Source organism: Lissotriton vulgaris, chromosome 2_2 (assembly GCF_964263255.1).
Source record: "Lissotriton vulgaris chromosome 2_2, aLisVul1.2, whole genome shotgun sequence".
In the NCBI taxonomy this organism is placed as follows: Eukaryota; Metazoa; Chordata; class Amphibia; order Caudata; family Salamandridae; genus Lissotriton; species Lissotriton vulgaris.
In genome coordinates, this window is record NC_141688.1 from 167,671,051 (window position 1) to 167,743,139 (window position 72,089).

Genomic DNA, 72,089 nt, shown 5'->3' on the forward strand with positions numbered 1-72,089 from the left:
AAAGTCCTAATTAAAGGGTCACAAATGTCAACATGACAGCCTTCTCCATTGTTTACAGGAAACTAAAAAGATAACATCTCAGCAGCGCACTCGAGCCACTCACGGCCCCCGGCCTCTGCCACATTGAAGCTGACAAAGCCAGTAGGCTCTATCTAACCTACAATAATTCACTCTATTTTGAAAAATAATTTCTCTTTTTTAGGCGCCAAAATTATCTCTATTCCCAGATCATTAAACTACATTAACTGTCAATTTTTCTCAAAACCTAAAGACACACAGACCAGTTTTTTTTTAGAGTAAATGCTTGTTGCAATCCTATGGTACACACTTCATCAGCCTTAAATAAACAAACTTGCCGTAGGCCTAGCTGAAGCTAGAACCTTCAACCCTGATATTAAAACAAGCCTGTGTACTGGCATATTAACCCAGGGCTCCATACTGAGCCCACTGCTTTTTAATATTTACATTAGCCCGCTGGCCAAAATGATAGAAGTGACTGGATTACTTATGTTCTCCTATGCTGACGATTCTCAGCTTATCTTCTCTCTATCATCCACCGAATCTAATAACATCTCGTCATTAAAACTTGGTCTAACCAATATCGCGGAGTGGATGAGAAATTTTTTTCTCAAACTCAATGGCGAAAAGACCGAGCTACTTGTTCTGGGTAAGAACAAAGAGCTCTGGGGACCCCAACACTGGCCAGACGTGATGGGTACCCCCCCGGTCCCAGTCAAATCAGCCCGCAACCTCGGGGTCATCATAGATGAATCGCTTAATCTCAATCAACAAGCTGCAAAGACGTCAGCTACATGCTTTGCGATTTTAAAGTGGTTGAAAAAAATCTGTTGGATGCTGCCCAAAAATACCCAGAAAACTGTCATCAATGCTCTAATAACTTCCAGACTTGATTATGCCAACGTGCTATACTTGGGGGCCAATAAGGCCACTACCCGACGATTACAGACAGTGCAAAATGCCGTCGCGAGATTACTGTGGAAAATTCCCATCTCCACACCTACCACCAAGTAGATCCGCGAATTGCACTGACTGAAAATCGAGAATCGGGTGAAATTTAAATCTTTATGCTTTATGCATAGGATCTCAACCAACAATGCACCCAAGTATCTCCAAAATCTAATACATCCCTACCGCCTATCTCGAACCCTTCGTTCAGCCACAGCCAACCACTTTGTGATTCCTAAAATCAGGCTGACGCAAATGGGTGGAAAATCCTTCTCATATCTCGGACCCTCACTTTGGAACACTCTTCCGGTGACACTTAGGCAGGAAACCAACTATATGAAATTCAGGAAGGCCTTAAAAACCTGGTTGTTTAACATCTAGAACCTGAACCAATCAAAGCACTGGATCACTAGCGCCGGGAAACCCTTTGTTGGGTAGCTGTTTGCGCTATATGAATGAAATAAAATAAAAAATAAAAAATAACCCGCTGAATCATAAGAAGGCACAACCTGCAAATATATATCAAAACCTAAATGTATGCATTTGCATAAGCCTGAGACACTTTAAAAAGCACTCTGAATGAAAGTAAAATGCAGTTTAAACAGTCCTTTTACTCAAAATCGACTTTCAGGATTTGGGCATTTAAAAGTGAATATCCTACAATTTTCTTGCATAATATGCATTACTAGAATGTCTATTACATATCCCATGAGTTAGGTACTTGAAAATAATAACTTATACTTTATAAAAATGACCTTTCTTGCGCCTATGCCAAAGGGGAAATTATACACACGAATACTTGTCATTTTAGTGATGCAACGTAACTTAAATCAAATTTTAACGCTAGGAGGTCATAGTATGAGTGTTAAGCTTTATAAATATTAAAAAACGATTTTTGTAGCACTAATTTGTAATAATTATTTTTTCATAATTCATAATTTTATTCTTCTAAAAAAAACAATTATCCATTTTTTGTGATTGTTCTACATATAAGAGTCCGCTGCATCCCTTGCCTATCATTTAGATGCAGTGACTCACAAATCTAAGCGCATATGCCTAACTTAAAACGCGTCACAATCCTGCGTCACATTTTTGCGCCACATTTAAAAGGACGGTTATGCAAAATTCCACCCGTGTTTAACTGAAAAAAATGCTGGCTGAATGAACATTCCAATCAAATATACTGCAGCTGAAAGGTTTGCCTACATCTAATACAGTGCATCTAAGGAAAAATGCTGTAAATGTATATATTTTTGCAAAAATAGGTAATTTTGTGCACAAAAAAGTGCACAGAGCAAAGGATCCTTGTTTTGTATCATGTCATATTTTAATTCCCTGGGGATACAAAATCACAAAATCACCAAGGAAGAAATATGTTAGAAAACCTAACCTATTTAACCGACTAATCCAAACGTACACAAATCTTCAAATTTGCTAAGATCAGGCATCTTATAGCTCACTAATCTAGCTTCAAACTTCAAGAGGCTATGTCTATCGATACACTTGTAAATATACAAAACCCTTGGTTATTGAAAATTGCAATCTTCAAATAATACTAAGGACTAAGCAAAACAAGCAAAGAACCACAGAACAAAAGACTGGGAGTGACCCACTTATACTTCAACTAAAGCAGATGGAGAAAAAAATCCCTTCCTTACCTGCCTACAAAAATTGCAATTCGCATATACAAACCTATACAAACCTTGTCCAAATTCTAACTGCCAAGTTCTAACTGCACTAACAGTCTCTTTCTTAAAAAATTTACGCCAAAAAAAAGGTTGCTCAGTCAGGAGTGACATCTTTTGGAGAATTTAAGTCAGAAAAATCAAAAACACACTGAGCCGCAAAGACAGAGAATCCCCCAGAACCTCCGTGCACAGAGTACCTCTTTTAGTAGATTTCTGTCTTGCCTTCCCCAGTAGATTTCTGTCCTCTGACAAGATTACTCCTCCAGATAGTCTCTTCTTGATGAGGCCCACCGTTGGTCGCGCCATCTGAGAAAAATTAAAAATTCTCATACTCCTTCTCAGGGGTCTTACCAATAAGTAGTCCATTCAGATGCAGCAAAGAAATCAACAGAGAATCTGAAATATGAAAAGAGATCTTTATTACAAATAATTGTGAGGCTACGTCGCCCAGTCACACCTAAAGCAACTGGATGAGGCAGTCTGCCTGAATGGTCTCCGCACAGACCTTTTATACAATTTATTATGCCCTAGGCACACATTCTTTCTTTGAAGTAAATTATTGTTGGTCACTCCCAGGACGTGCACACAAAGAACTGTATGATGACAAACCCACTTTCAAGATAAGTCCAGGCCATAAACAATGTCCACATAATGCGTACATTCTCTAGCTGACAAGGCCGGATAAACCCAAAACATTAAGAACACAGCCCATGTCATAAATAGCTCGTGAAGGCAGGAACAGAAACAGATGGAAGTAAGATAGGCATATTTGTGTGTAGTAAATCTTTACCATGTCCTGTGCTCTGATCTATAATCTTGATCAGCTAAAGGGCAGGAACTGGCTTGGCAAGGTTAGCCTCAAGCAACAGGGTCAGCTTTCATCAGATCATGCAGAAGTCAGCACAAACCCATGCTAAGGTTATGTCCTTAAATACTTGTTCTCCCATGGTGAGAGCCTACTGTAAGGGCAATGCACAAAATGGCTGCTATTTACAAGATGGAACTCAAGGCTTCAAAACAGAACCTTCAAATACACAGTGAATCCATTGGTGTAACATGATGAAAACACTCATGCATACCGCATTCGTCATTTGCGGTTCGCTGATACCAAATTCATAACAGAATAATGATATTTAAAACACAGGTTCAGAATTTTCAGAACCACAGGATGATTGAAGATATATTGCATTGGACATCTGTCAATGAAAAGAAAAAAATTAACTCTGTCTCAGGAATGTACTCATATTATAGATTGTTCTAAAGTTGTCTGTATTCCACCTATAAATACACAGGGTATAGCCTATAAACCACACCATGTTTTTCTTAGGATTTGTATGCTTGAGTGGTTCATGGAGTATAGAACATGCTTTGTAACATGTGAGTAGGTACATCCACAGTGGTTGATGTACCACCATATCATGAAACAATGTTTTGAATTATTATCATGAAGAAGGAAACAAGGAATACATCATTACATCATTGCTAGACCTAGCCCTTTTGACAGGTTTATCCCAAAACTTTTTGCCTTTTGCCTCCTATTTTCTGACCCTGTTTTTATTGGCTATAGGATTCTGGGCATTTTACTACAGCTGACCAGTTCTAAAGTGCATATGATCCCTGCATGAATTGTGCCAATATTGGCTATCCATGATTGGTATATTTAATTTACTGGTAAGTCACTAGTAAAGTGCACAATGTGTGCCAGAGCATTTAAATCAAATGCTACTTGTGGTTTTACCACCCGCAAGATTTCCCAGTAAATGTATCTCAGACCTACCACTGTAGTGTCTGCACGCACAGTTGTAAACTACCATGTTGTCCTGGCAAGTGCACCTACTTGCCAGGCCCAAACCATCCCTTTCCTTACATTTAAGGCACCGCTAAGGTAGGCCCAAGGTACCCCCATGGGCAGGGTTCAGTGTATGTGAAAGGTAGGACATGTATTAGTGTGTGTGATATGCCCTGATTGTGAAATAGTGTGTATTTCCTTTTTTACTATTGAAAGGCTATCTGTACTTTAGGCTTATCATTCGGGATGCACTGTAACATTTTTATATATGTAAATTTTCATAGAGACAAGATAGGAAAATGAAGTTTGGACTCTCTGAGCATTTTCTTACTTTACCATTATGTGTGCCTCTGAGTGACAGGAGCTGAGATGTGCATTTCCTCTAGACAGTCACTGGGGGGTTGAAGTGTGCCCTGCCTTGCCTGGGTGACTCATCGCAGGGCTGATTTGATCTGTTCTGCATTTAATGTGGTGGGAAGAGTTTTGCTTATACCTAAATATGCTCTGTCTCCTTTTGCACAATAATGTTTCAGCCCCCTGTAGTTATGTGGCACTAGGGAGGACAGGACTGGTTTGGACTGGGTTCATAGACCCTGCCCACAAAGAGAACAAAGAAATTTTGGGGTATAAGTATTACACCTACAAACCCAGGAATTTAGATTGCTTTAAAGAACAAAGGGACCCTGACAAGAAGAAGAACGGAAGGACTATGTGAGGAGCACTGCCTTTTCTGAGTGAGGGGTGGGTTGGCATGCAGTTGCTGCTTCTGTCTATGGTTGAGTAACAGGGCAGACTATTTTGCCCTGTTGCGTATCTTACTTGTGAAGAACGTCCGAGGGGTTGTGTGTGCTGGCCTCATGTTGGAAGTCTCAGGGACACAAACAATTTCAAGTAGAAAGATCTCTTTTTGGTCTAAAAATAACCTGCCTGGTGGGACACAACCTTTACAACGCAGTCATTAGAATGCACTACCTTTACAACACAGTCATTACAACGCAACATTCTTTACATCGTATGCCATTACAATGCATGTGACTACAAGGCATGTCATTACACTGCTTGTCACTACAACGTATGCCAGTACAATGCATTATAAGGTAAGTAAAGCGGAATAGTAATTTTTACCCCACACTAACATTTACCCTACTGTTGCACTCACTGGAGGGGGAATTGTAATTGATACCCCAGCACTATCCAACACTAACTTTACTGTTGCACTCACTGGAGTGGGAATAGTAATTTTTACCCCTACACTATCCAACCCTTACCCTACTGTTGCACTCACAGGAGTGAGAATAGTATTTTTTACCTCTACAGTATCCAACACTTACCCTACTGTGGCCCTGAAAGTAATATGAGTTGTAATGGTATGCTTTTTACGGGTATGCCTTGTAATGGTGTGCCTTGTAAAAACATAAGTTGTAAAGTATGTTGAAATGTAAAAACTGCGTGGTAAAGGTATGCATTGTAAATGTTTGCATTGTAATGTCATTCATTAGGTGGGAGAGCTGACGGACTGTGTGAGGAGCGCTGCCTCTGATGGGTGTGGGGAAGGCCAGCTTGTAGTTGCTGCTCCTCTCTGAGATAGGAGGAGCGCTTTACTGTATTATCCAAAGCGATGTGCTCAACATGTGGAGAACGCTTTCCCCTCCAGTTACCCATTGCAGAGAAGGAAGTGCATGGTGAGTGCTGTGTACTGACATCTTCTGAGGCCAAGGCGTGAGCTTCCTATAGAGAGAGAAAGGAGCACAGGCTGCTCATTGCAACACCACATGGCAAAATCCCTCTTTAGCACAGCCCCTCCCTTTGAAAAGGGAATCACGAGGGATGTAGCAGCCAGAAGGAAGCCAGAGTGAAGGAGATCCCTGGGCTTTGCAAAGCTACCAGCACAACAGCGTGGAATGTCCAGCACCTCCCGGCCACGCTCCTGCAAGCCCCCTGGTCCTGCAGCCCCAGCCACACTGAAACAACATGCCTCCAGTGAAGGAGAGGAGTCCCATTGAGCGGTGCGGGGTCCACCGCGCCAGAAGGAAGCTCCATGAGGCTGTGCCCATCTTTGAACTCCTCGCAGAGAGGGAAGGAACCTCATCAGAGGTCCATCCACGCCGCATCCTCCCTTCTATAGCCACCCTCACCACTGCACCCAGGCAGACAGCCCGTTAGGAGTGCTCCTTCCGTGTTCCAAGTAAATGGGCGAGAGCAAGGTCCCCTGTGAGGACTCCTATTAGGACACAGACCAAAGAATATTAGGTTCCTGCCATAGCTTTAAGCTGCACCTCATGGCCACGGGCAGCTGATGGAATACAAACCTGATTTTCTGTCAGTACCCTTCGATACAATTTCACATTATATTTTACTATCTCGAATGAAAAATTGCGGTATAGCACAGATGGCCTTCACTTGGACACAATCTTTCTTACCTAATCGCAGGCAAGCGGTTGCCTTAGGCCTGTTCTTTTCAAGAGAACCGCTACTTTCGACTAATGTGCCAGAGGGCTACTCTCTGACTCCCCTCTTGTTCAACATCTACTTGGCCCAATTCAGTGGATGTCATCCTACCATCTGAAATGTAAAACAGATAGTATAGAAATAATGCTAATAGGTAAAAACAATCCCTTCAATCCAGTCAAATGGTGACCAGAAGACATACCTGTGCCCCTAATACAGTGGAAGTAGTCCAGAATCTTTGGGTTGAGTTTGACGCTACTCTTTCGTTCCCGCCACAAGCTTTGGCACTGGCAGAAATGTGTTTTAGCCTAAACAAATCATTACAAAAAAAATGTATCGTATTCCCTTTACTGCAAGGAAAACATAGCGGAAGCTCTATTATAATGTAGATTGAACTACTGCAAAAGCCGGTATCACAGATGTTTCAACATGCGGCTGCTCGGCTAGTTTTGAAACTTCCCTCTCGCTCCTCGCCTACAGCAGAACTTAAAACTCTTCATTGGCTGCTGATCCATAAAATAATTTTATTCAAGCTACTTTTAATTGCCTTTAGAGCAATTAGGAAATCAGGGTCATCATACTTAACCGTGAGGTTTACACTTTATGTAACTACTAGAACACTTAGATCCTCCTCGTCCAACCTGCTCAAACATCCCCCCTAACCATTTAGATTATAGAGGAAGAAAATCCATGGCAAACCTAGGAACAAGAGCGTGGAAACTACTACCGACAAAACTAAGACTGCTGAAATCAGAAACGCTCATTAAGATGACTCTTAAGACTTGGATCTTCATCTCCTGACTCACTTTGTCTGTTTTTGGTGTAATTTAAAAGGGTTTGACACTTCGCTTTGCTTTTTTAGTGCCAAGATGCTCCTTTTGGGGTGATGGTTGTGCTTTATTAATGTAGAAATGTAATCAAATCAAATACCACTGGGGCACCTTTTCCTCTTGCTGCATTTACGGTGGTAGGTGGGTCAGTATCCCTGTAGCCTACCTGTAGCCTACCTGGGGGAACCAATGTATCTTAAGAAGGTTTATTTCCAGAACTAAAGTACTGGGCTCTATACATTTTGGGTGATTGATGTACCCCTTTCTAGGGCCTTTTATGCCCTAATGTTGTGCCCTGCATGATCAGGACAACCAGTACTGTCACGTCTAATGTTTTCATGTGGGATTGTAACAGGTGCAAGTTTTAAGGATTTACCTGGTACCCTAACTGTTATTTGCATAATTGCCTTATGGCAAAGTGATTTATGATATATGTTATGACCATGACAAGCACCTAGTGGCAAAGTGAAGTATGTGATTTATGTTGTCAGTGGTTTACATATCCTGCAAAGTGATTTATAATCTGCATGATTATGTGAATGTGATCCTATTTGGTTTATATGCATTTTTATGACCAGTGCCTAGTGGCACCGTTATTTGTGTGATGAAGTTCCAATGTGTTTCATGTAGAATACAAAGTGAAATTTTCGTATAAAACTGTGTGGATTCTCTTTTTGTGGTGCGCCTAGTGTGTCACTTATTTGTGTGTGTGTGTTGCAAAAACACTATGCATTATGCCACTGGGATAAGCCTGATTGCTCTGCCAAGCTACCATGGGGGTTAGCAGGGGTTATCTTGGGTGTGTAAACTCCCTTATCCTGACAAGAGTGGTGGGTTCTGCCTGGCTTAGGTGTACACCCTAGTCAACCAGAAACCCCATTTCTTACATTGGTTGTCAGCGGAGAGGATAGGACTTGGGTTTGCGCAGTACCAAAGTGACTCAGGGCCCGATGTAGGTAAACGCGATTTCAAAATACCGAGGCGGGCCGAATCGGTATTCTGAAATCGGAAAACGAGATGTAGGAAAAAAATACCGATTGAAAACCGATTCGGTCGGCATCGGTAATGAGATTCGGTACGTTCCGATTCAGCTCGGTCCGAATCGGAAATTACCGAATCGGCCAACAACGAATCGGAAAACACCGAATCGGCTACCACCGAATCGGATATTTCCGATTCGGCGAATACCGATTCGGTAAAAGCCGATTCGGTAAAAACCGAATCGGCAATCATAGACCCATGGCGAAAAAGCCCATAGGAATGCATTGCATGAACCGAATCGGCTTTTACCGAATCGGATAATACCGATTCGGATTTTACCGATTCGGATTTTACCGAATCGGTAAAAGCCGACTCGGCAATAGGCGATTCAGCCAATGAGGTGGCTCCCCCTCCCCCACCCAAACAGGGAGTGGCAACCCTGGCAGGTGCAGCCAATTAAGAAGTTTCTAGAAGTTTCTGGAAAGCCTGCCTGAGCCCAACACACAGTTAGCAGCAGTGGGAGAAGGAGGTTGCAGACTGAGCAGGAGCAGGAGAAAATGGCAGATCAGGCAGGAAGCCAGAAGTCCTCCCAAAAGAGGAAGCCCAAATTCACCACCACAGAACTTCAGGTGCTGGTTGAGGAGGTGGTGAGGGTGCACCGCCAGCTCTTTGGCAAGCTGTCCCTCAACGTGCCAGACAGCACCAAGAGGAGATTGTGGGCCGACATCGCCCAGAAGGTCAATGCTGCTGGAGTCACCCCCAGGTCCATTGAGGAACTTAAGAAAAGGTTTTATGACCTCCGCAGCCTCACGAAGAGGAAGCTGGCCGACCTCCAAAGGCAGGCTGGACACACCGGAGGAGGCAAGAACCCGGCGCCACCCCTCACCGAGCTGGAGGAAATTGTCTCCAGCACCATCGAGAGGGAGAGCATCGTAGGGATCGGGACCCTGGACAGCACTGCGATGGCCACAGCTACAGGTAAGAAGCATGCGCATCATGACACACCCTACCAGACACCTCCCCATTAGACACAATGCATAGGCAAACACCAGCACTGTACTGTCACCAACATACAAGAGACAAGCATCATGGTACATGTAGTCAGCAGAAGTTAGCCAAATATGTCAGTGCAGAATCACAAGACAGGAAACAGTGTGACACGGTGTAAGGAGATGCAAGGACATGTGGAATGCCATAATTGTACTGACTGTAATACATCGGCACTCAGTTTACAAATGCTTCTTTGTACCTAGGGGCACCATCAGGCAGCACCACTGTGGCAGCAGAGGGAGCTTCGACTTCAAATACTGCAGTGGCAGGGCCGAGCACCAGCCAGCCTGGCCAGGAGGAGGAGGATGAGGATGAGGAAGGAGACACCCCAGGGCTTGGAATGGAGGGAGTCCTGGTGATTGATTTCCAGGCAGTGCACTCCCCAGTACTGCCCAGCTCACCCCCCTTGCAATTTTCACCATACAACTCCCCTACAAGGCAGACCATTCCGCCGACAACAGCTCCTGCCACAACCGTGGCCTTGCCACCCGTCCAACCTGTCGTGGGAGCAGGGGCTCCGGGACCGGCCAGCACCACACCACCACCAGTGGCACCCCAGCCCACTCAGCAGGCCGGAGGCAGCAGTGCCAGACGCCGTGAAACCACCACCACCACTGCTGCACCAGCACGGGAGGGCAGTGTGTTCCTGGGCCTGGAGGGCCAGATGGTAAAAATCCAGCGCCAACAGGCCAAATCCACCATGGCCTGCCAACGCCAGCTCCTGCAGCACAACCTGCAGATGGGGGAGTTGGTGAAGGGGTTCCAGGCTGTTGTGGACAGCAACAAGGAGGTGGCAGCAGGGTTGGGCAGGCTGACCACTGCCATCACCCACTCCTCTGCCAGGCAGGAGGAGCATGAGGTTGCGCGCAGGAGGGATGCCCGGGTGCTCAACCGGGCCATGGCCCGCCTTGCAGCGGCGACCGCACAGCTGTGCCATCGCAGCTCAAATCAGGAATCGGCACTCAGTCAGCATACAGCTGAGCTGACTAGGGGGATGGCCAGGATCACCACGGCCATGGAGGCCATGTTAATATCAAACGCCGCCTCCAATCCTGCCCTGGACCTGGGTGATGCTGGAGACAGCAGCAGCCGCAGCAGCCCGGCCAGCGCTGCTTCAGAGCCAAGGAGGAGCACCAGGCGATCCGCTGATGCTGCTGGCCATTCGGAGGGGGCCGAGGGACACCCCAGTGGGTCTGGAAAGCGGGCCAAAAAATAGGCTGGCAAGGGGGGATGAGCACACCAGAACCCTGGACTTTATTTTCGTTAACAATCTCCATTATTTGATGCACATCAGTGCTGTAACTGTGGTGCATCATTATTAAAACTTTTTTTTTCCAAGCAACATTTAGCTGTCTTTGCATCTGTACTCAGTCAGAAATAGTTCTCAGTGATCTCCTCACGTCTGTATCTGCCATCACATGGCGTACACACCCCAGCTGGCTGTGTCAGTGGCACAGCTTCGTCGTCGTCATAGTCCTCGTAGTCAGACAACTCCACCTCAGTGCCCTTCTTGACCGCAAGGTTGTGTAACATTGCACATACAGCTATGATCTTGCAGCAGGTGATGGGGGTATACTGCCTTGCACCTCCACTCTTGTGCAGGCATCTGAATCTACTTTTCCAGATGCCAAAGGTCCGTTCAACAACATTCCTGGTGCGTATGTGGGCCCGGTTATACCTCCTTTGGCTGGGTGTGGAGGGGTTGAGGTAGGGGGTGAGTATGAATGAGCGGAGGGCATATGCACTGTCGCCTGGAAGAGAAAGGGGTCACATTAGACACATGCATACATGTATTACACCTACCTACTATGTGTTATGGGGGTCTGATGATGTGGCTCACCTAGGAGGTATCCTTCTCCAAAATCGCCAGCCATCAGCCGTGCATATATGCCGCTCTGTTGGAATATATATGAGTCATGGGTACTTCCTGGAAATTTTGCTACCAGGTCTGTGATGGTGCACTTGGCATTGCAGATCACCTGCACGTTGATGGTGTGTGTAGATTTCCGATTGCGGTATATGTATTCGGTGTCCGCTGGTGGGCAAATCGGAATATGCGTGCCATCTATGCAACCGATGACTTGGGGAAAGTGTGCCATCTGGTAGAAGTCCGCTTTGGTTTGTAGCAGTTCTGCGTGGGTTGCAGGGAATGAGATGTATTGGTCCATCCTGTCTATCATGGCATCAAGGAATATGTGGAAGAACCTTGACAGGCTGCTCTGGCTCACCCCTCCTGCTGCTGCTACTCCACTTTGATAGCTGCCAGACGCTACCAGGTGTAGGCTGCATAGCACCTGGACGTGCGCAGGGATGGCGTGTGCCCTTGGGGTGTGGTGGTCCAAGTATGGCTTAAGGTCCCTGATGAGCTCAAGTATGGTGTCAGAGTCCAGCCTGTATCTCTGTAGGATCTCAGCCTCAGTGAGCATGAACAGGGTTATCCTCTGTCTGTAGACCTGTTCATTTCTTAGCCATTCCCTCTGTCCTTCCTGCTGTAGCCGTAGCCGCCTCGCAATGACATAGAAAGCTGCCATCCTGCAAGTTGCAATGCATTTTGGGACTGTTTATATGGGTTGGAGTTGGTTACCACCTGATTGCAATCCATGGTAAATACCGAGTGAATTCTACCGATTTTGAGCCGATTTCGGTGTTTCTGTGCCTCCCTACATCTCCCCAACTGTCGGAATCGGGGAATTTCCCGATCGGAGATTCATACGAATCGGCATGTTTTCCGAATCGGATCATGTCCGAATCGGTATTTTTTCCGATTCGGTACATGGACCGAATCGGTGATTTTCCGATTCGGTGTCACTAACGAATCGGTAGTAGGACCGAATCGGTGATTTTCCGAATCGGTGTCACTAACGATTCGGTAGTAGGACCGAATCGGTGATTTTCCGATTCGGTGTCACTAACGAATCGGTACATGGACCGATTCGGTCTTTGTAACCGAATCGGTGTTTTTCCGATTCGTTACATATCCGATTTTCGGTATGTACGTATCGGATTCTTTCACATTCGGTACACATTCCGAATCGGTTTTCTATCCGATTCGTTCTGTTTTTGGGTCCCTACATCTCGATGGCTGTTTACCGATCGGTAAGGGCCAAAAATCGGTATTTTCGGCCGATACCGATCGGTAAAGCCCTACCTACATCGGGCCCCCAGTGGGCACATTAGCAGCATTTAATGTACAGGCCCTGAGTCCATGGGATACCACTTTTCAATAGACTTAAAAGTGAATCAAATTTGCCAAACAGGTTTAAACCAATCAGACCATGTACAGAGGAGAGAGGGATTAGCACTAATTAGCAGGTGGTAAAAGTCTTAAAGAAGGTCGGGAGAATAGACGAAGGAAAGCAAGAGGTTTAGGGACAGCCCTGCGGAAAGGGCCATGTCCAACACTTAGCGCAGGGGTCTCCAACCCGGTCCTGGAGGGCCGGATCCATGCCAGATTTTTAAAATAATTACATGTATCTCAATGGGGATATCCCAAAAATCTGGAATGGATCTGGCCCTCCAGGACCGGTTTGGAGACCCCTGACTTAGCGTATAAAGCACAGCTAACAGAGTGTTGCTCTTTTTTATAATGGACCATTTATGCGCTGTAATGTGCCTCTTGCACCAAATATTACACCCTCATATGTATACTCGGCTACTGATTCCAGCGAGTTGTTGTTCAAGCTGAATGCAGGTGCTGTGGACCTCTCTGTGGTGATAGATATTGTTTCATTTTGGAAGTTCAACTTCCACACCATAGGCGTGTGCTTCTGAATACTTCACAATGGTATTTTTTGTAAAGTTTTATGCAGCATGAACTCGACCCGAAGGTATCAGATCGCTTTACATGAGCATCAGTTGTGTTACAGATACATTCATTTTTTTGTTAGGCACTAGTAGGTTAAATGATTTGCCCAGAATCACAGGATGTTGAGCTTCGTTACCAAGACTCCAACCGGTTCCCAGATTCAAGTTCGACCTCCCATCTATTAGGCCACATCCTCTCCCCATATTCTGTAGGCTTACCGTTGCGTGGTTTAACAAAACAACGTCTTCATCATACATCATGTTCAAAGCATTAAAACCTCCAACCTTGGGGGATGGGAGTCGACCTTAGTGAGTGTTGTTGTTAACGTTGTCAAACATAGCCTTGTTTCAGTCAATGGCTGGTGAATATTTCAGCAAAAGTGTTGTTTCGGTCCGAAGTCTGATTCTCATCCATGTGTTGGAATATAAAAGATGCATGCCTTTAAAAGCACGGCTGCGGCACCGCATTGCTGGAGTTTCCACTACAGTGTTTTGCCCTGGACTGCATCAGAAAACATACGTACACGTTTTGACATGGATTCCTTGCTTTATTGATTATTAGTGCGAACGTCAGGATGTAGTTAACCAGAGTCCCTGAAAAAGCCAGTTTGATTTGGGGCAGCCTGTGAATTAATCTCTGCCCAATTGGTAAGTCAGGTTTTTAGTTTTTTAAGTTCGACAATATCAGAGCAGCAACGGAGATAATGCAGAAGTTGATTCAAAGCAAATGGAACAGGACAGGAAAAAGCTCTCCCACCTCATTTGGAGTTATGAATATGGGGAACAGTCAGGAGCAGCATATGACTTGATCTATGGATTTGTGACAGTAGTACTGCAGTCTGTCTTTTAGGTATGTGGAAGCTCCACCCATCAGAGCCTCATGAGTGAGGCAACAGAGCCTAAAGATGATGCACTTCCCAAGTAGACGCTAGCGTGAAGTTCTCAATATAGGCGTCGATGGGGAGCCTGCTACGATATTACAGACCAGTCATGCAGCTGTATTTTCACCACATGGAGTTTGGCCAACAGTGAACTCATTTGTGCCCATGAGTAATGCATTGCCATAGTCAAGGCAGCTTATATAACTAGGACCAAGACTCAAGTCTGCCTTGCAGAGAATTGTAACCCAGGGAGGTCTTTCCTCAGAAGCTGTATGGATGCAAAGCATGCCCCACACGTGTGGGCAATCTGATCCTTTATGGATAGGGCCTGAACTAGTTTAATGCCTATATTTTTCACCACAAGCTTGGGGGAGGAGGCAGCCACCAGTTCCAAGGGCCACCAATCAAGGGTGCAGAGGTCCCAGGCTATGCCGAACAACCCCACCTCTGTTTATTTGCTATTAGGTTGAAGGCAGTTTGCCATCACCCAAACTGTGATCCTTCGCATACAGTCCATAAATCAGGGCTTTACCCTATCAGAATTTTAGCCAAACAAGATGATCAGCATGGAATCATCCACATATTATATCACACCAAAGCTGCAATATTTAACAGTCTGGGCAAGGGAGACTATGTAGATGTTAAATAACGTCAGATTCAAAGACGAGCCCTGAGGGCCCCTTTTCGTTAGAGAGATGGAGCAGGTTTTCTATGACCTCAGCATGTTTTCTTTAGTCTGATTGACTAAGAAGTCCAAAACCTATACCAATGCATTGCTCCTGACACTGATCTTACGCTGTCTGCACAGCAGTATGTCATGGCAAACAGTGTTGAAGGCCGCTGACAGATCTAACAGCACTAGCATGACAGGAGAGCCTGAATCTAAAGACAGTATGAGTGACTGCCACCAGTTATGTCTCAAGGCCATGGCCTGATCTGAATCCCGATTGATATGGGTCTAAAATGTTAAAATCCTCTACGAATGTCATGAGCTGTCTGTCATCCAGGCATTCCAGTATTTTCCCAGCAACGGGGAATGTAAGAAGGGGAGGTAATCAGGCAGGCTCTTTAGATCTGCATTTGCTTTTTTTAATATTGGAGAGACCAGAGCAGTCTTCCAGGTGAGTACTATTTTGGCAGTATTGAGAGATGAATTAAATAGTGAGAGGATAGTGGGTGCAACTAGAGTCGGGAGATTAGCGGTGACCCTAGGTGAACAAACCTACGCAGGTAAACCAGATCTAGCCAGAAGCCCAATGATATGATCAAATGTGCCCAGTTCAAACCTGTCTATGAGAGGGGAGAGGTCAGATGAGAGTGACATCAGAGCAGTTTGGTTGGTCTGACTCTGGCTGATGGGGATTTCTGGTAGATGTTTTTAATTTTTTTTTCTTTAAAAAGTTAGCCAAATAATCAAACAGTTGTTGTGAGGGAGGAATCATCATAGTACAAGCGCGTGGCTTGGTAAAGTTGTTGAGCACTTTGTAGAACTCTTTTGAACACTTGCCAGCAGTATCCATTTTATTAGAGATGTAGCCATTGTAGATTTATGGACTGCTCTGTCTTCCCTTCTTTTAAAATGCCACCATAGTCTTTCCAGCCTTTTACCATCCACTTTCATCAAACTAAGGGGCATATTATCAACAACTGGCGATATTTATTGCTAAATGAGCTTAGCGATATTTTTTTTATCGCTGCGCATCGCAGGATTTTATCGGACAGAAAATGTGCTATTAGCAACGTTTACCTCAAATGCGATAAAATATCCGGCGATAGCGGCACAATGCGTGAATATCGCTGGAAAACCAGCGATATTCAGGCAATAACGCCAATAGGGTCTTAACCTGAATATCCAACTCCCGTTGGATATTCAGGTTAAGAAGTGGTCTGAGCAGGCGTTATTTTTGGATATATTCCAGCTTAGCGCACATTTTTTAATCGATGTGCCTGCGTTGATAATAGGGGATAGCGATGTTAGCGACTGCTTTCAGTCGCTTACAGGTTGGGTACGCCCACTTTGCATGTAATTAGCGATAAATATTGCTGACATGCAAAACGGGCCCTAAACCGCTTGCTATCGCCTACAAACTGTCGCTAATTGCTGTTAGCGACAGAAAAAGTCCAGCTAAAGGAGCGATAAGGCCCTTGATAATATGCCCCTAAGTTCCATAGAAAACCAAGGTGCCTGAGGTTTGGAAGAGAAGGATCTGGATTAAGAGCTGGTGTTTTTGTGAAATGCTTCAGTGAGACTGTGGTGACAGTCGGAGAGTACAGTGCCAACATCTGAGCACTAGGTGACATCCACTGGAAAGAAAGATTTAGAAAACAGTTCATTTGAGATGGAGTTCCATGCTCTATGATGGTTTTTCACTGTTTTAGCCGACTGATTGTCATGTTAGCCAAAGCAATCTGCCACTTGATTAATTGGAGGTCTGTCCCAGTCAAGTGTAAGTGACATACACTTCCCAGCTGATATGAATAGGAAAAAATTAAGTATAAGATATGACCCGCCTCATGTGTTTGACCTACTACGATCTGGCAGAGGCCAAGCATCTCCCCATCCGAAAGGAGCTGGGCAACCCCCGGCACTGCAGTTCCTTTCCTTTGAAAGTTAAAGTCTCCTAATTAGAGGAAGCTTTTGTAAGACAGTGTGACAGGGGCAATACGCTCAGCTAGGAGCCAGCTAAAATCTTCTTTTAGTGCCTGACGGCAGTAGATAGGGGTGCCCTTCCAATGATGAACATTTCCACCCAGTCTGCTCGCAGGGATTCAATAGGATCAACCTTCACTTTGCCTCCGTGTGTAGATTCCCCGTCTATCCTGACTTGCTGATAGTTGTCCAGTAGCGAGAGAGGGAGAGATAGGAGAGGAGAAGGATAATAGCGTAGGATTAAGATAATAGCGTTGCTGCAAAATAGTTTGCCTCATCATCCAACAAGACAATCAGCCTGTAGTTAGAGAGCAAAGATGTCTTCCCGGCCTTGTAGATTAGAGTAATTATCAAGCCAAGCCAGCTGTAGGGTATTACCTGGTGAAGCAGAACATGATTAAAACGCAGGCACAGGTGTTTTGCCTAGTGCTGCAGATTTTTGTTGTAGCTGGCCTGTGGCAGGCCATTGGGGCCAGGTGCCCCATCCCTGCATCCTGCCATTTTTACATTTGTGACTACTTCCCGAGAAATTTCTTTCCAGTCAGAGGAGGGCGGTGATGTGGGGGGATAATGCTTGTTTTCATGTCTCCCATGTCTGATTTATCTGGCGATGCTTTGTGCCCCCAAACATTTTTTGCAGGTAGGTTACACATACTCTTTCGGCAATGTTAGATAAGCAACTGGCAGTCTAGTTTCCACAGCGTTGTTCACCAGCCTCCAAAATACTTACATATTTTCTCGTTGTGGCTTCGAACAAATTCTGCCAATCCTGGTCCCTCTCTTTTTTTTATAGTTCTCCCATATTATTTTTATACAAGCTTCTCTACTTACTTAAGGTGGGCATCTGGGCCAGCGATGTGTGATTTCTGTGGGATAGCCTCAGAGCATGATTTCTTTTTTGTTGCTCCCAGCTCTATGGATGGTTTCTTAGGGTAGATGATTGGTTTATGATGTGTAATTTTATGGCTGTGGGTTTTCACAGGCAGAAGTGCGGCAGGGAATTTGTTCCATTGACCTATAGGTCAGCTTCAATTGCTGCTTAAAAGTCAACAACACTAGTGTATACACTTACATCAACATATGACTTTCAGGCATAAATTAATCAATCAATCAGTAATTTGTAAAATGTACTACATACCCGTGAGGGTCTTAAGGCCCATTGGAAGGGACATTATTAGGGCAAAAGATATAACAAATACCTATGCGGGTTATTACACTGCCTTATACAAAGAACAGACCACGGTAGGAGATGTGCAGATTCAGGATTAACTCAATAGAATAAACTAACCCTGGGCGGAGTTCACGTAGTCACGCTACGTGGACCTCCACAAATTGGTAAAAAAAAACTCTGCAAGCTACATGGAATTCCACGAGCACGTGGAGTTGCTTGTTCCCTCTGTTTGCAATGCGTTTTTCCTGTTAGGGAGGCGTATTGCGTGTTCGGGGGGAAATATCTCGCAAACTTGCCCATGCAGTCGCCAATAAGCACAGCCATCTTGTTTTTCACTTGTCCCGCCTGGTCGCGATGCATATTTCCTGTTCCAGAATGCAAATTGCATGCTCCCGCCAGTTGGTGATGCGTATTTCCTGTTTGCGAACGCGTTTTGCTTATTTCCAATGTTTTTTGAGTGCTCAATGAGAAATATCACACAAACTTGCCCATGCAGTCACAACGGGCACTGCCATCTTGTTTTTCACTTTTTTGCTATGGTTCTGGGCCTTCAATTTCTATCCTCCCTCTATCTTTTCAAACATTTGTTTCTGGAAACTTTATTTTTAATTTAGTTACTTATTAGTATTACTTGGTAATTTTTTAACGGTGACGCATCCTCTGTTACGTCACGTGTTGCTGGGTGCTGCTTACCCCAGTCCTTAGTAGAACCTTTTTGTAGTTTGTTAGTGAGTGTTAAGTCTTTTAGCACTAGCAGAACATTAGCAGCAACCAACCAACAATTTGGTGTATGCAAAAATGTATGCATGTGTCCTCCATCTATGCATTTTTAAGGAGTAAAATAAATGGAAATGCAGACTTTGTGAACAATTGGCCCATCTGGAATAGGTGGGCTAGGTCAGGTGATATTTAGGCTTAGTTAGTATTCTGGAATCAGAATGGAACACTGGATTAGTGTTCATAAATATTAATTAGACGGTCCGCGAATCCCACAACCATATTAGATAGGTCAATTTTTTTGCAATTGTTGTTTCCTTTTTTGTTTTTTGGAGCGTTTTAAAAAATATTTTAGACGTTTAACACCAATCATCAATGTTTGTCTCTTTCTTTCTTTCTTTCTTATATCTTTCATGATCCAAATCCATGGGCAAGAAGACAGGGTCATTGAAGTTGGCTGTAGTAACTGCACAAGATGCCGGCCCGTACCGCTCCTCTACCGGGGGATTCTGCTGCTGGCCCCAGTAAGTCCTCCTGTTGTTAATATTAATAATTATACTTCCCTAACTTTAACTACACCTTATTTTTTTCGAACTAATATTCCTGTTTCCTAATTTTATTTTTTACCAATTCTTCTTCGATCTAGACTATCTGGTTCCAAATTCTTGTTATCCCTGCCTCTAACTGCCAATGCTATGACTCTCTGTACTATTACTATTAGCCTGTCTGTAGCTAAGCTTGCCCAGTTGGTCACTCTTTATTTAAAAGGTTTTTCAACTCAGATTCACAAATAGCTCTAGCTACTGAATCGAGTCCTTTGGGTTGTCCTCTTCTAGTCTTCTTAATCTTGAGGATTTTCGACAATTCCCAAAAACAAAATACCCACCCAGATATTTTACTATTTTTGATAGGATAGGACATACTACTACTAGTTTACTCTACTCTAGTACCTGATTTGAACCAGTGATGTATGTTGTATATGTATGTATTAACTTTTTTTTCAATCTTGTTAGTGAAAAAGAATAAATAGGGGAGGTGTATATGGCATCTGAAAAATGTGTAATTTCTAGGCATACCGACCACCAGTGCCGGGGCCAGCGGCAAAGGCGACACAGCCCGTATGGAGGGAATAGAAGTTTTGCCAGCTGCAGGGGGTGATCCAGCAGCAGTGGCGGCCGGTGGTAAGTTATGTTCCTTACATATTGACATTACACTCGCTGCAAGGGTGTACACTGTACCGTTGAGAGAGACTAAGTTGTGAACAGTGGTGAAGTGTAGTGTAGGCAGGGCCTTGCTTGCGCACATTGCTATGTTAGCCTAGGCTTATTAGAAGTTTAAACACCATTTTGCCTTTTTGCCACTTTTGCACACAACACTGCATGTAACTGTTGTTGTAAGTTTGACTGCGTGAATATCTTCACATGAAAATGGCTTGTTTTCAACAACCCTAGACTTACATCGTAACCTTAGTCTGCACAGTGAGTTCTGAAGGCTCCAAGGGTATCATAACAATGTTAGCTGTTATTCAGGCTGATCGGCTCACGCTTGGACACAACATGCACGCAGCTGCAGCTAACTGAAATTCTGGCGCCTTTACTATTACACTGCATGCATGATTTTAGACCCTTGGAGAAAATCCTTTTCCAGAGAGTGATTTTGCAGAGTGATTTTGCAGATCCCGATGTGATTCACCTCTGCTGATCTTGGAGGTATGGGGTTCCCCATTCAAGCCTAAGAGACCTTCTAAATTTTATAATACAGGTGGCATTTAAAGCACTATAGGACCTGTTTCCACTATCATTATAATATGAGTTCTCGTTTTGTGTTTCATGGAATTGTAACAATGCTAATCATTTTATTTTTAATCATATGCCTGCGTCCTAGAGCACGCCGTTAAAATAAACATTTTTAACATTATTGTTTCTCTTTTTACTAATATTGTGGACTTGTATGAGAATAACAAACAAAAGAGTGTTCTTGATTCTCACCATTCCTGAGAGTAACCTAAGTTGCATGTTCTGGGTTGTCTAATCATTGGTTCCTTTGCTATAGGACGAAGAGCTAATGTGACACTGATGCTAGTCAGTTAGTGGTTCCAGGTACTGAGGTGAGTTTTTTGGTCCACCACAATTCACTGAGGTCCTGGTTCTCTGTACACAGTTCTGTGTATGAGCAGAATCCCTGCAACATTGCTTACCAACGTTCCAAAAATATACAATCTCTTTTAAAACAACCAACATTGTCCACTAAGAGTGTTTTCAGAGGAACTATACCGTGCCACAACTGTGGACATTGCAGCAGTATTATACCTGGTAATATTCTCTCTCACCCCACGAAAGGCACCCTGATTCATCTTCAAGTGAACGCCACTTGTGATACAACCAATGTTGTGTACATGTTAAAGTGCCCTTGTGGCCTCCCATATGTGGGAAAAATGGAACGTAAAATCAAAACAAGACTGACTGAGCATCGAAGTAATATTCGTACGAAGAACCTGAAGTCCTGCATTGCCGCACATTTTGTTGCACAATCTCATAATCCGAGTCAAATTCGGTTTCTAATTTTGGAGGTGGTTAACAAATTACCTCACAAAGACAACAGCAAACACCTACTACAACGTGAATTACATTGGATATACCTTCTTCATGCGCTACAGCCGCAGGAACTCAATGACAGATTAGAATTTAGCTGTCATTTATGATCACTGTCTGAGTATTCTGTATGTTGTATAATGATTTACTTGATCTCTCTTTTGCCTGTCAATCTCCACCGACTTTTATACCCTCAGTGTATTCATTCTACTATATTTTCAATGTATTGACTCATTATCATCTTTTCTCTCTTATTCACAATGATCCTGTACAACCTTGTGCACATTTTTTTGATTCCCACTATTCATCATTTTACAGGTTTGCATTTCTCTCTACGTCTAACTTTTTTTCTCCTATACGCACTTTCCCATTTCTTCACCCTCACCCACCTTCCGATCTAAGTTTCACTGCAGAGCCCTATTTTTATGTTCATGCCTTTACTTTCTAATCAGGAGCATGTACGCATGCTGGGCGTCTTCCGGTTTGCCGTTTGGTCAGACTGGACCCATTCACCTTTCCCACCGTAATTTATCGACTCCCATGCCTGGTAAGCGACATTAATTCGGGTTCGTTGTTCTGATTTGCGGGCTGGTACTCACTGGCACCGATCTAACTGCATGTACGGCACACTATATTTTCCCACTAGATCCCGCACTCTTGCGGCACAACTATAACGACTTTCACCCCGTGACTTTACCTTTATAATTCACTTTCTCCACCGCCTTTAGTCCACTACATTTTTAAGTTCGGGCACTGTTGAGTGTTAAGACCACTGCATGGCTTTAGATACAATTCAACGCGGTTTGATTTTTATTTCGCACTAACTCCATATTCTCAATGTTTCCCCATAGCCACGGGTGCACATTAGTTTAGTTTGATTCGTATGAATACCCGTAAGTTCACGGGCACCTTGAGCACTCTCCCTATCCAGTCTTTCAACTTAATACAGCTCCTAGATATCATCTTTCTATATTGTTTCTTTTTCTTCATTCCTAGACATATTCCCCCTGAAGAAGTGCTAACTAGCATGAAATGCATCAGGGCTTTATTATATTATGGAATTGTAAATTGGAGTATTCATTCATTCAAACTCTTCAATTATATTGTTTATATCAAGACGCCATTAACATATGAAGAAATATGCAAAGATGAGATGGTTTTGATTACCATTTGGATCATGCCAATTAAAAACTACTTTGCCAATTTCTGAAGTATATTTGAACACTTACTTATCATAGCACTGTCGTGCAGCAAGAGTGCCCAGGGATAGTCCTTACCCCTTGTAAGGCTTTCTATGTTCTGACATTATTTTGCACCTTTTGATCCAGAAGGTGATCTCCCGGAGCACCTATAAAATTGCTAATATCTTACATTTTGGTTTACATCGTTTACTTTGGAGTGCAGCGGTTATCATTTCTTTGTACTTTCCTCTGGCGCTAATATTAAGCCACCTGATTGATTTCAGGTTACTGATCCACGTTCTCCTCGCCCTTTGCAGGATACATTGCTCTCACCACCCGATGGAGGAGACAGAGGCAAAAGACGGGGAAACCAAAAAAGCTGTGAGCCGCCCGCAAGGCTGAAGGTAAAGGCAGGCAGGACGACTTTCAGCGTCATCGACCCCAGTTTCAGAAAAAGAAAGTTGCTCCTTTAACAGCAAGGTATGCCACAGATAGTCAGAACACAGCTTCAGAACCTGACGTGGGCACTGACGCTGTTAGACAGCGAGGCGGAAATTACAGTAGTGTGGGAAGCATTGCGTCTATTTCTGAAGGTGACAGCAACTGACAAGTTTGTTGCTGTTGAGACAGCTGACACTAGAGTGGCTCCCCCTGAAAGACTTTATGAAATAGTCCTTTTAATTGAAGGTGACATACAATGTACTATAAAGGGGGTATTATGGGAGAATCTGACAATTACCTATGACATTTTGTTGTTGGAAGCTGGCTGCCCCCACCCTTCATTCTGGCTGCTCCGAGAGGAGAGGAGGTAATCCTCCCTAGTTTTGCAATTACTGTGCCAAAGGAGCAGACCCTGCATTTTGCAGAAGAGTGGGCTAAGGTGCCAGCACCAGCATTGTACCATACTCAGTGTGGATGCGATAATTTTTCCCCCAGACACGAGATACCATTGCAGTCTATGCCACAGCCTCAACCCCAGTATCCCATGCAATGTGAAGCAAAAGCTCCCTTGGCGGAAATCCTTGAACAATTGGAATATCAAGGTGTGATTGGAATGTGTGTGTCACCGATGAATAATTCTCTTTTTACTGAGGCTAAGCCTGATGACTCTACCGTTTGGTATTGGATTACTGGCACCTTAACTCCCATTGTCGGACATGCGCGGTACAGAATACTCACAGTTCTGCCCTTGTGGATAGTCTCATGCGTAAACAGTTTAAGACCACACTTGCCATATCCAATGGCTTTTTTAGCCATAACCTATCCTCTAATAGTAATCAATGGACAGCTTTCACTAGTGGCGGCAAACAAAATCTGTTCCGAAGATTGGCTATGTGCAATAAGAACAGTCCAGGCGTCTTTGCCGCCCACATAGGATCTCTTTTGGAGAGACTCGATCCTGATGCACGCTCATATGTTGATGACATTTATCTCACAGACGACAAAGTGTGGCCGCATCTGTATCGCATTGACTGCATGATTTGTATGTTTGCGGACTTCGGTTACAAGTTTAACTTTACAAAATCACACATTACAGAGTACACAGTTGTTGATCCTCGGCTATGAGCTCAACAATGAAGGTCGAGGTTTGGCACCTCACTTCCTGGAGAAATGTGCACTATGGTGTGCTCCTACAACTCTGAAGAAGCTACAATCTTTACAATCTTTACTGGGTTTTTAAAATTTCGGGCTTACTTACATTCACGATTATGCCCAGCCTATCAAGCCGCTTTATGCCTTGATACAACTTACTTTCTCCAAATCTTGCTAGCTGCCTGAGCATTCAGCCATCTTGCAATCTTTGCAGGCTAATCTTGTAGAATCTAAATTCTTACTGAGTTGTGACAACCACACCAATCTGGTAATAAGAAGTGTGCCTGGGGCGGTGGGTTTCACGTACCTGACTTTTAATTAGAGTGACACAGTCCCTATCGCTTGCAAGTCACACTTGTAGACTTTGGCTGAAATGCAATTTTCCTCTGTGAAAAAAGTTTTGACTGCAGTGCAGATGGCAATTCTGAAAGAAAGTGCACTGTCGCAGGAGAAATGCATGTTTAATTGTTCCACCATAATCTGCCTTAGAGGCAGTGACAAAAGCCAGTGTACCAAATTGAAAAGCTTTGAATCCTCATGGAATACAATGGGCAACATCTTTGACATCTCCGGATGTCACTTTCATTAGCGATTCCTCTTTGCAAACTCAGGAGCACTTACAGTATGAATTTTTTCATCCAGCTCCTCTGATCATGCGCCTGCTAGAGGATTTCCATTGTATCATTTACATGGACGGATCGGTGCAACCCGCGACGGAGTCAAAGCATGCGTATTCAGTGGCCTGCGCAATAGTGGTTGGTACTATGGTGAACGGAGAGTTCAAGTCTGATGTCTTGCATACACAGACATTAGGAGACTGTACCGCCTAATTGGCAGAGCTCCATGCTCTGGTGCTTGCACTGGGGTATGCTGACCCTTTTGTGACTACTCTTATTGTAAGTGACTCTTACTACTGTGTAAAGTCTTACAACGACAATTTATTATTTTGGACTCAGAATGACTATTGTGATTCCAAAGGCAGCACAATTAAACACAAAAAATTCTATGGGTTTCAGTGGCCGAGCTTAAAGAACGGCTGTCACTGATGTTTGTAATTCCTTCTCTTGGTCACTAACACATGGGGGTACACACTGTTGGTATCTGTCTTGCTGACAAAGCAGCAAAGACTGCGGTTGCGACATATGTAGTAGCAGCAGTTACATGTTCCAAAAGTAAGATTGATGATGGCATCTTGGCAGCCATTGCTGCAACACAGAAGGGAGGTAATTACCCTTGAGGTTTCCCTTCTAAATACTCTTATCATTTAAGTCCTGATAAAGTTCCCTGTGTGAGAATTAACGACATTGGTGACAGGTTGATTACCAACGTGGACCGCAGGCAGTTTTTGATAACAGCGGCTCACGAGGGCATGGCCTTGGCGCATGCCGGAGTGTCAGCTACTGTATCTCTCTTACAACAGCGTTACTGGTGGCTTGGATTGTACAAACAGCCGCATGATTATGTCCTTCATTGTGACATATTACGTCAGATTAATCCATCCACTGCTGCGCGCCCACCCCAGACACAGTTGTACATATCTAATAAATGACTTGGGTGCGTTTATTTAGAGCACTGCGGTCCTTTCTCCTCAGATACAACTTAGTTGCACTAGATTCGTGCACACACTTTGGGTGTGGTCACAGAGGAGACTGATGCCTGCACTGTCATCTGGGATTTGCGTGTCTTTGTGGGAATTTTTGCATGTGGTACCTTTCACTCAGACCAGGGTCCAGCGTTCGCCTCTAAGGCGTACAAGGATGCCATGTGTTCATTGGGGGTCCAAGTCAAATTTTCAGCTCCATACAGGACTGAGGGTAATAGTGTTGTGAAGCGGATGTACCATGACTAAAAGCAATGCTTGACAGCTAAGGTTTTAGGTACTGGCCGGAACTGGCTAGCCCATCTCTACAGCATCCAACGTGCTCTTAATAATCTCCCTTGAAAGTCTATGGGTGGGCGGACCCCATACGAAATGCACTTTGGCACATTGAGGGTTTAGACATGGCAGCGTCTGCTACATCCACTGATGTAGATGAACATTCTGCTGTTTACAGAACCTACAAAAGACCAGAGACAGTCTTGCAAAGGAACATTTACCCTCCTCATCTGATGCTGCTCTTCAGATTCCGGTAGTTGGCTGGCTACCCCGAGTCCGTGATCTGGTCCGTGTGAAGATGGAGAAAAAGAAAGAGTTTGGCCCACCATATCGAGCACCAGTTCCTGTACTTGGCGTGCAGGGTACGAGAACAGTCATTTTGCCTCCACTTCCTGGTCGCAAGGAAAACAGTTACATTTCCATTGACAATGTCAAATTACAGCGAGTGGCTGATTCTTCTTAGTGTGACTCCAGCTGTCTCTTGCCACCGGGCCTGACGTTGCCATTGAGATGCCTACAGTTACAAATCCTTTATTGAATCCACCGGCTGATGATCCCCTTGATGATATTGAGTATACTTGTTTACTGCACTGATTTGGCAATGCCTGATTTGCAAACAAGTGCATTTAACAAATCTCACTTTTCATTTGACACTGACTCTACCACATCAAAGTCCCCATCAAAGGTTTTGATTTTTGCTGTTTGGTTAAAAAACATTTTTAGATACCCCCATGGACTTACATTTGGCTGGTGCTAATCTCGATTTTTTTATTCATGTCAATTGGATTTGTGGTGTATTTTTTCCGATTTTTGAATGAACATTATGTTAAAGAAAGATCTACAATTAGACTAATTGATGGAACTTTGGCACCCCACTCCTCATCTCACATCATGCAGAGGGACCAGACTTTTGTTAACATCACAGCTTGGCCCGAATTAGATGGGATTGTATGGGATGCTGTTAAATTTCAGATTCATGGCACAGAGGTTATAAATGTTCCCAATGTACTATGTCTTTCAATGGGGAATGTAGTGAAATTAAACATATGCTCTGATGATTGGGATGCCCAAGTTGTAGAGGCTCTATTTTCTGAATTGAAATATTATGCTGCTTTTGAAGATTTGTATCGAGATTCAGCCAAATATGCAGAATTATTTTGCTACCAACATTATGGCAATCATTTTCTGTATAAAGCAAACACATTTAGAAATGTGGTTAATTACACACAATGGGACCATTATCCTGCTCCCGTTGAAGGCAGCTTGAAAACTCTTAAAGAAGTTTATTTTTTTTACTAATTTTAATCAGTCCAATCCTGAGGCATTTTATTTTAAGATGACTGCTAAGTCCTCTTCCAAAGTTAGACTTACCCACACTAAATTATTGTATTCAAAGTCCTTTATCGATTAATTGGCTATAGGAGGCTATGAGCTGTGGAAAGATACTGTTGATCTTAAATCTGTTTGGGGTTCTAAAGGCTTGCAGCTACAAGGCACTGTGGCTTTGCATTGTGCATGTCTCATCCTGAACAATATGTTGTTTTTGAATCCAACTATTTCACAAAACACCTGCTTTGGATTGGCTACGTCTAAAAAATTAAATGCTCCTTCTCTTCCTGATTTGTGAGAATACCCTACATGGTACAATCACACTGATAGGTTTCTCACTGAGTTAAAATCTCTGATACCAAAATCCTCTTTTAATGTTTCCAGTTTTGATTCCCAAGGTTGGTTGTTATGGCAAAAAAGTTCAGATTTGTGCCAACATCGTTTTCAGGGTCTGGCCCCGGGCTTTACAAAGGTTAGGGTGGATCCCCGTTTTGAAAGTGACCATAATGTTACTACCTATTTGGTAGGCAAATTATGTCAAAGTTGGCTCAAATATTCCACCTCAGCATCGGTTAAACTCCATTTGTCTACATTGACTGAAGATGTTTATCTAAATTACTTTGTTAAAGTCCCTGCAGGTGGGCGGTCAAAAAGATGGATTTATGGATTATATGCTGTTTACAACAAAGTTTGAAAACTATCCCAAATAGATGCAGCATCTAGATTACTTGCTATCGACAAAGCTAATTTAGAAAAAGTGCTTGCAGTTGTTGATAGCAGTATTAACACCCTTTCTTCCCGATTTTACACACTGGATAATATTGTTTCATCTGTTGGTGATATCGTACAGGATGAAATATCTGTTTTGTACCATGGTCACAATCCATTACATTCCATCATACAATTTGCTTGGACATTACAAACGTTAAAGGTTGGTAAAGTTCCATGGGATTACATGAATACTTCTTCCCTATTTTTACCATTCATTTTGACTGTAAAACAACAATTTATGTCTATGAAGGATGCTGCATATTCACTTTTGCGTATTGAAAAATTAGAACCTTTACCATTTTCTGTGGCCGATTATAATTCAGCTGTATGGCTCATTCATGGGTTAATAACATTGCCTTTTCCCTTATTTAAATTCGTTTCATGTATGAAGTACTATGCCATAGGCAGATATGAACCTTTGGGAAGTACCTATCTCCATGAAGTTTGGTCTCTGCCATTCACCTATAGATGCCTGACGAAGAGAGAAGAAGTTTATTTGAAGGGTGAAGATTGCACTTCAACACCTGATCACTCATTAGTTTGCAGGAACATTCAGTTGCACGGCTCTTGTATTTCTGACGCACCAAATTTAGCGTGCATTTTAAAAGGGAATCTTGTCCCGGCTATAACTTCGACTTTCACATTGGTAGCAAACTGTAGCTATTTGCTTTTCACTAATGATAATTGCTGTTGTATGCTGGAAGAGATTCCGTACATTGTGACTGTTTCCCAATGTGTAGTCTGTTGCAAAATGTGCTATTCCCTCCTCCGCATGGGAAGTTCGATGTATCTATCTGGCCTTCCATTCCGACCTTGAAAGCAGAGTTCAACAAGATGAGTCGAAAAGTGAATTCCTTTTCAAATATATCTCCATATTACCATACTATTCTCTTAAAGTATCGTGCTGATCAATATTGGCTGCTTATTCATTTTTATTATAATAATTTTGGTGGCAATCATGCAGTTTTATTGGCCTCTTTAGAAAGAGACATTGCTAATTTGCAGAAAGTATGTTCTAAATCCTGTGATCTAATCTCGCTTGGGGATTTCAATTCTCACACTTGTGACAAGATTAATACTTCAGCGTGTGGGTTGTTAGATGATGATAGCGAGTGTGTCTCTCATTTTAGTCACAATGATTCTGTTAGTGGTTTAAATAGACTTCTAACTATAAACAATCATGTGTTTTTAAGCACTGCTGAAATGGAAACTGGTCAGTTAGGATTCACTTTTTTTAGTTGCTCCTTTTTTTCCACTCTTGATTATGTTTTAGTTTCTGACTCGCAGTTCGAGATTAATTGCTATGCTGCTCTAATCACTTTTTCTATTCCCTCCTTAGTGAAAAGGGAATGTTCACTTAAATTGCATATGAAACCAGTAATAGCAAGAGAGAATGAAATTGTTCTGAAATGGGAGAGAATTGATGTAATGAAGTTTTTGGATAATTTAGTCTGTAATCGATTAGCAGTAATAAAGGTATGCCTAGACCCTCTATCTGATGAGGACATGGTCACAGCTTTTGAGCAGATATTACTGGAAGTTAAGAAGAATTTACCTCAATCTATACCCAATGGACAACATAAAAATATATCTGGTTTGATGAGGATTGCGAAAAATCACTTAGAAATCTACATATGGCTTTAAAATCTAAACCTTGCAAGTCATCCTTGGTTAGATCATTGCGACAGGCTTATAAAAAAGCAAGGGTATCGAGGCTGAAAGCCCTAAAGGAAGACTGGTGAAAAAATCTGCAAAAGGTTGCAGTAATAAAGAGTTCACAGGCTTTTTGGTCTGTGAATAATGCATCATTCCTAAAAGATGAACGCTGTATGTCTATAAACAACCATGTTGAGCAGGAGGAATGGGTTACGTATGTTGAAGGGCTATTTGGAACTGTTGAAAAGGCAATTTCTCAATCTACCTCCACAAGCTTAGCTGGTTTAGGAGGTGGTGCCCAGTTTACACTGGAAGAAATAAAAGATGCTCTAAATCAGTTCAAACGTGCAAAGGCACCAGGACCCAATGGCTTTCCAATAGATCTTTTTCTAGATAATCAGGACCTTTGGACCCCACTTTTAACTAATGTTTTTAATAAAATTGCCCAAATTGGTGTTCCTCCCTCATGGATAACTACTGTAGTTGTCAATATCTACAAAAAGGATGATAGGTGAATCCCTAAAAACTATAACCTATATCTTTGATAGATTCAACTGCAAAACTAATGGGTCAGTTGCTTTTGAAGAGGCTTGAGGAATGGGCTCTGGAGAATAATATTGAAATGAAATGAAATATTATAATCCCATGTCAGTTTGGGTTCAGAAAAGGAAAAGGTATTCTGGATCAGTGTCTGAACCTAATAATTGCAGAGTGTGCCACAGCAAAAAAAAGCCCTTTGACTGTGTGGCACAGCCTAGGCTGTGGCAGATCATGGAGGCAATGGGGCTTGATATACAGATCATTATCATTTTTTGTGATTTGTATTCAGGTGCCTCAGCTCATGTTCGTTATGCAAAAGGAGGTACTAGGCACTTCAAAATGGCTAGAGGTGTGAGACAGAGGTCTTAGCACCCTTTTTATTTGCACTTTCCACTAATGATGTCGAATCAGCTTTGCAGGGATCTACTCGAGATGTCCTGAAGCTTGATAGTGCAAATAATCAGTTAATTATGTTATGTTAAATCTACATTTCAAGCAGTTGGGTTACATCATCTGTTCATAGATCCCACAACTTGCTGGTCTATTTCTAAGAACAATTTAAAAAAATAATTTGTTATCTAGATTACAGGTGTCCAATTTTAAGATGACAACTGTTAGAGCATTCTTGGAGGTTCCAAGCATAAGCAAATGGATGTGAATGCATTCTATCCATCGTTCATCACTAATTTACAGCATAGATATATTTTGGTTAGATTTCAACTGAATTATATTACCTTGATGTTAGGTCTACCTCATTGTGATATCTATGTAACATCTGAATTGCCATTTTGCACATGTGATGATTGTTCTATTCAGAAAGATTTGCATTTCTTGTTTATTGCTAATCTTTTTGTGAGGAAAGGAAAAGGTTTATTGTCCCTCTTATCCGTGAAATGAATTTTAGGCAGTGTTGTGTGACCCTTTCTTATCTGCAGTTATTACCTGAACTTTTACATGTTTTTTGTTGGCATCCATTTATCTGCTTGAAAAAAATTCATCAATCTGATAGTTAACTGGAGTTTTATCTGTGTCAATTTTGTTAACCACTGTATGTATATATGCATTTTGTATAATCTTTGTAAGAAGAATAATGCTGTTTTTATGTGTCTTTTTTGGTAAGATTGGAAATTGTTTTATCTGTAGAATACTCTTTATGCCATCATTTTGTTGGGAAAATTAAAGTTATTTCATATTGACTGACTGACTGATATACATGTTTACTCAAATTCCACGCAACCGAAAGGACCCTAGGATCAGCCCAGCTCTCCTACGGGTGGCCAGAGCCTGGAACGCCCTCCTTCTCCACCTCAGACAGACTACATCACTCCCCATCTTCACAAGAAACCTCAAAACCTGGCTCTTCAACAGAACCCCTCCTTGATGGACTGGAACCTGTGAAACCCCCCTCACCCAGCGCCTTGATACCCTCATGGGTGAGTATAAGCGTTTTACAAACGCATGATTGATTAATTGGTTGACTGAATAGATGGATGCCTGGATGGTATTCATCATATATAGCATAGGTGGAGACTGTCACTGGATGAAGAGTCTTAGTTTGAAGAGAATGTAAAAGAAACCATGCCAGAGTAGCAAAGCCAAGGATAATAAAACTAAGTTGTATTTTCAGAATACACCCCTGACTCACAGTAGTGTAGAAGCACAGCATATATATTGTGTATTTATGTTGTTATCAAGTGCCTCCCTCCGACTCCGAGGCCCGCTCTCTACCTATGTTAATTTATTTCCAACTGTGTAGGCTGCCATGGGTGGCCTATCAGTTGCATGTTTACTTTTTACACAATCAACCAAATCAAAGTACATCATGTCGTCCCATATAAAAGCAATGATTATTTGGATCAGATATCATCTGCCTTTTTGTAGTAGTCAGGCCATGGTGAAAGTGAAATTGAGCAGTTGTCTTTGATGTAACAGAGTATGGCCAGTGCCACCTGTAATAGAAAAAGATGATGATTGTGTAGTCAGCTTCCCCACCTGCAGACAGTAGTACATAAAACTAACTTGAGTCTGCGTCACAAGTATGTTTGTCTTGGGCGCAAGCTGACTGAGCTTGCATACCGGCCACAACAAGGTTACATAATTTTGCTAAACAAGAGAGAAGAAGAATGGCGTACTGTGTATTAGAGTCCATAGTGCTAGTATAATTTATTTTATTTTATTTTGAAAGATTTATAGAGCGCGAACAAGACCCTCCCAGGTATCAGAGCACTTTACAAACATAAAGGTTATCCATACAAAACAATGCAGTTATTTATATAATACAATAAAGCAGATAGGTCCGGTCAAACATAACTTTTTGTGCAACGATGAGCTAAAACGGTGCAAGCGCCTGATGCCACAAAGAGTCAAGGGAAAGGTAACTATAGAATCTAGGTGGTCTGGTTGCCCCCTGTCAAAGAAAGGAAATTGTTGACAGTGCGAGAGTTCACAAGATTTCTTAGTATATATTCAAGTGAATTTTGCCATTAGGATAGATTTTGCTTCCTTTTTGAAGGATCCAGTGGAGGCAATAAATCTGGTTTCTGGAGGCAGTGCGTTCCAGATCCTGGGTGCCATCCCTGGGAAGGATCATTTATATGTTTTTTTCTTGGTGAATCTTTGTGGTTTCAATAGAAGATTGTCTGCACTTCTTGTGGATCTGGTACCACCGGAGATGGTAAGCTTCTGTGTGATGTATCTGGGTGCTTTGTGATGAATGGCCTTATGTGTCATACATGCAATTTTCATGTGAATTCTTGCTTCAAATGGAAGCCAGTTCAAAGATTTTAAGTCTGGAGAGATGTGGGAGCTTCTTCTCGAGCCAGTGATGAGTTTTGCTGCAGCGATAATGGAGGCTCTTAGGGGTGCTGTTGTCGTTTTAGGGAGGCCACAGAGAGTGACGTTTCCATAATCCAACCGAGGGATAGCTAGAGCTTCCACTGCCATCTTGAAGTCATTGGCGGGCAGAAAGGGTTTCAGTTTCCTCAGAGTATTAATCTGAAAGTTTGCTCCATTAGCTGCATTACTGATGTGTTTGTGCATGTTGAGGTTGCAGTTGAGGGTTATACCTAATGATTTTGTTGAGTCCACAAAGGTTGGTTGAATGTTGAATGCAGTAAGATGTTTCAGACAATCCTGCATGATGGGGACTTTGGTGGGTGGAGTTATTAGAAGGAATTCGGTTTTTAAAGCATTCAATTTGAGATGGTTCTCTGCCAGCCAAGTCTGTGTTTTCCCAAGAGTTGTGTTGAGCAGTTTAATATCCTCAGGGAGTATATCTTGAGGTATAGTTGGGTATTGTCTGCGTACATGTGATATTGCATGTTGGATGCTTGCAACAAAACAGTGACTGGTTCCATGAATAAATTGAACAAAGTCGGGGAAAGGGAGGATCCTTGCGGGATTCCTAACATTACAGGAATGTGTTTGGACAGGATGTTGTTGACCATGAATTTTTGCGTCCGGTTATGAAGAAAAGATGTGAACCAGTTAAGCACTGAGCCTGATATACCCATTCTGTGATTCAACAGGTCTATCAGGTTCTCGTGTTTGACCATATCAAAGGCTGATGAGAGGTCTAGCAGGATAAGCAGACATGTGCCGTTTTGATCAAGTATTTGTAGCGCATCGTCAATTATGTGTGTCATAGCTGATTCCGCGCTGTGGCTCGCTCGGAAGCCTGATTGGTGAATGTTCAGGAGGTCAAATTGATTGATGTGATTAGTCAGTTAGTGGAGAACACATTTTTATAACAGTTTGGCCAAAGTTGGGATGTTGGAAATGGGACCATAGTTGTTTAGGTGTGTCGGGTCAGCTGAGGGCTTCTTTAGTATGGGTGATACTTGTCCCACTTTAAGGGCGTCTGGGATGCAACCTTGTTGGAGTGAACTATTAATGATTCTGGTCCAGAGAGGCAGAAGCAATGGGGTAAAGTCTTTTACTGCGTTTGCGGGGATAGGATCAGTGAGGTGGTTCGAAGGCTTCAGGGTACTGAGAATCTTGCCTATCGCTTCTTCTGTGTAAGTGTCGAAGGAGGACCAGGCAGCGTCGTGTTTTAGGTCGAACATTCAAAGGGTTTTGTGTGACGCAGTGGGTATAGGGGGTGATGTTTTGATGTGGGAATTCGTGTGCAAGCTTAGGTCTATGAGGAGATCTTTCTTAATGTTATCAGTCTTTAGATTAAAGAAGGCAGAGAAATCTTCACAGGTCGGTTGTTTGTGAGATAAGTCTTGTTGACTTTGCGGTTCATCCTTGGATTGAGTTTTGATTAACTCAAACAGTTTTTTTGGTCGGTTTCTTGCTTGGTCTAGCTGATGGCTAAAGAAGTCTGCTTTTATGTGTTTGTTCGTACAATAGTATGCATTTCTTTTTTTCTTTAAGGTTTTGAGGTGCATTGCGGAGGGGACTGATCTCCAATTGCGTTCGGAAGTTCTAAGATAACGTCTATCTTCGTTAAGTAGATCATTGAACCAGGGTTTTGAGTCTTTTGAGAAAACTTCTTTAGTTGATGGGGAGCAACCTTTTCAAGTATCGAGGTCATAGAGTTGAGGTAGTGGTTGGTGAGAGCATATATGTTGAGGGAGCCGGCAGGGGACTGAAGTAGATTGTAACTGGAGGAGAATATTGTGTTAGGGTTGACTTTCTTCAAGTCTCTTTTCCAAACCTTTGGTTTTGTGGGCTGAGCTGTATTTAGTTTCACTAGTTCATTAATAAAGAAGGTGACGATATGGTAGTCTGACCAATCGCAGGGTTGGATCCATTCAAGCTGAATGGAATCTCCTTTGGACATTATCAGGTCCAAGATTGAGCCTTTGTTGTGAGTAGGGCTATTGCACATTTGGGTACGGTCAAGGTCGATGAGGAAGCATTTGAGGCTATTGATCACTGAGTTGTTGCAATCGTTCCAGTGGAGATTGAAGTTACCAAGGAATATTTCGGTATTTTGTTGTCCAGTGTTAGTTGTGATCATATCCATGAGGTGGTCGGAGAATATGGGGTAGTCACCAGGTGGATGGTAGATAGTGTGAAAAGAGCATAGTGATTTGCCGTTGCTTTTAATGTTGAGGCAAAGGTATTCGCAGGAGGAAAAAAACGGGGATATGGCTCTACTTACAGAGAGGTTGCTACGGTAGATACATGCTATTCCTCCCCCTATCTTGCCACTCCTGTCCAATCTACTGGTGTTGTAGTTTGGGGGTACTAAAATGTCGATGAGTGGCGAGGAGGAGTCTGTTAGCCGGGTCTTGGTTAGTATAATCAGGTCCAGGTTGTGAGCGATAATGAGGTCAGCTATGTCCGCTGCATGTCTGGAGGCCAATCTACAATTCAGGAGTGTACATTTAAGATGGGGTGTGATGAGGGAAGAGGTGGCATCTTGCATGAATGTGTCTTTTTTAAGATTATTGTCGATGATTCCTCTATTGTTGTGCGTGGAGGACCTGTGCGGGTTGGGAGGGATAGTAGGGATGGGCAGGTGTGTGGGAGATGGGGGGGTCATAAGAGCGTGTTTATAGGAGTGTAGAAGAGTGCGAAGATCACTCCCCGAAAGTGGATAGGTGCTTCGCATTGGGCGGGTAGCAGAATTCTGGGAAGGAATTGAATTCGGGTTGGGAAGCGTATGTTTAGGGATGAGTGGAAAGTGAGTCGGGAGGTTGTATAAAGTATAGGATCTAGAGGGTGTGGAGTGCCCTGATCGGTACGATATCAACTCTTTAAGCGTGGAGTTCATCTTTGATTTTTTTAAGTGTAACCATAATCTCATCCAATCTGGTGTCAGGAGCAGTTATGAGTGGGGTAGGGGGCTGTGAAAAGGGTGTGGGAGGCTGCATATTTGGCCGAATGGGTGGGTATCTTGTGCGTGCCGGTTGGGTGTGAGATCTTGTGCGGGAGTGAGTAGAGTTGGAGGGGGTGTTGCGCATGTTGCTGGGAGAATCGTTGATTGAGATGTCCGAGTTGTTGGTATGGTTGGCAGGTGAGGGGGTGTGGGAGGTGTGATTGGGATCGGTTAGATACCAATCACAAGAGGCTGATGTAGTAAGAGGATAGATACATACATCAAATATTATGTACTGTGCTTGTTGGTGCTACTGTGCCACTATGTGTAGAATTAATTTGTCTTACTGTTTTGCTAAGTATATTGTTGCAATAGTCTTTTTTTCTTCTTGATATAGCTACTCCTTCCAAATGAAAATCTAAACTGGACAGGAAGGAGTTGGCAGCCATGGCCTAGTACCGGAAGCTGGAGGCCATACAAACTGAATACTGGTGGCTGGTGGTTCTTGCCTAGAAGAGCGGGTAAAGGTCCTGGTGGACAAGCAACTCAGAGCCTGCCGAATCCGATAAGAAACTAAGACCCTGTTGGATTGCCTCTTTTCTATTCCTTTTTTTGGTGGGTGGGAATTGGGTGTTGGGGTTTTATTATTCACTGGACATTGTTTGGACTTTTTCTTGTTGGACATTGGTTGGTGTTAGGGAGAGGGGAGGGTCAGGTGGTGTGGGATTTTTTACATAGTTTACTTTTGTCAAGGTATTAAATTATGTTTATACTTAACATTTATACAATTTTAATGGTTTGTGGGGGGTTACTGTTTTACAGCACACTCAATCAATCAATCAAGACATTTATAGAGCGCACTACCTACCCGTAGGGTCTCGAGGCGCTTGGGGGGGGGGGTGCCGCTACTGCTCGAACAGCCAGGTCTTGAGCTTCTTCCTGAAGGAGAGGTGGTCTTGGGTCAGGCGCAGGTTGGCCGGGAGGGAGTTCCAGGTCTTGGCGGCCAGGTAGGAGAAGGACCTTCCTCCTGTAGTGGCTCTGCGGATGCGTGGGACGGTGGCGAGGGCGTGGCTGGCAGATCGGAGGTGGCGTTTGGGAGCGTAGAAGTTGATTCGGTTGTTGAGGTAGCTCGGGCCTTGGTCGTGGAGAGCTTTGTGTGCGTGGGTAAGGAGGCGGAAGGTGATTCTCTTGTTGACCGGGAGCCAGTGCAGGTCTCTTAGGTGTCCGGAGATGTGGCTGTGTCGTGGGATGTCGAGGATGAGTCTGGCTGAGGCGTTCTGGATGCGCTGGAGTCTCTTCTGGATCTGGGCGGTGGTTCCGGCGTAGAGTGCGTTGCCGTAGTCCAGTCGGCTGGTGACGAGGGCCTGGGTGACGGTCTTCCTGGTCTCTGTGGGGATCCACCAGAAGATCTTCCGAAGCATGCGCAGGATGTTGAAGCATGATGAGGAGACGGCGTTGACTTGCCTGGTCATGGAGAGGGAGGAGTCCAAGATGAAACCCAGGTTGCGTGCGTGGTCCGTCGGTTTGGGTGCGGTGCCCAGGGCGGGGGGCCACCAGGAGTTGTCCCAGGCGGAGGGCGAGGAGCCCAGGATGAGGACCTCCGTCTTATCTGTGTTTAGCTTCAGGCGGCTCATCGTCATCCACTCGGCTACCTCTCTCATCCCTTCGTGCAGGTTGGCTCTGGCGGCGGCGGGGTCGTTGGTCAGGGAGAGGATCAGCTGGGTGTCGTCGGCGTAGGAGATTATGTTGAGGTTGTGTTGGCGTGCGATGGCCGCGAGGGGGCTCATGTAGACGTTGAAGAGAGTCGGACTCAGTGAGGATCCTTGAGGGACGCCGCAGATGACTTTGGTGGCCTCTGACTTGTACGGTGGTAGGCGGACTCTTTGTGTTCTTCCGTCGAGAAAGGAGACGATCCATTCCAGCGCCTTCTCCTGGATTCCGACGTTGCTGAGGCGCTGCACTAGGGTGCAGTGGCAGACCGTGTCGAAAGCCGCGGAGAGGTCTAGGAGGATGAAGGCCGCTGTTTCCCCGTTGTCCATCAGGGCTTGGATGTCGTCAGTGGCGGCGATGAGGGCGGTCTCGGTGCTGTGGTTGGCATGGAATCCGGACTGCGATGGGTCGAGGGATCCATTTGTCTCGAGGAAGGTGGCCAGCTGTTTGTTGACGGTCTTCTCGATGACTTTGGCTGGAAACGGGAGTAGAGAGATGGGGTCGGTGGGGATTGAGTTCGGTGGGGTCTGCTGTGGGTTTCTTCAGTAGAGCGCTGAGTTCGGCGTGCTTCCAGCTCTCGGGGAAGGTGGCGGTGTCGAATGAGGTGTTGATGATGTCCCGCAGGTGGGGTGCGATGACAGCGTCGGCTTTGTTGAAGACGTGGTGAGGGCAGGGGTCGGTCGGAGATCCGGATTGGACGGAGTTCATCGTGTGGACGGTGTCTTCGGTGTTGACCGGGGTCCAGGCGCGGAGGGTGGTGGTGGGTGGTGATGCTGCGGTCGTGGCGTGCGTCGGTTGAGTGCTGAAGCTGTAGTGTATGTCCGCGATCTTGTTGTGGAAGTAGGAGGCGAGGGAGTTGCAGAGGTCTTGCGAAGGGGTGATGTCGTTGTTCCTGGCGTTGGGGTTGGAGAGCTCTTTTACGATGTTGAAGAGTTCCTTGCAGTTGTGTGCGTTGTTGTCCAGTCGGTTTTTGAAAGCCGTTTTCTTGGCGATGCGGATCAGTTGGTGGTGTTTCCGGGTGGCGAGCTTGAGGGCGGTCCTGTTGTCCGGCGTGGGTTCCCTTCTCCAGGCTTTCTCGAGGGCTCGGCAGTTCTTCTTGGAGCTCTTGAGTTCGTCGGTGAACCATGGGGCTCTCTTGCTGCCGGGTCTGCTGGGCGGGGTCCTCAGTGGGGCGAGTTCGTCCGCGCAGTTGCTGATCCACTTCGTGAGGTTGTCGGCGGCCTGGCTGGGGTTCGCTGAGCTGGCCGGAGGGTGCTGGCTCAGGGAGGCGGCGAGCTGGTCGGCTGTGATCTTGTTCCAGCTTCTTCGGGCAACCTGTTGCTGGTGGTGGTGGGTCGTCGTTCTTCTGAAGGTGAAGTGGATGCATCTGTGATCTGTCCAGTGGAGTTCTGTGGCGTGGCTGAAGGCGATGTCTTTGCTGGATGAGAAGATGGCGTCGAGTGTGTGTCCGGCGAGATGGGTGGGGGTGGACACCAGCTGCTTGAGTCCAAGGTTGGCGAGGTTGTCGAGCAGGGTGCTGGTGTTGCAGTCGTTGTTGTTTTCCAGGTGGAAGTTGAAGTCCCCCAGGAGGATGTATTCAGCGGAGGGGAGGGCGTGCGGGCTGACGAAGTCGGCGATGTCCTCGCTGAATTGAGTGCGTGGTCCCGGAGGTCGGTAGATCAGGGTGCCTCTGAGGGTGGTCTTCGGGTCGGTGTGGATCTGGAAGTGCAGGTGTTCGGCGGAGGGTGGGGTGTTGTCGGTGCTGGTCGTGATGCGGATGGTGTTCTTGTGGATGATGGCGATGCCTCCTCCCACCTGGTTGGCGTTGCGGTCCTTCCGGGTGATCTTGTATCCTTCTGGGATGGCGATGGCGATGTCGGGCGCTGAGGAGGCGTTCATCCAGGTCTCCGTGATGAAGGCAACGTCTGGGGCTGTGGTGTCGAGGAGGTTCCAGAGTTCGATGGCGTGTCTGTGGACGGAGCGGGTGTTGAGCAGGATGCACTTGAGGTGGTTGCTGCTGGTGTTCGGCATGGCAGGTGCTGGTGTCGGGCAGGTCCGGATGCAGGTGAACTTGCAGGTGTTGCAGCTGAAGGGTCCGTGGACGCGTCGTGGGGTGGCTCTGCAGCATCCTGGGACTCGGCCGGTGTTGAGTGCGATGAGGGTGGCGGCGGTGTACGTCAGGCGGGTCGGTCGGGGTCCTCGAGGGCCAGGGGTCCTGGCACTGGGCGCGGTCCAGGCGCGGACGGGCGCAGACAGGCTTACCTTTGGAGCGCCTTCGGCGCACAATCGGCGCGCCCGCTGCGCGTGACCGCTGCGCGTTAGCAAGGTCGCCATATAAGGGGAAGTGCGCGGGTGGGCGGAGCAGCTGGGAGGCGGGAGCGGGGAGGGTACAGAAGAGAAAAGGGACGGGGTAAGCGGCGGTGGCGGGAAGCGGGGAGGGAGAGCGGAGGGCGGCGAGGTAGGCGGGCAAACAGGAAGGAAAACGTTAACACGGCACAAAATTACAATAAAACAGGCACAAATGGAGGAAAAAACAAATGGAGAAAAACAAATGGAGAGAAGAACAAGACGGCAGCGAGGCAGGCAGCGAGGCAGTTAGGCAGGCAATGGGGCACACGCAGCAGCTGGTGGCCGTGCGGCGCGGGGGTGTCCCACAAGTGGGTCACACTCACCTGCGTCGCACGGTCGCCATATAAGGCCAAGTGCGCGGGTGGGCGGAGCAGCTGGGAGGCGGGAGCGGGGAGGGTACAGAAGAGAAAAGGGGCGGGGTAAGCGGCGGTGGCGGGAAGCGGGGAGGGAGAGCGGAGGGCGGCGAGGTAGGCGGGCAAACAGGAAGGAAAACGTTAACACGGCACAAAATTACAATAAAACAGGCACAAATGGAGGAAAAAACAAATGGAGAAAAACAAATGGAGAGAAGAACAAGACGGCAGCGAGGCAGGCAGCGAGGCAGTTAGGCAGGCAATGGGGCACACGCAGCAGCTGGTGGCCGTGTGGCGCGGGGGTGTCCCACAAGTGGGTCACACTCACCTGCGTCGCACGGTCGCCATATAAGGCCAAGTGCGCGGGTGGGCGGAGCAGCTGGGAGGCGGGAGCGGGGAGGGTACAGAAGAGAAAAGGGGCGGGGTAAGCGGCGGTGGCGGGAAGCGGGGAGGGAGAGCGGAGGGCGGCGAGGTAGGCGGGCAAACAGGAAGGAAAACGTTAACACGGCACAAAATTACAATAAAACAGGCACAAATGGAGGAAAAAACAAATGGAGAAAAACAAATGGAGAGAAGAACAAGACGGCAGCGAGGCAGGCAGCGAGGCAGTTAGGCAGGCAATGGGGCACACGCAGCAGCTGGTGGCCGTGCGGCGCGGGGGTGTCCCACAAGTGGGTCACACTCACCTGCGTCGCACGGTCGCCATATAAGGCCAAGTGCGCGGGTGGGCGGAGCAGCTGGGAGGCGGGAGCGGGGAGGGTACAGAAGAGAAAAGGGGCGGGGTAAGCGGCGGTGGCGGGAAGCGGGGAGGGAGAGCGGAGGGCGGCGAGGTAGGCGGGCAAACAGGAATGAAAACGTTAACACGGCACAAAATTACAATAAAACAGGCACAAATGGAGGAAAAAACAAATGGAGAAAAACAAATGGAGAGAAGAACAAGATGGCAGCGAGGCAGGCAGCGAGGCAGTTAGGCAGGCAATGGGGCACACGCAGCAGCTGGTGGCCGTGCGGCACGGGGGTGTCCCACAAGTGGGTCACACTCACCTGCGTCGCACGGTCGCCATATAAGGCCAAGTGCGCGGGTGGGCGGAGCAGCTGGGAGGCGGGAGCGGGGAGGGTACAGAAGAGAAAAGGGGCGGGGTAAGCGGCGGTGGCGGGAAGCGGGGAGGGAGAGCAGAGGGTGGCGAGGTAGGCGGGCAAACAGGAAAGAAAACGTTAACACGGCACAAAATTCCAATAAAACAGGCACAAATGGAGGAAAAAACAAATGGAGAAAAACAAATGGAGAGAAGAACAAGACTGTTTCCTTGCTGCTGTAGGGCCGCAGCCAGTGCTGTAGGGCCGCAGCCAGTGTTTGATTTAAATAATCTGCTGATTTTGTAACACACAGACAGATAGATGTGATACACCTCACTGAGTGACATGTCCTACTAGTACTGTCAGTCTCTCCTCCTAGTCTATGCATTCTGCAACAGGAGGACTCTAGGGGTGGGTGAATTAATTAATTAATTTCCATTATTAATTATACCTCCCACAAACTTCGTCTCTTACCTGTGATTGATGTTTAACTTAGGCACAGCAATGGCTACATAACGATGATGGTTTGGTTTCCCAAGATGCCATCGTTGTGGTAGTAGTAGTAGACACTGGCAGAAGCATTTGCAAAAAAAGAAAATGAGACAGTTAGTTGCCTGAGAGAGACTCTGGGAGGAATAGTGGAATGAAGTTCAATACATTACACTAGAAGACTGCCAAACAGTAATAATAATGCTGATTAGCAATGCTAAAGTAAAATAAAACATAATGGTGGTGGGGATAGCCTAGTACAACAAGTTACAACAAACTGTGGTTGTGTCGAGGCACTCGACACAAGCGTAACATTAAGTGCTGCGTAGGAGGATGATGAACCCTATCAATGGCAGCAAGTAATTATGATGGATTAGGTTCCTTTGACAATAAATGTACTTGCAAATATACTGAGCATGGGTGGGCAAGCAGAAGAAGATCCTCACTCTGCCTTGAAATTGAATAAGTTTTGCTTTCACCACATCCACCCCAGCAAGTGTATGATCAATTATTGTTGTACATTTAATTTAGACACACCTCAAAAGAAATCACACAGTCTGGAGGAAGAGGGTTAAAGTTTGATGAATGGTTTGGAAGGTGGGTTTGGGGAAACGCTTGACAAAAAAAACAAAAGGCATGGACAAACAACTAAACACAATCTTGGCAGACAACCATCATATCCATAAATCTGCTAAGGGAGAAAAAGAAAATGCATTCATGATGATGATGACTTGATGGTTAATGATCTGTAGTACTTACTAACTAGACTAGCAGACTGCACAGGGCAGCAGTATATTATTAATTATGATGCCATTTGCCATGCCTGTCTGCCCTCAGAGAGACCCAAATTCCATACATTTTTACTTCTGTTGTACCCGGCTTACTTTTTTAAGCTTGCAAAGAAAATTAGAAGATAGCTTTAGGGATCAATTATAAGCAGAGAGCAAACAACAGCAGCACACAGTTGTAAAACGAATAGAAAAAATGAATTAAATAATTTAAGAGATGAGAAAAACAAAAAGGATATTTAAAAATCAAGGAGAAAACAAAACGTATAAATTACGGAGGAGTGCAAACGCTTTCAGAGCGGCATGGCTAAATCATGTCTACTCTGTTGTCTGTTTCCAGCATTAACCTACAACCGCAACAGGACAGAGCAATCCCACGGCGCCACCCAACCTCCACTGAGCTTAGATTTTGACTGAGCCAGACAGAGCACACAAGTCACATATACACCAACATAGGATTTTCCAAAGAAAGTAACTAAATCAATGGCATGCACGGCTGTCAGTCATACCACCATTACTACACTCGTGACTCGGCTCGATCACCACACAGACATGTAGGTCTGCTGGGGTTTTCGTTGACTTGTTTACCTTTTATGCCACTCATGAAATGCCCTGAGTTATTCCATCAATCATCTCTGATCCTACTGACTGACTGCGAAGATATTATGTCACTGTGGTCATCATCATGGTGTTGTCCAACTCAGTCTTCAGTGTGCAGACTGAGTGAGTTCAGATTACATATTTAAAAATGCATTGGATCGGCCTGCAGTAGAAGTACAATTTTATTATTAAACAACACAAAGGGAAACATTGACATGAATCAATATTAGAGTGTAGATTAAATAATAGTACACAATGAATTCACTTAATGCACAACAAACAACAACAACACAAACACCACTAACTAAGAGTCAGCGTCTAATGCCTGCCATCATTACCTGTCCCTTGTTCTCATCTTAAGTTAAGGGTCAGTCTCTCTTGGCTCAGAAAGGAGGATAGCTATAATAATCATCATGTTCCACTTCTTTTGAAGGGACTTGACTAGGCAACATTTGCTTGTACTATTCTCTTTCCAATCATCATCTGGCTTGAGGGAAAGGGATTTAGGGTGAGCCAGGAGATTAGAGCTGGACTCGGAGGAGTAGACCTTAGTTAAATGCACAGAGCTTCACCTCCAATTAGGCAATAAAAAAACTAAGTGGCTGTCCTCGTCTTCCTGCGTTGATTCACATATTTTGTAATTCGATGGTATAAAGTGCTGATTCATTTAGATCATGGTTAACCTCTACACGTTGTTGGGTGAGAGACTGTTCATTTTCACTGTTACAATGGCATCAGCAGCACTGAAAACATGCTCAGAAGAGACATTTGCAACAGGGCAAGCCAGATTGTGTATTGCCAGCCGGCTGAGCACTGGCAATTGGCCCCTTTTCCCATACCAATAAAGCAATGGGTTTTGATCAATGTAGACCTCTGTTGGGTCAGCCAGATAGGCTTGGACCATCCGTTCAATGTTCAGGGGTACTCCACTTCGCTGGGCCTCTTTTGTCTGTGCATCACCGCTGAACCTAGAAAGCCCTTGCTGTAAATATCAATCCCGTTCTGATTTTACTGGGGCTGATGATCCGGTTCTGGCTGTTGTTGATAGTGTTCATGACAGCTCTGAGCCAAACACACTGCCCTCAGGCTCTGATATTGAACTTGACGCTGGATGCCCTGCTACAGTACGTGTGGGTTTGAGTAGGGGGCCTTTAATTACCAAGTCACTGCACCAGTCTAGGTCCTTCTTCCAAGCTGCAACCATAGGAGGTACGCATGCCCCCATGCGCAGGAAGCATTGTGCCTCACCATTCACCCAGACAGGGACAACCATGTCCTAACCCATTTTAACCACCTGTCCTCTCCTGACACCCCCAGGATAAGCCACCGTGGATCAAGAGGGACATCCTCTCCCACTACATACATCATTACTTGGGTGACACCTTTCCAGTACGTCTGGATCACTGGACAGGACCATAGGATATGAAAAAATGATCTCACCTCGCCACAGCCACGATCACGTGTCATTGTCGCCTCTCCCCATCTGTATATGGACAGTGCGCGAAGCATAGGAGCGTAGCAGGATGTGAAACTGGATAATCCGAAACCGCGCTCTTATGGCTATTTCTCAAAGGGGACCTAGGCACATTTTAAACACACATCCCCCTAATGGGGAAGCAGCAAACAGTCTCATTTCAGAGTTTATTCTAGGGACCTTGTTTGTGAACAAAGATGACCCTGCAGAGGCTTACATGCCCACCGTTAAGGGGGGAGGGCACGGTAGGGTAGTTGACTATATCTTTGTCTCTGGTTCTCTGCTTCCTACACTTTTAGCCTTTGAAGTTTTACAAACATCATCTGAGTGATCATAACACACAAACTGCTTCATTCTATTGGGATAATAAAGCAGCGAGCTCTACAACCGCTTACCAGGTGCCCACCACACTAGCTGATCAGAGTCGAAGGATAAAGTGGGTTAACATCATCCCATCAGCCTTTGTTCAAAACTAGGTTGGCTTGTGTCATGATGATTTTCAAATGTGTCAGTCAGATGCTGAGCCACTACAGAGAATCATGGCGTCATTTACTAACTTCTGCAGGTTTATTAAGTCAACACTCCTTAAATTTGCTGCATCGCCGGCCACCTGTGTGCTTAGATGGTTTGATAGACAATGCTCTAGGACCTCTGGTATTCTCTTGCATGCCAAGCCCCGCTGTCAACAAAAAGTTAAGAAGGCCAGGGGGACTGTTAAGAAATCCTGTAAAGATTGTAAAGCCCAAATCAAAGACAAGAACTAGGACAAGTTGATGAGGGCTAGTCAACAGCGCAACAGCGCTACCTTCCAGAGTGTCATCAACTCACCACTTTTTCATGAAGACCATCTTACCAAGCAGGTATATACCATTCCATCTCAGGCCTGGCTAGATAATTTTAGGGCCACTTATAGCCCTGAAGCAGAGCCAAAGCCTACAGAAGGTCTCAGGACAGACTGTAACTTAACCTTCAGCCTGCTATTTCTCAGCTACCCTTAAATAAGGCACCAGGGCCCGATGGGGTTCCTGGTGAACTATACAAGGATTGTCTAGATTTGTGGTCCCCAATGCTGACAGTGCACTTAAACTCTGTTGTTTCTAGCCATCTTCCCTCAACATGGCCCCAGTCTATAATAGTCCCAGTCTTTAGAAAGGGCAACAGATCAGACGCGGCCTGTCTTAGACCTATTTCCCTCATAGACTCGGAGGTGAAAGTAGTTGGTAGGATCCTATTAAATCCCCTCATGCACTGGGCCGAAGAGCGAGACTTTATGTCTGACCTCCAGTATGGGTTTGGTCCTGGACAGGGAACAATAGAAAAGACTTTGAATCTCTATCTTTTTACCTGCAAGTATAACAAGGCCATGAAGAGTGCCATCAATCTGGCTTCAATGGACCTTAGTTTGGCCTTTGATAGAGTCAATCGCTCTAATCTCTGGTTAATGATGGGTCAGATGGAGGTTTATATTGTTTTAATTAACTTCCTGCACCATTTGCACTACGGCCTGTCTGCCAGTGTTAGGTTTGGCCCCAATAGGGTATGCACTAAGCACTTTTAAGTCCACCAAGGGGTATGGCAGGGTTGCATTTTAGAGAAATGTAAATACCTAAGCAATTATACATTTATTAACATTGTAAATCTTTTAGATATATACGTCTCTCAAGTACATTTCAATTATAAACTCAGTGTAACAATCAATAGAAAAAAATGTCAAAGGTAGATTGTTCTATTTAAAAATATATATCAAAGATTTACAATGTTAATAAATGTTTAATTGCCTAGGAATTTACATTTTACTGAATTAGTCCCATGCTCTAGGAATTGCTGTACCAATTCGTCAGGGGGTCCTTGTTATTTTCACTAGGGTTACATTTTAGCTACTTTTTTATTTATATTTTCCAACAACGGTTTAGAGCAGGTCCTTACTGTTGCGGGTCTTGATGCCCCCATGGTAGGCGGCTCCCCCATTCCTGCTCTATTGTATGTGAACAGTACAATTTTAATGGCCTGTACTGCTTAATGCTTCTTTTTCTTTTTATTAATTTTAAGTACAGTCTTGCCCTATCCAACAACTTTTCTAAATCACATTATGAGTGTTGGCCCTGCAAAAAAGAGAACAATTAAATATGTAATAGATGCCCAGCACATCAGAAAGGTGGATAAGTTCAAGTACCTGGGGATACAACTGGATTATGAGTTTAATTGGCACTCGCTCATTAGACAAAATGTTTCCTCTTTTATCAGGGCAATATTTGGTGTCCGGGATTTTTACAGCTGATTACAGGGCTAAGCATATACATCCAAATTCATACATTTTAAAAAACATATAATACAATGTAATAAATAAGACCAATAATACATCAAACATCTACAATTAAAAGTAAGTTAAAAAATTCCATTAAAATCATAAAAGCAATAACCTAGTGTGTTATGGCTGCAGAATATCTGGATAAGGCCAGGTGGCCTCACTCCAAGTTGCAGAAAATATATTTTTTAGGAGTCTCTTGGGCATTTCTCAAAGCACACCTTACAAAATCGTTCATGAAGAACTAGGTTTGGATTACTTAACTGATCACCTTTGGCTTATTCCATTAAAACTCTGGAACTCGATCTGAACAAAAGAGGAGCTGGGCTTTAGCAGACTGATCTGCCAAGACAGCTTAAATTAGACAAACCCTTACAGATTCCGAGGCTGGCATATGTCACACGAACCTTGAGGGCTATAGGGAGGCCAGATATGTTTGGCAAAACTACAAGTATAACTTGCACAGATGGTAATTAGGTTGAATCTGCATTTATGGACAAACTCAGGTCAGAACGCGAAGATGTTGCTTTAACAAAACACTCAATGAGACATGCACTGCTGGGGAAAACCATTAGTGATATTGAACCGTATCTGACTTGGGATATACCTTGCCATCATCGCCGTTTGTTGAGTTATTTTAGATAACATTTATTTCACCGACTGGTCCCCTTTAACAGTGGCTGTTTTAGATACTCAGATTTGCCCCTCGATCAAAGATGCATTACATGTGGTTATGTTTTTCCCAAAATATAGCTACCTGCAACACAATTTTATACCCTCACTTTTATCACCGTTCAATTTTAACCAAGTCAGGCCAGCCTAACTCATTTTACAGTTGTTGAATTTACCTTTTAACTGCTTTTTCCTTGTACGTTTTCTGGTGGGAGTTTTAAAATATGGATGACTATGATACTGATGTTCTGTGTGGTTTTTAAATGCCTTGTCTTTTGTGAAATTATCCATATAATCGAATAAAGATTGTGATGATGATGATGATGACTATGACTATGACTCTGCTGCCATACAGAATGGACAGATTGTTCATGTGGCAATGATGTCACTTCATGGTCTTGCAGCCATGACAGGACATATGAACATCTTTCCTTGTAAACTCACACATTACTGTAGAGAGAGTAGTAGACTTCCGCAATGTCATCATAGTATGTCATGGATGTTTGTTTCCAGACTTCTAAGGTAAATTTGTTCATGAATAATCGGTTGTATAAGCTAATGTATATGATACGTGACATCATCATTATGGGTTTTGTGACTAGAGCAAGGTGTTCTGCTACTCTGAAGTGTGCCTCAGTCATCTTTGGAGGCTGTATGTATTAACTGCTGTGCTGAGATCTGGCATTTGGGATGATATTGTGTACCATAGTAAATTGTGGTACATTTGAAGAAAAGAAAAAGCTCAGAAGAAAACTTTCTAGATGTAAGGTTTGGAGTGCAGTCCAGTTTCCACTAGCAAAGTCTTACATACTCCTCACATCAGTTGCTGGAGTGGTGTATGGGAACAGTCAACTACTTGTAGGAATTATTTCACACAGACAGACATTATGGTCAAGGTGGACCACTGGCCAGCTTTGAGGTTTTGGAAATCTTCCCTCTTTGGTGTTTAGGTAGATATCCCCTATTCCTGACTTAGATGGGATCTGGAGTTGCAGAATCTTGTGTGTCTGCACGCGTGTCCTCTTCAAATGGAACATCCCATCCTCTGGCTGCTGCTGATGTTGATGGCTGTGCTTAACTTGGACCAGGGTCTGTGGTTGATGAGGGTGTGAAAGGCCTGCTGACATTGTCATTGATGTCCCGCAGGACACTGACCAAAGAGGCCACCTATATGCACAAACTATAGAGATGTTGCTAAATAGCCTCCAGCCTATGGTCACTGGACTGGTGCAGCTCCGTCATTTCCCTCAGGACAGACACTACCTGGTCAAAGCACCATGAGAGTCTTGGTAAAAACCCATTACTTGAGATAAGGCAGGCTCCGCATTCATATCGTCCGTGGGCTCAGCTGGGCACACCACATGTCTCCTTTCCTCAAGTATGTGACAAATGTCAGTTCCTCAAGCATGATACTGCCTTCTGCCAATCGGTCGATACTCCTCAGTGTCTGTGATTGTGTTCATCACATGAGGCTGTGGTACAGGTCAGTAAGTTATTGAGCCACCTGTACTTGGGGCACGGGTTGTGGTTCGTGACACAACAGCTGTGGTGGTTGAAGGTGTGAGCCCAGTGACGCCAACTGAGTCCGTCTGCTCCACAGGCTGGATGTCAATCTCTTCAGTGTCCTTAAACGGGTTGGGCACGATTCTCCTTCCAGTGCGTCTGACTACACTAGCAGTTGCCCTTGCACAGGACTGGTTACTGCTACTCGGTCCCGCCTCCTCAGTGTCTGTGTTGATGTTACCTACCGGAGCAGGCGGTACTGGTAACTACGGATGGGTCTGCTATACTAGGGGCACTGGTTCTGGATGTTGTTGTATCACCTGTGGTGGTTGGAGTTGTGTGCTAAATTTGAAAAACTGAGTCTGTCTGACTGAGCAGCCCAGAAGTGGCAGGAGTGTTGTCATCGTCCACGTCTACGACGTCAGTGTCATCACTGAGGGCTTCTTGAGTATCTTCCGGTTCAGTGTTTTGACTCTGCTCACTGGCCTGACTCTGACGTGCATCAGGGGTATGCTCCTCTGTGAAAGAAAGCACAAATATTATTTTGAAATAGACTTGTTATCTGAGGGTGGACATATTCTAACCTACAACTTTGATGTGTGCAGTTACAAGAGCTTACTGACACACACTGATATCTACTGTAGTGTTATTTGAAATCACATACAACATCTCATTCATTGGCATGCAACATATACATTTCCCATGCTCTGCGTTGTGACTGGTGGGGCACTTTCAAGTGCATCCAGCAGACAATCAGTTTGCTGTGTAGTTGCCACACATTACATTTTGTAAGACAGGTAATTATTTTTTTTATTGTACCTGACAAATGGACCAGTGCGTCAATATACTATGTTGATCCAACAAAGTATTTCCACCCTCGCCCTACCTGTACCATAAAGAATGAACTAAATTATTTTTTTACCACTGTTGTGTTTGGATATGGATTGTGTGCCTGTCTTCTGTTTGTTGATATGTCCAGTCTTCACAGGCTAGAAATTGTTGATGACCTTGTTTCGCATTTAATGACCAAACGTTGCAGCACTATGCTCCTATATCATCTGTTTAATGCTTTTCCAATGGCTGAGGTCAGACTGCTTTGTGATTCACAGGAATGTTGGTATGCGATTGGGAATGACTTTAGTCTGGGAGCTGACCGGGCTCCTATGATATTCAAACAGGGTCTCGTTGCCTACTCCACACGGGGGAGAGGGAGTGTATCGTGACCTGCCATTCCTGCTTTGAACGGACATTTCCGTTCAACTAGGAGCCCTCAGTGTCAGACTAGGTAAACAGTATGTACCTCTCAATTCTGGTTGCTTGAACTTCAAGAGGCAGGTGCTATGAATGTTTAGTGAAACACATTCATTGTTGCACACAGTCATCTTTTTTGCAGACTGTAAATTTGTAAACTCAGTGTTCATACTTCATAGAAGTAAGGAATCTGCTTTTTAGACATAGGTTATCAGTTTAGGCTATGACTGATACCTATGTACTGTGTTCAGAGTTTAATTAGTTTGAGAGTTGACTGTGTGTTTGGTCTCTCTATGTAGTGGCTAATCATAAATAAATAAAGTTTTTTCATATTTCTACTGTTCATCAATAGAGTCATCATCTATGTTCCTGCTTGAAGGACATTTGCTTCAATTGTGTAGTGACATGAAGCTGCAGATATTTGGCATCCTGGTTTTGAGAGAATTCGAGCATCATTGGTCCCTTACATTTAGACCTGCCTGATTTGGATCCATACAGCCTGCTTTCCACTGATTATGATGACCCTTTCAGTGGTCATTGGATCTTTGCTTATGTACCTACCTCGGGTGCCCAGGACTTTGTGCTGCTGATGAGTCCTTTACTGAATCATTATCTAGTCTGTTGCTCTGGCTTGCCATTGCTCCATCATGCGAGGTTGTAGCCACTAGTCTTACTTGAAGGTAGTGCATCGACACCAAGCAGCCTGATTGGGTGGTCGACTGGCATGTTTGGAGGCCGGTTGTCACCTATCCCAGGATGAGTGGGCGTTCAGGATCATGTCTGTAATTTGGAGTTCATACAAAGGGCAGTGGAATTTCTTATGCATCCGAAACTGATTCAGGTTTGCAACGTCTGTAACTTCGATTCGCAAATGGATCAATGGATTGTTAAAGAATTTTGGGATTGAGAGATATACTTACCATTGATTTACTTCAAAAGTAAAAATGTTTGCAGAAGTATGTTTGAATCAGTACATTTACTGACACTTTCTCAGGCAATTCATATTCACTGGTCGATTAGTCAAAGGGGGAGGTTACTCTGCTTAATTCCTTCATCAATATTGCACTCACTGATTTGTATACCTATCCGTCTGCAGTTCTTTGTGTTATGCATTTTGTTCTACATCATTTTGTGACGTTTATTGAATGTCAAATGAGTGGACTTCCTAGCTGGATAGTACCAGATAACTGCTGTGCAGAAGTTCTGAGATGTTAAACAACATTATTCCATGTTGGACATATTGCCGATGCACTATCACATTTTATTGTCTCTGTGAGTCAAGATTTTATTGACCATCCCCAGAGATTGGATGTTACCATAGCCAATATTGTATGTAGTTCTAATTGATTTGTGTAAAAAGTTTAAATGACAGACATTCCGGTACATGGGTGATGTTTTATTTTCATATGTACATGACAGACATTCTGGCATGTGTGTGATGCCTTATTTTCATCTAGCCTGCAGCGATACATTGTCTGTTACTGACTCTGGATGTATGTGCCTCTCCATTTCCATGTAAGCTTTCCTTCTGTAAAGGTGGGTCGGTAGAAGGATCATCTGCATGACACACTGACAGACCTGATGTGATCTCATTGTGGTCAAAATGTAGGCGCCTGAGTGTTTATACTCCTTTTATGTTTGAAAGCCACATACACTGTTTTTAAATGACATCACATTTGACAAATGTACAAAAGTGTATGGATGGTTTTTTGGGTGTGTGATGTGCTGCAAACATTAAAAGGGTGTGTCTTTATGAGTATGTATCAAGGTGTGTTGAGGGAGTAGTGTTATTCTCTGCCCATCGACAACCTCTGCAGGTGATGTTTATGGACATGTGGGATAGTATGGCTTTCTTGGTCATAAACCACACATCTAAAGCATGAAATGTTGGACAAGAGTAGAACTCGCAGGAGGCCATTTTGCTCCCGCACTAAATGCGGCTGTCGCAGGGATACTGTTTAGGAACATGTACATGTTTGGCACCACAGGATACCCACCTATGGTACTGGTACAGTTGTGATTTATATAGCCCAGAGCCTCAATATGTTGATGTGCAGTGTCCCAGCAAAAAACCTTATTTGATGGGGGGCGTGGCTTGCGCGCCGCTGCAGCATGGTGTGTCGCGCTTGAGCTCCGAGGCGAGAGTGTCCCGTCGGAGTTTATCCTACGCTTCCTGACTGCCCCTTCTCGAAGAAATGACATTTCTCTGTGTCTGAACATGCAGGCAGTTGCTTGAAGGCATTTTCGGCGAATTCTGCCGACGGCTGCATGTCTTCTCTGCCAAGCTGCTGTGACGCTCGATTCCCTCACGGACGGCCGCCATTTTCCTGCTTCTGACGGAGCAGGCATTTTCTCTTCAGAGGTGCCGCATTGGATACATTATTGCCGGCTGTGGTGGTTTTCCAGGACATTTTCTCTACGGTGTCTGCAGTTGGTAACATTTCTTTCTTTTTTCTGCTATTTCTGCTGCTTGGCTGGATTATGGATTATGTTGCCCACGCTTTGATTTTCTCAGTGCAGATCTCTGTTGCTGGTGCTTTTTTTTTCCTCACAAGGTCTTGGCTGTGCCCTCTTGTTATATTTGAAGCTCTGCTATACAATTTTGGGCCTACCCTTCATATAAGTCCGCCGTTGTCATTTATTTTGCGCTCATTACGCTCAGTGTGCTGTATTTCACTTTTTTTGGTGCAGACTACGAACTTTTTGTCCTCCTCTTTTCCTCAAGTGGCTGTGCATTTTTTCTTGATGACTGTTACTTCATGGCTGCAACTATGGGCCGTTCCTCAAATAACAAAGACTCAAAGGATGTTGGCACTTCGCTTGAAAGACTTAAGCCATTGTCCCCTACGCCTGAGTCCGCTCAGTCAGACACTAACTCCACTCTTGACACAATATTAACGCGCCTCAATGAAGTGCATGATATTGCACAATCAACGAAGACTAATACGGATTTACTGCAAGTGGAGGTGTCTGCTATTAGGAATGATTTCAAAGCCCTTTCTTTTCGTGTGTCGGCCACGGAGTCACGTATCAGTTGTGCAGAGGATGGTATGCAGAAACAGTCCAGGTCCCTCAGTCACTTGCAGCGCTCAATGGCGGCATTGCGAAAAGATCTCACTGAGCAGGAGGACCGTAATCGTAGATCTAATCTGCGCATTTTTGGTCTGCCGGAGGATGCAGAGAAATCATCTCCGTCTATGATTGATTTCTTATATCATTGGCTGCCTGACACCTTACAAATCTCATTCCAGAGAGAATTTGAGATAGAAAGAGCACATCGTGTTCCAACGTTTCGTTCTAAGTCGGCAACTCAGCCAAGAGCAATCATTTTTAAGCCACTGCGGCATCAACATACAGAACAAATTCTTTCTCATATGCGGAAGGCTAAAAATGTCGTCTGGGAAGGACATCGAATTTCAATCTCTCAGGACTTTGCCAGGGATACAGTCATAAGAAGGAAGGGCTTCCTTAACCTTCGGAAACGTCTTTCTGAGATGAACATTCCCTTTCCTTTTTCTGGTCCATCGAAATTCCGCATTACTTATAAGGGTCGTTCCAGAATTTTAGATTAGCCGGCTGATTTAGCTACATTCCATGACAACCAGATGGAGATACAGATGGAGATTCAAAGAGCGACATCGCAGGATCCTGGTGCCTCGGGCACTTGAACTGTTTCCTTTGGTCTCCTTGATGGTGGTTTTTCTGTATTCCTTTGTTTCTTCATCTCTCTCCTGCTGATCCTATATTACGTTATTGTTTTCTAACTCCGTTGCTGGAGTTTTTCCATTCTACTTCATGTCTGCACTGTCTTCTCGTGGTTTTCCCTTTCATTGTTGCTGTTTATTTTTCTATTGATTTCTCTGTCTTCTATTTCACTCTTCTCCTTCGCATGCCTTCTTTCTACATTCTCTTCTTCTTTCAGAGTCATGTGGTTTACTCTACTAATCTATTTCTTTTTCTCCTCTTTGTACTTTTTCTACTCTGTCTCTATTGCTGGCTTTTTAGTCGGTCATTATTTCAGTTTCATTATCTTGTCTTCAGCTCTAGTGGTCTATATTCCATGTCAATATTCATCTCAGAACAGTTTTTTCATTGTTTGATGTTTGTCTATTAATAATAGTTGCCTTTTTCTGATATGTATCATTTCTTCTCTTTCTTTTTCGCTTTCTATTCTCCTATTCTCTTCCTTTCTTTTCTTATATTTTTATATGTTCCTGCACTTTCAATTTCAATTACATATTGTAAGTTTTATGCAGTTAGGGATTGTTCATTAATTGAATGTTTCTTTTTAGGATACACATAGTTATCTTCATGGAATAGTGTATTTTTTCCTACTTTACCACATTGTTTTGATTCATTATCAGATTGTCTAGTATTAATACATAGTATAGGTATGACTCTTGATATTGGTTTATTAACTCAGTGTGACTGTACGGATTTACTTGTTGCATTGTTCTTATATATACTATTATGCTGATATTCGTTTCTATTTTGATTGTTTTCATTTCCTACTTTAATGCCATTAACTACGTAATTTATTGGGGCTATTGATATCAATTATTATTCCCCCTTGTACGGGTCCCTTGCTCGCCTGTCCACATTCTCCCTAGTATGAATTTGGTCTTTTTTAGGCCTCCCCTGCTGGTTCTTCTCTCTCTTCTCTCTCTTCTCTTTTCTTCTTTTCTGTCTTTTTTTCTATTTCGGATTCCCCACATGGATTCTCCCTCTTTGTTCTTTATGTTTGCTGGTTGGTTCCTTGTCTCTGTGAGGTTGGTTGTTTCTCTGTCATCCATGGTGTCTGTTCTCTTTTTTTCTGTACGTCCATGCCTGGTTTGAATGTATTATCCCTTAATGTTAAGGGTTTAAATCATCCGGTGAAGAGGTCAAAAGTCTTAGATTATTGTGAATCTCTTTCTTCAGACCTGATCCTTTTTCAAGAGACCAAGGTCTCTACCAGAGAGGCGTTATTTCTGAAGAAAGAATGGGTTTCTGATGTTTGCTGTTCTGATGCCTCTGGCAAACGAAATGGGGTCATTACATTAATTTAAAAAAAATCAGGTTTATCTATAATTTCTTCTGATCATGATTCTGAAGGTCGTTGGTGGTTAACTAAATTGTCTGATGGACACAATGATCTTTATGTGATGAATATCTATGCCCCTAACATTGACGATCGGACCTTTTGGAAGTCGATTACCCAAAAATTAAATGATACCCTGCATTCTGGGAATCTTATTGTTAGTGGTGACTTTAATTTACCGATGGATCCCATTTTGGATAGGAATTCAGCTTTTCAGTTTCGTCCTCCAAAATCCCACAAACAAATGCTTAACATGTATTCCTTCACTCAGCTTCAAGATATATGGCGCCTTCACAATCCCACTGGTAGCAACTTTTCTTTCTTTTCTTCACCTCACTCTTCCTTTTCTCGTATTGACTATCTCCTTGTTCATTCTTCTCTTGTTTCATCCTCCTCTTCTCCGTTTATTCATCCTACTTTGATTTCTGATCATGCTGCGGTTACTTTTACTTTGTCATCCTTTGCTCCTAAATCACATGCTTTTTCCTGGAGATCAAATACAGAAGTCTTGCATGATACTACTCAGGTTTCTGAATTCTCTAAGGCTATAGAAACTTTTTTCCATGAGAATGAAGGTTCAGTCTCTTCCCCAATCGTCCTCTGGGATTCGTTTAAATGCACTTTCCGTGGTCAGGTTATTAAATGTATGTCCAAACGGAATTCTGCTATTAAAAAAGAGATTACAGATTTATCAACTGAAATTAAAACTCTGGAAGCCACCTTTAGGCAATCTAAGGATGCATCCTGTTTACAATTAATAAAACAACAAAAATACAAATATAATACTATTGTTACCAAAAGAGCCCATATTGGAGTACAAGCGCAGAAATCCCAAAAATTACTGTTAAAGAATCGAGCTGGGAAGATTCTTGCAGCTACATTAAAATTTCAAGATTTCTCATTTAAGTCCTCTTAAATTTCTTCTATTACTGACCACTCGGGATCTAAAAAATTCCAAACTGGGGAAATTCTTGACGTTTTTCGTGATTTTTATAATAACTTATATACTCCTTCTAATCAATCCTCTTTTGAGCAGTGTCAAGATTTCTTAAAATCGGTCCCAGTGCAGTCGGTTTCTGAAGATGATCGTACTTTTTAAATAGGCCGATTTCCCGTGAGGAAATTGTTACCGCAATTAAAGCTACTTGTTCTGGCAAGGCCCCGGGCCCTGATGGTTACCCTGTTTTATTTTAACTCCAGAAAAAACTCCAACGCATCCAGAACGCTTCAGCCAGGCTCATACTAGACATCCCGCGTAAAGAACACATCTCTGGTCACCTAAAAAACCTCCACTGGCTTCCTGTAAATAAGAGGATTACTTTCCGCCTCCTAACCCATGCACACAAAGCACTTTACGAACTTGGACCCGAATGCCTCAACACACGACTGTCCTTCTACACCCCCTCCCATCAGCTACGATCCTCCAACCAAGCCCTTGCCACTGTACCTCGCATCAACAAAACCACCATAGGAGGTAGATCCTTCTCCTACCTGGCAGCTAAAACCTGGAACTCACTTCCCACTCACCTTCGCCTTACTCAGAACCACCTAGCATTCAGAAAGCAACTTAAAACTTGGATATTCGACAAGTAATTCCCCACCCTTCCTCAAGCGCCTTGAGACCCTATGGGTATGTAGCGCGCTATATAAATCTCTTGACTTGACTTGACTTGACTCCCTGTGCTTGTTCCCAAATTGCAATCTGTCTTTGATTCTTTTGTTAAAGATGGGTCTGTCTCTGGTACTGCGGCTGAAGCTACTATTGTAGTGATCCCAAAAGAAGGGAAGGATCATTCGGATCCCAAAAACTTCCCTCCTATTTCTCTTCTCAACATGGAAGCTAAGATTTTTGCCAAAATCCTGGCCAAAAGATTAGAATCCTTTATCCCTCATCTTGTTCATTCCTCTCAAACCGGTTTTGTGAAAGGTCGTCTTGCGCGCGATAATATACGCTGTTTTTGTCATATTCTTGGTTCAGCTAAACGGTGTCAACTCCCTGCGCGGCCTTGGCCCTTGACGCTGAAAAGGCATTTGACAAGGTCTCTTGGTCGTTTCTTCGTGCTGTCTTGTATGCACACAACCTTGGTGACTCCTTCATTAATATGGTAATGTCCTTATATTCTCAACCTAGAGCTAACATTAGAGTTAATGGTGCTACGTCGTCATTTTTTAATCTTCGTCAGGGCACTAGACAAGGTTGTCCTTCATCTCCGCTTTTGTTTTTACTATCTATTGATCCTCTTCTCAGACTACTTGAGTTACACCCAGACATTAAAGGTTTTTCTTTTGGGCCTCACTGTATTAAAACTGCAGACGATGTTCTTATTTTTTCAGACGATATTGCCTTGGCAATTCCTGCTTTTTCAAATACCATTTCCCTCTTCTCCAAGGTTTCAGGTTATACCTTAAATAAACATAAGACGGAAATGTTCCCTTTGAATGCCTATTGTTTCCCTTCACATATGGGCTCTGCGGGTTTTAAATGGCAGTCTACACATTTGAAATACTTAGGTATTTTTTTCTGTTCTACCTTATACGCCTCTACTGCCTATAACGAATCCCAGACTCTTCTTAAAGTGCGTCGTCTTTTGGATACATGGTCCCCGAAACATATTTCCTGGTGGGGTCGCCTCCAGACTCTTAAAATGATGATCACACCCATTATTAATTTCGTTTCATCCATGCTTCCGGTTAAGTTATCAGATTCCTTTTTTCATGAACTTGACGTTCTGACCTCTAAATTTCTGTGGAATGACAAACATGCTAGAATTGCTTACAAATTCTTGCGACGACCTTGTGATATGGGAGGTTGCAATTTTCCTGATTGAGAAAAGTACCAAACTGCTTTTTTGGCTTCTCAAGGTGCTTTATGGTTCTTTCCTCCACCTCTTCCTGCTCCATCTTGGCTATTAATAGAACAGGAATTAGCGTCTCCGTTGCCAACTGCCTCTTTTTGCACCTCATCTACTTTGCATATCCTGTTCTCTCGTTCTATAATTCTCGACACAATTGCTGCGGTCCGGAGAATAGACAAGAAAGTGGCAATCCCATTACATAAAACTAGGTGGTCGTCTATTTGGCGGAATTCTAAAATTAAACTCAATATTACTCCCACCCTCATGTCCTATTGGGCGGCTAAAGGGATTTCCCTTGTGAAACATCTTTATGAGGCTAATGATGAGCCATTACCCTTTTCCACATTGGCTCAAAAGCATTATTTAACTAACCTAGGGGCATATAATCAAGGGATTTATCTCCGCTTTTTTGGCTTTAAAAGCCAAGAAAGCGGAGATAAAATTATCTCCCTATTAGCAACAGTGTGCTAACACGCAAATTCGCATGTTAGCACCCTTTCTCTCTACGCTTCCCCTTGCATCTCTAATGAGATGCAAAGGGGGCGTTCCGGAGAAAAATAATAGGAGAAACGTTCTTAAGCGACATTTCTCCAATTATCAAGGATTTGGAAATATTCGCGCTAAGCGCGAATATCTCCAAAAGCTAACACCTGCCCTGAGCTGTTCTTAGCCATGTTATCCAATGGTAGGTGGATAACATGGCTAAGAGCAGTAGCTCGGTAATGCATGAATATCGCTGATTTTTATGCGATATTCATGCATTGCGGCCAATTTTTATCGCTTTTGCGATAAACCTTGATAATAGCAAAGTTTATCTGCGATCATTTCTGGCGATGCTTAGCGTTAAAAAATTTGTTGCTAAGCATCGTTAGCGACAAATATCGCTTAGCGTTGGTAATATGCCCCCTAGATTTTTATACTTTTCTTAAAATTAAAGTGGCACTTGCTAAGGTACGTCTTCATCCTACCTCTTCTACCATTTCTCTTTTTCATATCTGGACTAAATCTGGTCACGTAGCCTCCAAAATTTATAATTTTTTATCATCTGTTTCACTACCTGCACATACGGTTGCTCAACAAAAATGGTTACACCATTTTGATCATGGAATTACGGATCATATTTCCTCAGATACTTGGCAATTGATTGGTAAACTTTCTCTTCGCAATAAAATCGCCCCATCATTAATGCAATCTAAATTTTTCTCTGTCAACCTCCTTCATTGGACGCCTGTTCGTCTCCATTCGCTCAATCTTAAAGATGACAATTTCGCTGGAGCTGTGGATTGCTCGTGGGTGATTTTCAGCATATGTTTTTTGAATGTTCCCTTCTTCAGCCTTTTTGGAACCTCATTCATAAGCATCTCTCTCTCATCTTTGGTATTGAGTTCCAACTCTCTTTTCCTTTAATTTTATTGGGTCCATTGGCTGCCCCTGCTCCTCTCCGCTTAGATCCAATGGAATTACAATTGATGGATCTCCTTTTGACTGTTGCGGTGAAAGTCATACTTATGGAATGGAAATCCTTTTCCTCTGTTTCTTATCATACATGGTGGGCTTGTGTCTCCTTTTTGCGTAGTGCTCACATCTCGGTTGATCAAGCTCACCTTTCTCCATCTATTTCTAGTGGGGTTTGGAAAGCTTTGGATGATTACATGGATTTGTCATCAAAAGGGTTGGTTGCTCAGTTTCCTTTTGATGTGTCTGTTTGATTGGCGTCTTGTGTTTTTACGTGTTGGGTTAGTCCGGTGGGAATCCTTCTTTCTCTTTTTCTTCTTTCTCTTTCCTGTCTTCTGTCCCCTTCCATCTTTTCTCTTGTTCTCTCTTTCTTTCTACTTTCTTGAATTCTATATCCTTCCCTGACGCCGATTATAACAACTGATAGTGATACATTTGTTTATTGCTTTGATATTTAGCCTTTACCTAATTAGTTCCTTTATTTATAACAGGTTACTTTTACTTTAGAATGCATTTACTATGCTTACACTTCAATTTTAGCCTCTGATTGTTTGTTTATCTTGCCTCAATTAAATCATCTTTATTATGTTATGTGCCTTTTATTCTTTGTCACTTCTTTATAAAATAAAATGCTTTGAAATAAAAAAAAACCCTTATTTGATGTATTATTAAAATGCCCTCCTGGAAGTTATGTTACATTTAATTATCCATACTGTTACCCTTACTTTATGGACAGTTGCGAATATTGTTGTTGGAATACATTAGTTACCACTGGTATATCTTGAGGTGACTGTTGTACAAAAGTTTGTGATGGTACTCCCCTAACAGACTCCATTTGCATATATGGAGAGACATTACATATGTATCATTAGTGAGTCATTCACCTTATTTGCACAGTCACATAAGAGACATTCAAATACCATAGTTGTAGTGCTGGGTCTTGTAAGGGTTGATGGAGTAGTGTACAGGCAGGGCATTCTTGTTTACAGTCACATTCGTGTGTAGTGGGGTCATTTGTGTTGTGGACACTTACCCGTGTCGACTCCACCCTGGATTGCAGTCATTCCCTCAGTTTGCATTAATTCCACTACGTTCTCCTCCCATGGCTGTAGTTCTATTGGGGTTCTGGGAGGACCACCGCCATCCTTGTGGCCTCCTTGTGATAGTTGGCATTCTTGCTCTTGATGAAGAACCTGAGGTCGTTCCAGTTCTTTTGACTTTCTTTCTGTGTGCCGAGGGTGTTGCCGACACCGTCCACTTTGTTGACTATCCTGGTCCACAACTTTTGTTCACGTGTGTGAAGAGTAGTTAGGACTTTAGGACCATAAATATAGGGTTTGACTCAGATGATTTCATTAACCATGATAGTGAGCAATTGTCTGCTGAATGCTGTTTTTTTGCAAGGCATGGTGTTATTGTGTAATTGCAAAGTGACATTTCAACTACAAAAGATGTGGTGGTTTGGCGTACAGGAAGGGGGGCGATGAACACGTGGTTTGTGGGAGGTGCTGAATGTTTGCTCCGGATATGGTGATGAGGTTGATGGTTAACAAAGGCGGTTCGGTAGTCTCCGAACGGCATTGTGGTCTTCATTTTGAAGCCGTTTATGGGCTGGGAAAGAAATGTGTCAATTAGTGATAGTGATAGTGTTGCTTCGTATGCATGTGGTGTTTGAACCTGCCAACGTCGCTTCTTTAAAATTGGAATTGTACTACGATTTGTTGCTTCTAACGTAGGTATTGGAAGACCGCCGATTGGCATGCACCATTACCGGTCCGCCGATGCCTTTTTGCGCTCGTAATGATCTCGACACACGAGTTTGCGGTGCAGGCGGTGCACAGCGATGAACTGACAATGTTTTTTCTAAGCACAAGGTTGGCGAAAGCCCACCAGCTGAACGGCTGAGCCGGCGGTGGCGGATCTGCATGGAATCTCATAATGCGGCTGACGGACTTGCTCTTGCATGACGGTGGCATGGCGGAGGTAGTTTCACACCATGCTGATCTCCAGACTCCTAATCCGGCCCAGAGATACTCGCTGGAGCATACATTTCCGGTGCAAGCATATTAGGGTATACTTAGGGTACTTTTTCACTCATTAGCTCAGTATCTTTGGCCAAGATGTGCAGGACCTCATTATGAAAACCCATTCACTGAGAGGTAATGCAGCTGTTTCTGTGGAATTCCTCAGGATCTGCTGCAATTCTCCTTGCAACTTCTTATTAAGTGAAATATATCTGGCAGTGAAGGAAAAAATAAAAAATTGTTGATGTTATCTAGTGATTTATTAAGGTGTATTGTCATGCCCCTTTGCTACACGGTGGGATGCATGAGCCAGTGAGATAGAGTAAATCTGAATTACAATGGCGTTGGCCTGCAGGCACTGCCTCAAAATTCACGTAAGGAAGCTTTCCATCATTGTGGGAATTGACTGGCTTTCTATCAAAGACTTCCCTGCCGGACTTCAAGTGGGGTCCAGAGAAACACCTGATGAGAGATACATTACTTGACTGCACCATCAGAGTGGGCAGCATTTAATGGTCCTTGGGAAGCTGCTGACCGAGACACAAGGTGAAAATGGGTAAAATATGGACCACCATTAGAGTTATTTGCCAAGTCCACGTTTACCGCCTATTTCAATTAGCCGGAATATTTCCAATGGGCATACACTTGTAAAGCAGATTTGATATTTGATATATAAGTCACTCTGAAATTCAGTCGAAAAAACTAGTGATGAGATCAGTGATTAATTGCGCCCTTATTTTGAATCTGAACTTGTTATATGTCATTTCATTTTTGCTACTTTTAAAATGTGTAAAACTCCAAACGCTTAAGCACAAGTTAAACACGAAAAAGTGTCTGCGGTTCACTAAACACACTACTCTCTACATTTGGAACAAAGTACATCAAAATAAATTGTTTCATACTAAAAATAAATTTTTAATCATAAGTCAAACATGACAAATGATACTTTCTTTTATACTCTTTCTTTTGTTGAAATTAAATTGTTTAATAAAATAAAGCAAATTGTCTTTTGATGTCAGGTCTTTTCCATTATTTCTGGACCAAATAAATCCGCTTTAGTAATTGATAATATCTTTTGAAAGCTTCTCGGACGCATATTGCGCTAGGAAATTAATAATTTACACGGAAACCCACTGGAACCTTAAATCATAAGAAGTAATAATGAAGCAGTTTTATGAATCCTGATTTCACGCTTTCCTGAGTCTGCAGCTACCAACACATGAACAAAATCCTTCACATATCCCTTCAAAACAAAACACTCAATTACTAAATATAATTTTCAAATACTTTCATTAAGTGATAAATAATGTTTTGCTTTATCTTCAGTATAAACGCTTTAATTATAAAATGTTGTCTGGAAATAGACTCATTGCTATTCAAGTAGGATAATTAAGGGACATATTCTCTGTTGTAATTCCAGTAGACTAGAAACTACACTAGTTGGTACATATATGCCTTCCTTGGCGATTATAGTTGAATTATGAATGGATAGGAGTATGGCAGAGTTTCAAGGTACATTATTGAGATGAGTCATGGGTAAAGTGTGTGCATATATTATGGACTTAATTTACAAGTTTTTGGCACTGTGCAGTGCCACAAGGCTTCTTGCTACCCTGCCTAGTGTCAAAAGGAAAGGGCAGGATTGCATGCACCATACACATTCCTGTCCTTTCTGCATGTGCCAGTGCACAAATTGGTACCTAGCACCAACAAATGCACAATCGCAAGGGTGTCTGCTTTGTTGGCACAATTGTTCTTGTGTAGGAAGAGACACCTTTCTGCATATAAACAATCAATGAAGACGTTTGCGCCTTTCCATGTGTGCTGTAGTACACAAGGAAAGAGAAAAAGGAGGAGAAATAAAGTTATTTCTCCTTGTTGCACCTCCACCGCTACACGCACATTTTTGATGCATTACCAGATTTACAGATTCTTGAAAATATGGAAATGTTTCAAAACAGATGGGTGTTGCATGGGAAAACCCACTGCAACGCCCATGGAAATGTTAATATTGGACAAGTCAATGCTGATGTACACAATGATGCCTTTATGTATCAGAATGAGATCGCAACATTATTATCGAATTTCCCCGTCATGAAGTCTCCATCATCCCAACTCAGAAATAAGTGATCAGGCAGGTTTGAGACCTACGCCTGAGAATTACTGATTGATTGGTCACAGGTGGGGTTACACGTAGCTGGCATACAAATGTGCGAAAAAGGAAATGCAGATCAATCCCACAGATAGGTGAAATGACACCACAATGGTCCAGAGAGATTGCCCCATTACACCACACATGGCCAGAGAGGCGCACGCATTTCCATAAACATGACAAAGTCAGATGCCATATGACGTTAGGAACTCCCAGCCAATCAGTACACAACATACACAGTACACAGAGTGATCACGGGCCCCTCAGGCCAGACATCTGGGCATGTTATCTACTGGCCCACATTGTGTCCATGCAAGGTCGAGGCCTACCTGCATTTATTATCAGGGGCTCTCTTTATGACTCCAAAGACAAGGCCCGAATTCCGTTTTAAAAAATGATGGATGAAAACAGTTTATGATACCCAAAGAAATGTATAAATGTTTGTTCAGATCGATTGTACTTTGAGTCAGTCCTCAGACCTGTACTCACAGTTGTAGCTGGCAGCAGGTGTTTTCCCGGGAGGCTGGAAGGGTGTAGGTCAGGTTTGTCATTTTGGGGGTCTTTGTTTGTTACTGGGCCCTGTTTTGCAGCTGTGCTGCAATATTGGCCCCCAGTAAAAAAAGCATCAGTGCTTCAAACTTGCGCCCCCTGATCCCCCTCACCCAGGGGGGCTAGGTCTACAAAATTGCCAGGGCTGCTTTGGGTTCCCAGTCTGGCCCTGCCAGCATTTAATTAAACTGACTGATCCTGTTTTGCCAAATGCCTCTTGTTTGTTGCTTTTTCAAGGTAAATTCATATCAGAGCAACATTTTGGCCAGCCAGCCAGGAGAGATTCATACCTCGGACCCAACTGCAGAAGAAAGAAGGGGACCCCTTCTGGATGTATTCACATGTGCGCACTAAGCTAGGTGAGGGGACACCACAATTGATTGGAAGTTTTGTTGAACACGCAGGTTGGTTGTCTGTCCTGAGGTCGCCGTCACCGTGGGTATGAGACCACATCTGATATTTAGTCCCAGCATTTGGTGTATGACAAACTTGAAAGAAGCACAACAATTTAACAAGAGCACCCTGCCACTATATCTGGCATGTTACTTATTCTATGTGTTCTACTGAGTACTCGCAGGGCAGCCTTGGAGGCATTCCCTCAGACGTCTTCTTTTTTCAATAGTCAATAAGCTAGGAAAGGTAAATGTTGGTTGTCGCTTGGATCGCAGCTTGTGAGACAAATAATAAGCTGCTCTGATGGGTGTGACACAGGGTCACTATATGCACCACTGGGCATGATACAGATGGCACACATGTTATACAGGGCCATCACCTCAATCTTATTTTTTAGCCTACAAGAGTTTTTTCAGTGCTACCGGAGCCTTAACACTGTTGGTATCTGAAAGAAGTAAGAGTCGTTTTTCACTCGGACTACTGCCCGTGATACAGAGGGTACACCTGGCCCCTAGGTGTGATATAGGGTGGGATTCAGACATTAGAGAAAACATTTGAACCTGAAAGATCAGGTGTAGCTTGTGTTTGGCCAAGAAGGGTCTGTGGTTGTCAAATTATTCCTTTTTCTCTGCCTTAAGTGTTATTTTCTTTTTCCCCAGAGTCAATATCGACAGACTATCAGGCTCACTTAGAGCTTCCCCTGCTGATAGGATAGCATGCATTAGGAGCGGGCTAAGGTATTTTTGATAAAGTCATAATTTTTCCTTTGATGTTGTGGTGCTGATAATTAATGTTACTATGTTTTGTCCTAAGTATTGTAGTTTGAGGATGATTCAATGTAGTATATGAAGGTGCTGCTCTTTCTCAAATCGTTATTTTGATGCCAAAGCAAAATTTGTTATTCTACATGATCCCAAATTTGAATGCCGTTTTATTAACTGGGGGACATTTTTTCTAGGTTAAGACCTTTCATATGCTTTGATATTTATGTTTGTGCAAAGCTCATGTTGATACATCTGTAAATAGTGCTGAGCTCATAGTAAAGTAGTTAGAATCAGCCATCCCCATGCGTATATCTCCCCACAACCACAGTAGAATGTAAGATTCCCTGACTAAGAGAAGATTGGGTTCATCTATCTTTCAAAACTACCAAACGTATCATGCAGTCACCACTAAAACACATGCAAATCAGGTTCCCCACACAGGTTAGAAAGCATAACAAGTTTTAGTAAGAATAGCTACTAAGGAACAGTCACTTTTCTGGCCAAAAGAGTGAACCTATGAAACTAACATAATACAAACACATGAGGACACACATTCAGACCAAAATAATAGGGAAAAAGAAGGACAGGAGAGAAGTACTATTAGAACTATTGGCCATCTTCAAGGAGGCACATACCGATAATCCTATCACACAGTCAGCAAGTAAAGCGTCCACACCTCCCCCACCAAATGCAGGAATGGAGGTGCATGATGTTAGGTCTCACGCATTCTGAGCACCACTCCAGTCCATTACTAGTGATCCCCAAAGCGTGAAATCATTCTGTTGCATTCAGCCCATCGAAGCCCAGCAGTGCGAACAACATACACTCCCACTGGTTCAAGTGAACACACTCATGTAACATGGAGCTTTCTAGTAATTCTAGACAGCATTAAAACTAGTGAGGGTGAGGGTGAAGGAGCCCAGCCCTTCAGGTTCCAGTAACAAGAATGGGCATTGTGGGAGCTGAGCACATAACAACTGTCGGTTGATTCCATGGGAGATCGTGGCTAGAGAGGAAGGAAAGATCTGTGCATGCCCATTCTGTGCCTTACTAACAAACTGGACAGAGGAGGGAACCAATTTGACCAGTCCTGGCCTAGGGGAGGGTCATTTGAGCCAGAGGACATGGCTATGGCAGAATATTCCATCAGATACTGGACAGGGAATCCCAACTGTAATTTTCCCTACATGCAGCAATGCCTCATAAGGCAGGAGAGAAGGCAAGTCAAGGAAAGAAGGAAAGAGACTTAGAGCAGGAAGAAATTGGGATAGAGCCAAGACATCACTGCTAAATCACTGACCTGGGAGCAGGTGATCCTGGTCAGAACAGCTGTGGCTACAATGGTGTAGAAGGAGGTGGCAACCATGGGGGTACCGCCACAGAGGTTTGGAGTGGATAAAGCATGTAGTAGCAGGATTCGAGGATGAAGTGCAAAGGACACCCAAAGATGGGACCTGGTCACAATCCCCCCTTCCGCTCCCAGAACTAGATAAATCACTGGTTATCACGGGGCAGCACAGCAGCCGGTGGTAAGCAGACATATCTCCACTCTCATGTGTCCCATGCTTTCAGTGGCCCAAAGGTCCGAGAAGGCTTCCACCATCACAGTTCGGGTAATTAACACACCTTACAGCTCATTAATTGACACAGAGACAACAAAATCATGTTTAAAGGAGGAAGGGATCGTTCCCTTATCTAAAGACTCCATGACCATGCAGGGTTTCTCAGGCATGGTTATGAGGGTCCCTTTATGAAAACACCTGGAGATAAATGTGGGAGGCGCTTTGAAATACAGCCCAAATATGGGGTCCTATTGGCCGCTGATCAGGCAAAACAATGTGGGAATATGTCAACTTTGTTATGCCAAGTCTCTGTAAATGAGAGGTATCCACTGTCCAGCCGTTCAGTGAGTGTCCTGGGGCCTCATAAATCCTCTTCGTCTACGTAATGAAGGTACGGGTGGAACTGCAGAATGGGTCTCCCTTTCCCATGACGTATTGATCACATGGCAGGAGCAAGACATTTCAGCTGAACCGCCACAGTTATGGGAATAGGAAACCTATGATTTGGGGTGCATCAATACCGCTGAACCAGTAAGGATAACACTGCGAGAGGGGGACATGCTACCCTGAGTGCGCCAATACCTGCTCTCCATGGAAGCTGACAAGGGCATAGCACACACAACCCAAGGACTGATCAATCAAGGTGTCCTCGACAAGTGGGGGCCCCCCCTGGAACATATCGACCTTCCTGTTCAAAAAGAGCAAGGAAGGGACCTGGCACATGGTGCAGTAGCTGCGCCCCACCCCCCACCCCCCATCCCTCCCCCTTCAATGACATTGAGGTCCTGGATTTCCCTGGTGTCCAAACCCTCTCGTCCAAACCAATTAACAGATGCCTGGTAATTCCCTGTGATGAACATCAAGGCCGCGATCCTTGGCATTCTGCTTTACCCTGACAGTCACTAACTGACTACATTCACATTCCAAGGGGTTCAGCTGTTATGCCGGAGACAGCCACAAGGGTACCGTGAGACCGAGACCCCCAGTGTTTTCAATAGAATTCTAATGAAGGACCTTGCATACTCCAACCCTGATACAGTATGCTGATGACATTTTGACATGCAGTCCCTCTGAAGACATTTGTCTGCAAGATATAGTAGTCCAGAGGACTGCAGACTTGTCAAGAAAGGGTATAAAATCAAGTAAGGAAAGATGCAGTATGTACAACAGGAAGTGTAACTATCTGGGTCAACTGATCTCAGCGTCTGGTTGGTAGATCACACCCGAATATGCATATTCTAGCAGGGCTATGTCACCATTGAAAACGAAGAAGGGTATGCAAAATGATTTAGGACTATGTAGCTATGTGAGGAACTGGTTCTTTGACTAAAGCCCCCTCATTGCATCCTTACTCGAGGCCATGAAAAAGGCAAAAGCTGGCCATGGGGTACTTGCATGGATGGCTGAGATGGATAATGCCATCATCAAACTGAAAACAGAGATAACACACTCCCCTTTACTAGGAAGGCCTAACTATAAGAAGAAGTTCTTTTTGTTCAGCCATGGCAACAGGTATGTCGGCAGTACAGACAGAAGTATTACCTGAGGCAAAAACTTCATGCGGGCTGTTAGATCCAGTCATGCTGGGTCATTCCCCATGAAAGCAGGTGCCAGTGGCAGCAGCCTTTGCCATCAACAAAAGCACCTCCATTGTGATGGGGGGGCACCACTGACACTGTATTAGGAACATTCAGTGTTTTCTGTCTTACAAAAGATAGGAGCACACTGACTACACAAACAGCTTTCTGGTTATGTACTGATGGTCTCCAGGTCATCATTAAAAATAGTGCAGTGCCATCTAGTAAACATAGCTATCTTCCTAGCTCACGAGGTACAGAAGGGAGAGGAGATACATGAGTGAGCAACATACACCCTGAGGGGATACGCCAGGCAGTGGAGGATCCCATCCTAGATAGTGAGGCACTGTTCATGGATGGTTACTCCATAATAGATCAAGAGTATGGGATAAGATGTTTGGAGTCGTAGTAATGGCTCATAGCCATGCACCCATCACACAATGAACTCTCCTCCCCCACCTCTCACCAAAGGTGGCATAGCTTACTGCATTAATGTTAGCCCTCACCCAAAGCACAGAAGGACAGTAACAATCCACTCAGATTCAGGTTATGTCACCACCACTGTGCACTCTAGCATAGGAAGGTAGAAAAGGAGAGGGTTCCTGAAATCAGACGGCACACCCGGTGCACACAGGGACCTGCTAGAACTAATAATCAATTCGCTAACCCTGCCTAAATGCGTGGCTGTGGTGAAGTGCGTCGCTGATACTGGGTGCAAAGACTTCATATCTCGAGAAACGGATTAGCTGGCCAGGTTGCAAAAATGGCAGATTAATGAACAATTAAGGAGACTCATGTGTTTCCTTTACAATAAGGAATCAGAGAAAGAACCCCCAAACTACAAGCCGTTTACAGAAACAGCGGGAGTGTACTTGAACGAGTTGTAGGAAAGAACATTACCTAACAAAAAGGGGTAGTGGGCAGCCAAGGGCTTTGCGCAGGACACACACAACCTCCTAAACCAACACACAGGAAAAACCCATCATGACTCAAAGCTTAGCCCATATAGCAATGCCCCATTTTTACTTACCAGCACACACCACAAAAGAAAACATGACAACTAAAGAATGAATGGTTTGGTTGCCCCAAGACTTTCAGGGCTTTGCATATTGATTATCGATCTGTACACCTCCTGAGCAGAATAAAGATCCCCCAGTGAGAGGTAAATACCTATACCTGATTGTAGTAATCTGCCCCTACTACAGGTGGATCGAAGCCGGCCCTTGCATGCATTGCAATGCCAACGCAGCAGCTACTTTCTTTGCCAGAGAAGTTATACCCAGGTGTGGGTACCAGATGTCATCCTGTCCAGCAATGGAAAGCACTTGTAAACCACATGTTCGATCACATCTGCACTATCCTCAGTGCACCCCCCCAAAGGTATGGCATTATTAAGAGGCTCAATGGTCAGTTCAAAAAATGAGATAAGAACATTTTTACCCAATCTTAATAAGAAATACCTCCACTGTTTAACACTAGCCTTTGAAAGCGTCTAGCAGCGATCACTATCTCACACCATACCATATCACGACTGGTAAATTGTTGGTGACACTGATCTTAAAAAAGCAGGACCAATTTGAGCTACAAGGCTGGCTCTCAGGCTTTGGGGGATGAATTGCATGTTTTCCTCTCTAAACTAACCAAAACCATCAAATTCCTGTCAAAGCAGGTCCACCACTGGAGCTTCAAGTGCACCTACAGTAAGCTACAATATCAAGCACCTCAACCTGGACAAGAAGTCTACATTCAAAACTTTGTAAGGAAGTGGAAGCTAGCCAAGGTTGAAGGACACTACAGAGTAGTCTGCGCAACACCAACCGCCTTCAAGGTGGAAGGAAATTATGCATAGGTCCACTTCTCCGATGTGAAGAGGAAACCTTCAACTGCAAACACCCCAAGAACTGCTTTGTGAACTTTGTGCATTGAACTTTGTTAACTAAAGACACTCATATTTACTAGAGGATTACATAAGTCTGCCCTGGATTTATCCCCAGACCTGTAATGTTGATTAAGTTACGTATTGTTGCATTTCTATGTATCCTCTGTTTGCTATGGGTACAGATGCATTCATTCACTGCCAACGATGTACGTAGTCAAATGGAGTCCATCCACAGAGTCTCACTGCACTGGTGTAGAGATGTCTCCCTTATCACTTATGATTACACCAAACTCAACACTAGAATTCCATATGCTCTACACAGTGTCCTCTTACCCAACATATGGTATCAACACATGACTGCTGTGGGCTGCAAGACATCAGCCAGGTCATATTACATCTGTACACTGACACCACATGCAGTAGGCACAGACAGGCTTTACATGTCCCAAGAGGTAACCCCGAAAAAACAAAATGTCTTCTCGACCTGTACCTATGTAGGATTATGTCTAAAATACAACCCAACAGAGTAGAACATCTTTAGAGTAGCAGTGAATCTCACCCAATGCGAAACCAATCACACAGCACTATACCTTTTCACCGAGCCTTGTGATATTGAGCCGGATAGGATGCACAGGAGGGGCACCATAGGGGAGGATACTGTTTGTTCCAGAGACTTTCCATAGAAGTGATTCTTAGCGGTAGCAAATAAACCAAACCAATGCACAAACAGATCTGCTCCTGCTTCCATCTGTGATCCCAGGGTGGGCCTTAGCATGTCTGGGGCTTTCTTCATTAGTAATAAATGGACCTTATTATTTATTTATTTGCGGAGTTTTATATAGCGCGAACTAAACCTGAATCGGGTATCAGAGCACTTTACATAGCACCAGTTACTTTACATGAGGACACACATTAATTTTACGCACGGGGAGAATAAGTGGTGATTTGCCCAGAATCACAGGAGGTT

The 72,089-nt window shown here is 43.9% G+C and overlaps 1 protein-coding gene and 1 pseudogene across 1 annotated transcript; one reads left to right on the forward strand and one right to left on the reverse strand.

Annotated features, from left to right (window-relative positions):
- The first annotated feature begins 9,255 nt into the window (after positions 1–9,255).
- Positions 9,256–30,867, forward strand: LOC147729186 (uncharacterized). The gene is made up of 3 exons (XM_086959807.1): positions 9,256–9,680; positions 9,956–10,419; positions 30,802–30,867. The coding sequence occupies exons 1-3, from the start codon at positions 9,260–9,262 to the stop codon at positions 30,865–30,867; spliced, it is 951 nt and encodes a 316-aa protein (XP_086815933.1). The 5' UTR covers positions 9,256–9,259.
- Positions 30,868–48,969: 18,102 nt separating this feature from the next.
- On the reverse strand, positions 48,970–51,002 carry LOC147729187 (uncharacterized; annotated as a pseudogene).
- Between the last annotated feature and the right edge of the window lie 21,087 nt (positions 51,003–72,089).

What these genes read in the sequence shown, in the direction of transcription:
- LOC147729186 (XM_086959807.1), top strand. Translation starts at nt 9,260, where the DNA reads ATGGCAGATCAGGCAGGAAGCCAGAAGTCCTCCCAAAAGAGGAAGCCC. An exon ending in TGCGATGGCCACAGCTACAG is followed by an intron (nt 9,681 to 9,955) that starts GTAAGAAGCATG and finishes CTTTGTACCTAG; the next exon opens with GGGCACCATCAGGCAGCACC. An exon ending in TGGGCCTGGAGGGCCAGATG is followed by an intron (nt 10,420 to 30,801) that starts GTAAAAATCCAG and finishes ATTTGTATTCAG; the next exon opens with GTGCCTCAGCTCATGTTCGT.